Source organism: Haematobia irritans, chromosome 3 (genome assembly GCF_050003625.1).
Source record: "Haematobia irritans isolate KBUSLIRL chromosome 3, ASM5000362v1, whole genome shotgun sequence".
NCBI lineage: Eukaryota > Metazoa > Arthropoda > Insecta > Diptera > Muscidae > Haematobia > Haematobia irritans.
In genome coordinates, this window is record NC_134399.1 from 17,280,918 (window position 1) to 17,353,006 (window position 72,089).

The 72,089-nt window shown below is 28.6% G+C and overlaps 2 protein-coding genes and 1 long non-coding RNA gene across 4 annotated transcripts; 2 read left to right on the plus strand and 1 right to left on the minus strand.

Annotated features, from left to right (window-relative positions):
* Window positions 1-796: 796 nt before the first annotated feature.
* On the minus strand, window positions 797-33,283 carry LOC142228346 (uncharacterized). Its single transcript, XM_075298747.1, is given in 5 exon segments — window positions 797-2,768; window positions 2,840-4,522; window positions 13,351-13,544; window positions 31,488-31,565; window positions 31,846-33,283. Coding segments are annotated over 5 exon segments (4,533 nt in total). The 5' UTR covers window positions 33,196-33,283; the 3' UTR covers window positions 797-1,540.
* A 25,153-nt stretch (window positions 33,284-58,436) lies between these two features.
* Window positions 58,437-59,331, plus strand: LOC142230082 (uncharacterized). The gene is made up of 3 exons (XR_012720572.1): window positions 58,437-58,790; window positions 58,846-59,104; window positions 59,184-59,331. It is a non-coding gene; the product is annotated as an uncharacterized LOC142230082 (long non-coding RNA).
* A 3,000-nt stretch (window positions 59,332-62,331) lies between these two features.
* On the plus strand, window positions 62,332-66,925 carry LOC142229669 (uncharacterized). Of its 2 annotated transcripts, none has more exons than XM_075300251.1 (2): window positions 62,332-62,450; window positions 66,423-66,925. In XM_075300251.1, exons 1-2 carry the CDS (start codon window positions 62,429-62,431, stop codon window positions 66,716-66,718), a joined length of 318 nt encoding a protein of 105 aa, XP_075156366.1. In that variant the 5' UTR covers window positions 62,332-62,428; the 3' UTR covers window positions 66,719-66,925. The 2 variants fall into 2 exon arrangements, 1 of the variants encoding a protein (XP_075156366.1); XR_012720456.1 differs by lacking the exon at window positions 62,332-62,450 and adding an exon at window positions 64,786-64,981.
* The last annotated feature ends 5,164 nt before the right edge of the window (window positions 66,926-72,089 follow it).

Here is a 72,089-nt window from a genome sequence, read left to right on the forward strand (position 1 = left end):
GAGCTCTATCGATCGACTAAGATGTATGGAAACAGCTGAGTTTTGTTCGACATACAGAAACATGCTATAAATGTTTTTTCTTTTTTAATTTATTAAAAAAATAATCGAATTATAAGAAAATCGATCTTTTTTCAAATATTGAAATCAATATTTGAATTTTAATAAAATCGATTTATTCAAATCCTAAAAACCCGATTTTTATATTTATTAAATGTTTTTTTTTTTTTTTAACTTATTGTAAAATATTTAATAATCGAATTATGAGAAAATCGATTTTATTTTTCAAATATTGAAATAAATATTTCAATTTTAATAAAATTGATTTTTTCAAATCCTAAAAAATCGATTTTTATATATATGAAATGTTTTTTTAATTTATTGAAAAACTATTTAATAATCTAATTTTCAGAAAATCGATTATTTTTTTTTCAAATATTGAAATTAAGAAAATCGATTTTCCGTAATCTTAAAAAATCGATTTTTTATATATATGAAATGGTTTTTTTTATTTATTAAAAAATTATTTAATAATCGAATTTTGAGAAAATCGATTTTTCTTTTTTTCAATTAATGAAATCAATAATTGAATTTTAAGAAAAATGATTTTCCGAAATCCTAAAAATATCTAGTTTTTATATATTAAATGTTTTTATAATTTATTAAAAAATATTGAGTAGTATATATTTAAATTCTAATGAAATCGATTTTTTTTTCTTTTTTCTTTTCATGATCTTTAAAATTTTTTATATACACGATAGAATTTTTATATAATTTATTTAAAAAAAATATTGAATAATCCATATTCAAAATTTGAGAAAATCGTGTTTTTTTTAAATATTAAAATAAAACAAATCGAATATTTGTAAATTTTTAATATGAAATGAGCTTGAGTTTTTTTTTGAAAGGCGACTTTCTTGTTAGCAGTAAAAGTAAACAAAATCTGCTGAATAGGTTCTTATTTTTTTTTTAATTTTTCTCAACTTTTGAAAGCCCAACAATTAGAGTCAAAAGTTTATTTCATCGTTATAGATTTTCTATAATTGTATATATTTTTTTTTATAAATTCAAGCTATACAATATTAGGAATTTTTAAGTTTCATATTCGATTAAACGAAATGTTGTAAAACAAAACCGTCTTGGGAAACTTTTTCTTGGGACTTGGGAAATTTTTCTCCTTTACTATATTCCAAAATTTCTATATCTCTTTGCTTTTATAATTCGCCTAGGAAAAACAACTTGGATTTTTGCTTCTGCAATTTTCTTTCAAAACAAACCTTAAAAAACAAGAAACAAAATTTCTTTGGTTTATTTTTACTATAAGGACTTGACCAGTGATTGTGATTTTTCTTCAGAGGGAGGAAAGTTTACATACAACAAGGAATTTTTGATATTTAATGGAAATTCATCATCATCTTCTCTTACAATACTCTCATTGTAGGTCTTCATTGAATAAATATATACGAATATATATTAAGTACTATGGACAAATTATGGAATTCTATCTATGCAAATGGATTTTACATTATACTTTTCACCTTTTTTAGAATGTATCTCCTGCATACCATGGATGTATCCATGGTGCTGATGGTGGTGGTGTTGGTGGATATATGGTTGGTGAAGGAAGTCCATGTCCGCCAGGCAAATGCGGTGGATATGGATTAACCAAGGCGGGAGCAGAAAATGGAGCTGCCACACCATATAGGGCTGCTGCCGCCGCAGCTGCTTGTGAACTACTATTGCCTGAGACCGAAGAAGATGAACCATGGCCAGCTGATGCATTATTGGAGGATGCTGTTAATGAGGCCACTGAGAAATTTGAAGATTTATTGCCTGTAGTGGCCGTAGATGATGTTGAGGCCAACGAAGAGGCTGAGGCATTGGATGATGATCTTTGATGGCTTGAGGATGTGGATGATTCGGTCAAGGGTCCAGGTGTATTGCCTGCCGCAACGGCTGCAGCATGATGACCTGCTGTAAACATTGATAGAAAATCGGTGGCCAATTGTTGAGCTGCTGAAAGTCTTTGAGATGAACTACTGCCACCACCATTCGATTTAGATGTTGATGATGACGAGGAGGAGGAGGTGGTGCTTCCTCCATGTTTACTATGATTGAGTTTTTCCATTTGATGTTGTTGCTGCTGCTGCTGCTGCTGGTGTTGTTGTTGTTGTAAGATTTGTTGTTGATGTTGATGGAATTGTTGCAAGAGTAATTGTTGCCGTGCTGCTGCCGCAGCGGCTGCTGCTGCATGTGATGATGTGGCTGCCGCGGACGACGACAACGGGGAGTACAACATAAACATATCAAGCGCATGTTGGTGAGGATTATGAGAGGTTGGTGGTGCTAAAGCTGATGATGACGAGGACGACGATGCCGCAGAAGCTGCTGACGCCGAAGATTTTTGTGTTATGGAGTGGTTTGAATTGTTGGTTCTATTACTGTTGGATGATGATGATGAAGTCTCCATCATACTGGCTGCCAAATGATTTCGGGATTCTTTTTGGTGTTGTTGCTGTTGCTGCTGTTTATGATGAAGATTGTGCTGGTCTTGTGACGATGAAATGGATGATGCTGATGCCGCTGTTATTGTATGTTGTCCTCCCCAACCCAATTCCTAGCTTATACGTGACCGCTTGTTTGGTGGCTGTTCCTGATTTCTTATCATGAATGTTAGCTGGGTCATATATTTCAAGATGTCACGTACTTGCACCAATGGAATATTCTCATTGTGTTGTCTATCATGCTCTATGAGAACCTTAAGTTGATGTCTGAAAGGAGATACAAGAAAAAAATAAATTAGTTGCCAATACACTGGAGGGGCGGGGAGTGTCCCACTTACCTATTGCCTTTGTATAGCTCTACACCCAATGCCTCGATCAATCGCTTACACTGATCCAAGGGCACACTGGGAAAGAAATATTTCTGGAAATCCGTCAGTGTCATCAATTGCTCCGAATCATTGTAGGCCTTCATATTGATACACGGCACCAAGTGACTTTCCACATAGACCTTTTGCACTTTATAGGGCTGAGTTGTGAGATTATTGCTGGCAATTTCGGGTATTATATTCAAACGTTGCGAATTATCGGCAGCGGCTGCCGCCACCATGGCAGCATGACGTTGCAAATGTAAACTGGCCGAATTGGCTTGTTGTTGGGCGGCGGAGGCGGAATTTGACGATTGACGACCGTTTTGTTGGTGATGTTGAGCTGCTGCAGCAGCAGCGGCTGCTGCTAATCTCTGTTGTTGTTGTTGGTTTTGTTGTTGGGCCGCTGCTACGGCTGCTTGTTGTTGCTGCTGCTGCTGTTGCTGCTGCTGTTGTTGTTGCAAATAGGCTGAGGCAGCTTGCAGAGACCTTCGGGGGGAAGATAAATCGATTACTTCCATTGGTGTGGGTGTAGAAGAAGAAGAGGAGGAAGAAAGTGGTTGTTGTTGTGGGAGGTGATGGTTATTGTAATTGTAATTAGTCGAGTTTTTCGTCCGTCCGGATGATGGCGAATGCCCCGCCCCCGCACTTGTGGTCGAGCATATAACGCTCTTTTGCCTACTACCCCCTGCCGAAGAGCATGATGACGACGAAGAAGATGGCGAATGGGCCGAACTACTATGGGAAAAATGTGCCGGCAATTGTGGCGTTATGGTCACATGGGGATTTGGAACAATGGACACTGAAGTCCCGGGCAATTGTATACCGCCATTTGCTGGCGATATGGGTGGCGATATAAAAGGCACAAAAGTATTATTCGAAGAATTGGTCTGTATGAAAGTGGAAAGGTCAGGATTGGAGAGGACCTTTTGTACCACAGCCCTCATTTCATCATTCATTTTGAATTTCTTTTCGAAATCCTCCAATGCAGCCGATGAATTTAAAGGCACTGTAGTGGATGAGGAGCCGGTGCCACGATTTGATTTACGCTGATTATCTAAGGCACTGACAGGTATCAGTGGTGGAACATGGGGTTTAGTAAATTGACCATTATTCCTTAGCCCTTCCAGAGAGCTACCGGGGCCGCTATTGCCCCCCGCTAGAGGAGAATTCATTTTGGCCGCCACCTTATTGGGATTATAGTCGAGCATTGTTATTAAATCCGTATCTAAGGGCAATGAAGGCAATGCCGGAAATGGAGTTTTATTCACAACACCCGGTGGTATAAGACCACCGGAATTCTTAAATTGTTGTGTCAACAATAATCTTTGGGCCGGTGTTAATTGATTCCATAATGCTAAATTATTAAAATCTTGGGCAGTTGTTGGGGCAGAGGAGGCTAAATTGAAATTATTTGCCAAAAGGGAGGAGGCGGTGGCGGCATTCACCTGTTTATTGTTTGCCAATGTAAGTGGTGAAATGGGGGCCGAAGAGGAGGAGGCGGAGGAGGACATTGTATTTATGGGATTAAGAGAGGTATTTATGTGTCTTTGTTGTTGTTGTTGTGGGTGGAGTTGGAGTTGTGTATTAGAGGAGGGTCTCGGTTGTTGTGTTTGTTGTTGTTGTTGTTGCAGCAACGTTTGCTCGACACTAGACCTAGAAACATTATATATACAAATTGTTGGATGATGGTAAGGAATTTAAATTCGATTGTTTTTTTTTGTTTTTGATTTCTTAATAAAAAATTCTTAAAGAATTTTTTTTGTGAAATTTTTTTGTTAATTTACAAAGATTTTTTTCAAATTTAATTGTAATTGTAAATTGATTTTGTTTTTATGATTTACTTTATGTTTTTTAAATTAAGCAAATAAAAGCGAATATTTTGAAAAACACTGCCTTACACTAAACTTAGAAACTAGCAGAAAACTAGGAGGTGGAATAATCCATCTTGCTTACATCGGGTCATGGGCTAAGTTATCACTGAGAATATCTCAAGAAATGCACAAAAAGTGTCATTCTTACTTAAATAAAAAAATCGCTAATATTTTTTTTAAGATATAGTAAAAATCACCAAGAATTTTCAATTGAAATATTACTTGAATGTGACAAAAATTTATTAATAAAATTATTTGATTTAATTAGAGATGTAATAAATAGCCCACATTGCATACGCGGGGTCACGAGTTGCACAAAAAGTGTCACTCTTACACAAAATGGGTATCACTAAAATTTTCATTTAAAATCAAAATCACATTACTTTTCAAATAAAATACTCATTTATTATGAAAATATTTAATTACAAACATTAATTAATTTAAAGTGGCACATTAATTTTCCGAAGGTGGCATAAATCGGAAGGAAAGAGGCATAAAAATGCAAAACTTTTTTCTTGCATTAGGTGGCACAAAGGACAGATGATTTGGTTAAATGTTCTAAAGGCGGTAGATACATTATGGTATTAACGGAATAAATAACTGTTTCAAAAATTGTCCAGCATATTCATTAAAGAAGCGTTAGCAATTACCCAGCAGTACCATATAGAATTAAATGTCTAAACGCTACTATATGCCACTGACACTGAATGATATTAAAGGCATATGTAGGCGGGGAAATAAAAATAAAATTTCGACAAAATTTCCTATAGAAATAAAATTTTGAGAAAATTTTTTATAGAAATAAAATTTTGAGAAAATTCTCTTTAGAAATCAAATTTTGAGAACATTTTCTATAGAAATAAAATTTTGAGACAATTTTCTATAGAAATAAAATTTTGAGAAAATTTTCTATAGAAATAAAATTTTGAGAAAATTTTCTATAGAAATAAAATTTTGAGAAAATTTTCTATAGAAATAAAATTTTGAGAAAATTTTCTATAGAAACCAAAATTTTGACAAACAAAATTTTGAAAAAATTTTCTATAGAAACCAAAATTTTGAGGAAATTTTCTATAGAAACCAAAATTCTATAAAAATAAAATTTTGACAAAATTTTCTATAGAAGTAAAATTTTGACAAAATTTTGTATATAGAAAAAAAAAATTTTTCTATAGAAACCAAAATTTTGACAAAACTTTCTAGAGAAACCAAAATTTTGACAAAATTTCCTACGGAGTTTAAATTTTGACAAAATTTTCTATAGAAATAAAATTTTGAGAAAATTTTCTATAGAAATAAACTTTTGACAAAATTTTCTATAGAAATAAAATTTAGACAAAACTTTCTATAGCAATAACATTTTTGGGAAAATTGTCTATATAGCAATAAAATTTTGACAAAATTTCTTATAGAAATAATATTTTAACAAAATTTTCTTATTGAAATCAAATTTTGAGAAAATTTTCTATAGAAATAAAATTTGGCAAAATTTTGTATAGAGAAAAAAATTTTGAGAAAATTTTCTATAGAAATAAAATTTTGAGAAAATTATCTATAGAAATAAAATTTTGAGAAAATTTTCTTCAGAAATAAAATTTGGCAAAATTTTGTACATAGAAAAAAAAAATTGACAAAATTTCCTATAGAAACCACAATTTTGCCAAATTTTCTATAGAGACCAAAATTTTGACAAAATTTTCTATAGAAATAAAATGTTGACAAAATTTTTTATAGAAACGAAATTTTGACAAAATTTTCTGTAGAAATAAAATTTTGACATAATTTTCTATAGAAATAAAATTTTCTGAAAATTTTCTATAGAAATAAAATGTTGACATAATTTTCTATAGAAATAAAATTTTGACAAAATTTTTTATAGAAATACAATTTGGCAAAATTTTGTATAGAGAAAAAATTTTTGAAAAAAATTTTCTATAGAAATAAAATTTTGAGAAAATTATCTATAGAAATAAAATTTTGAGAAAATTTTCTTCAGAAAAAAAAATTTGGCAAAATTTTGTATATAGAAAAAAAATTTTGACAAAATTTTCTATAGAAATAAAATTTTGACAAAGTTTTCTATAGAAACAACATTTTGACAAAATTTTCTATAGAAATAAAATTTTAAGAAAATCTTCTTTAGAAAAAAATGTTAAGAAAATTTTCTATAGATATAAAATTTTGAGAAAATTTTGTATAGAAATAAAATTTGGCAAAATTTTGTACAAAAAAAAATTGACAAAATTTCCTATAGAAACCAAAATTTTGCCAAATTTTCTATAGAAACCAAAATTTTGACAAAATTTTCTATAGAAATAAAATGTTGACAAAATTTTTTATAGAAATAAAATTTTCACAACATTTTCTGTAGAAATAAAATTTTGACATAATTTTCTATAGAAATAACATTTTCTGAAAATTTTCTATAAAAATAAAATTTTGACATTATTTTCTATAGAAATAAAATTTTGAGAAAATTTTCTATAGAAATAAAATTTTAAAAAATTTTATATAGAACTACAATTTTGAGAAAATTTTCTATAGAAATTTTGAGAAAATTTTTCTAGAGAAATAAAATTTTGACAAAATTTGCTATAGAAATCAAAATTTTGTATATAAAACTAAAATTGACAAAATTTCCTATAGAAACCATAATTTTGCCAAATTGTCTATAGAAACCAAAATTTTCTATAGAAATCCAAATTTTGACAAAATTTTTTATATAAACAATTTTGCCAATTTTTTTATAATTTTTTTTTTATATAAACATTTTTGTAAAAATTTTTTCTATATAAAAAATTTTGTCAAAATGTTGATTTCTATAAAAAATTCTGCTTTCTATAGAGAATTTGGCAAAATTTTGGTTTCTATAAGAAATTTTGTCAAATTTTTTTTTATATACAAAATTTTGATTTCTATAGAAAATTTTGTATATTTTTTTTTATATGCATAAAATTTTGCCAAATTTTATTTCTACAAAAATTTTCACAAAATATTATCTCTAAGAAAATTTTCTTAAATTTTTTTTTTCTATAGAAAATTTTCTTAAAATTGTACTTCTATAGAAAATATTGTCAATTTTTTTACTATATACAAAATTTTGTCTAATTTTATTTCTGAAGAAAATTTTCTCAAAATTTTGGTGTCTATAGAAAAAGTTGTCAAAAGTTTATTTCTATAGACAATTTGTCAAAATTTTATTTCTATAAAAAATTTTGTCAACATTTTATTTCTATAGAAAATTTTGTTAAAATTTTATTTCTATCGAAAATTTTGTCAAAATTTTATTTCTATAGAAAATTTTGTCAAAATTTTATTTCTATAGAAAATTTTGTCAAAATTTTATTTCTATAGAAAATTTTGTAAAAATTTTATTTCTATAGAAAACTTTCTCAAAATTTTACTTCTATAAAAAATTTTGTCAAAATTTTGATTTTTATAGAAAATTTTGTCAAAATTTTGATTTCTATAGACAATTTTGTCAAAATTTTGGTTTTTATAAAAAATTTTCTCAACATTTTATTTCTATAGGAAATTTTTTGTCAAAATTTCATTTCTATAGAAAAGTTTGTCAAAATTTTATTTCTATAGAAAATTTTGTCAAAATTTTATTTCTATAGTAAATTTTGTCAAAATTTTGGTTTTTATAAGAAATTTTCTCAAAATTTTAGTTTTTATAAAAAATTTTCTCAACATTTTATTTCTATAGGAAATTTTGCCAACATTTTATTTGCGTAGGAAATTTTGTATGGATCATTTGCTCAAAATTTTATTTCTATAAAAAATTTTCCCAAAATATAGGAAATTGTGTCAAAATTTTGGTTTCTATAGAAAATTTTGAAAACATTTTGGGTTCTATAGAAAATTTGGCAAAATTTTCTACAGAAATCAAAATTGTGAGAAAATTTTTTAAAGAAAATACAATTTTGAGAAAATTTTCTATAGAATTAAAATTTTGACAAAATTTTCTATAGAAATAAAATAGAAGTAAAATTTTGACAAAATTTTCTATACAAGTAAAATATTGATAAAATTGTCTATAGAATAAAAACTTTTGACAAAATATTCTATAGAAATAAAATTTTGAGAAAATTTTCTATAGAAATAAAATGTTGATAAAATTTTCTATAGAAATAAAATTGTTATTTTTCCATAGCACCAAATAAAAACTAACTTTGGGAGGCTAAAAAAATAAAATTTACTCAGTGGATGTTGGCAAGTTCTTATGTATAACATTTTACCCAAAAATAAGCCTAGCTTTTAGTTTTTTATTTACACATGATAGGTATCCCTATAACCAGGGGGAATTATAAAGACTATATATGGGAATAAATCTATATGTTTTTCAATATTCGCTTTTATATACATTTACAAAGATTTTAAATTCAATTTACTTTAAAAAAATTTTCTTTATTTGATTACAATATTTTCATTTCAAGTTTTTTTTCTGTTTAGTCATTCTTCTGTTTGTACACGCATTATATATAATGTATCTAGGAATTGGTATTTGGCGTAAAATTGCATTTCATAAGGTTGATTTGTTGGTTTATTCTATGATGGGGGATATAATTTTTCATTTTTTGGTTATTTCTTGTTTTAAATATTTTCAGTACGTTCCAAAACAAAAAAGAGAAAATTATGTTTTCCCATAGATGTGGGGGAAAAATGTTTAATGTTTTAGTTATTTTTTTTTATGATTTAAACATAAAAAAACACAATAAAAGATTTGGTCGTATAGGGAAAAATTAAAGCAAGAAAAAAAATGTTATTATGTTTTTCAAATGTTGTAGTTCTTTTTTATATAGCAAAGACAAAAAACTATATATAAATTTAAATTTAAATCAAAGGCAAAGTGTTTGTATTGACTTTGTATAGTTATAAGAAAATTAAAACAAAAATATTTACTAGTTTTAAAGATGTCTAACTACAGTAAACAAATATTAATTATTGAATTGAAAAAAAAAAAACAAAAAATTATTGCGACATGCATTTTTATGATAAATAGTCTATAAGAGAACAGCATTAATGTCAGCAAACGAGAAACCAAATTTATGTGTATGATATTAAACTGGCAAAAATTCTACACTTAAAAAAATCATAGAAAAGTCTGCTAAAATAAAAAATAAAATTAAAAAAAAAAAAACTATATTAAAATATCTTAAACACTCATTATTTAGACACCCATATTTGGAGGGGAAGAAAAAAAAAATAAATTCTAGATTTTTATTGTGGGTAAGATATTAAAGTGCCAATAATTCTACACTCAAAAAAAATCGTAGAAAAGTCTGCTAAAGAAACAAACATAAAATCTCTTAGACACCTATTTATTGGGGAGGGGGACGAAAAAACTAAAATTCTAGATTTTGATTATAAGTAAGATATTAAACTGCTAATAATTCTACACTCAAGAAAAATCGTAAAAAATTCTACTAAAATGGGAAAAATTATATATCGACTATCTGAACGACGCATTTTTGGAGGCAAAGAAAAAAAAATAAAATTCTAAAAAATCGTAGAAATATCTTCTAAAATAGAAAATCTATTTTAAAATATCTTAGACACCCATTTTTGGAGTTCGAAAAGGCGCCATGAAAATGGCCCCCCAGGAAAATTAACCCCAAAAATCCATTTGAAACGGGGCCACAAATGTGGGGCGACGCTTTATAATGGATATGAAGCCCCATGAAAATGGAAAAAATACCATTCTAGATTTTGTTTATAAGTAAGATATTAATTAAACTACACTCAAAAAAAATCGTAAAAAAATCCACTAAAATGGGAAAAATTATATATCGACTGACTATCTGAACGACGCATTTTTGGAGGCAAAGAAAAAAAATATAATTCTAAAAAATCGTAGAAATATCTTCTAAAATAGAAAATCTATTTTAAAATATCTTAGACACCAATTTTTGGAGTTCGAAAAGGCGCCATGAAAATGGCCCCGAGGAAAATGAACCCCAAAAACCCATATGAAACGGGGCCACAAATGTGGGGCGATGCTTTATAATGGATATGAAGCCCCATGAAAATGAAAAAAAAAATAAAATTCTAGATTTTAAGTAAATCGAACAAAAACATTTTATTCTAGCTAATTAGTTCGAAAAGGCGCCAGGAAAATGAACCCCAAAAACCCATAATGAAACGGGGCCACAAATGCGGGGCGACGCTTTATAATGAATATAGGGCCCATGAAAATGAGCGACAAAATATATAACTGAAGCATGAAAATCGACCCCAAAATAAAAAAAATCTTAGAAATTTCTGCTAAAATAAAAAAAAAAACTATATTTAAATATCGACTATCTTATCGACCCATTTTTAGGGGGAAGAAAAAAACAATAAAATTCTAGATTTTAAGTAAATCGAACAAACACATTTTACACTCACTTTTTAAGTTAAGTCGGCTGATTATTTTTTTAAATTTTCTAAGAAATCAAAATTTGGGTAATTAGTTCGAAAAAGGCATTATGACAATGAACCCCAGCCCCAAAATGAGCCCCAAAAACCAAATGAAAAAGAACCAAAAATGTGGGGAGAAAATGTGGGGAGAAGCTTTATAATGAATATGAGCCGCATGTGAGCCCCAAACGAACCACAAAAAATGTAACTGAAGCATGAAAATCGATCCCAAAATAAAATTAGTTCATTTTCACTTTTGAATTTGAAAAGGACCGTGTGAAAATGGACCCTAAATGATGGGAAAAGTATCAAAACATTAAAAAAAATTAAAATAGTCTTGCACTTTGGACTCTGTTCATAGGAGAAAGTCTTAAATCTCATGCATGATGCGATACAATGCCATACCGGACAAAAGTGTGTATAGTTGTTATCATTGTCAAATCCCAGAAAATGAAAAAAGGCCCCACCCGAAAATGAAACACAATCGCAAAAACGAATTTGGGTTTCATTTTAATCTGAAATATAGGGGTTTATTTTCATAATGCAAAAGGGACCCAAAAATGAAATGAAATTGCTCCCCAAAAAATATAAAAATTTGATGCTTTCCAAATAATTGTTTTTTGGGTTTTATGACTAATTTCTTGGTTTTTTCCAAATACATAATTTTTTTTGTGTGTGTTGGTTTTTTTTTTGGAGGGGGGGGGGGTCCTTCTTCATTTAGGTTTTGTAACACATTTTTCTTAAGGTCCTACTTCATTTAGGTTTTGGGGCTAATTTTCATGGGTTCAATATTCACAGAAAAAAAAATATCACCAAACTTTTTCCAATTAAAATTTTAATTGAATTCTTAAAAAAAAATATTCAATTAAAAATTTAAGTGGTTCAACAAATTTTTTAATTGAAACAAAAATCAAGCACAAAAAATAATAGCATCAAAAAAATTTTTTAATTGACTTTCAATTAATTTTTTTAATTGGTACTATCATTTCTGTGATAGAAGACATTTCAATTAAAAATTAATTGGATCAATTAATTTCGTGATTGGAGATAAAAAAATATATTTTTTGTGTGTTTCAAAAGATTTGCGAAAGAGCCATGAAATTGCTTCGTAGAGGCCCTCGTGGGGTCAAAATAAATGGCGAATATTAAAGGGAAAATGTCTTAAGGACAGTAGTGAAGGCCTGAGCATTCAAACATTTCGGCCGCAGATTATGGACATTCCAAACAGGACTCAGAACGGGGGGTTAAACCAAGAAAGGCTTAAAAAGGAGGTTCCTCACTCTAAACTAAAATTTCATATTAATTCCGACATTTTTTTGCCTTTAAATAAAAAAAAAAAAAACTAAATACAAAAAAAAATTTCCGGCATAAGCAGACTTTTTTAAAATATGTCAAAAAAATTTTTTGTTCACTTGAAAAATAAAAACTAAAATGAAAACTTTATTAAACTTTAGAAAAAAATGTCCCTAATCCATAAAAATGCACGCCCAAAAAAATATATACAATTGTAAATATTTTTTTAATTTTTAATCTTTTTTTTAATATTACATTTAAGAAGAAAAGTTGGTTTTCTTTTGTTTGTTTTATAAATAACACAAAAAAAAAATATTTTGTATATGTATTTTGGAAATTTTCAACTACAACAATACGAAAAACATCTATGATTATTGTTAAGATAATTAATAAAAAATGAAAAAAAATCATGAGGATTGAAAGAGAAAAGTTTGAATATTACAAATAGAAAACAAAAAAACCAAAATATTAAATATTTTGGTTGAAATAAAATTAGTTGAACTCAATTAAATGCGTGCACAACAACAAAATTTTGTCTCTGTTTTTTTTTTTTTTTTAAGAAAAGTTTATATAAAACATATTTTTTTGAAAAGAAAACATATTTTTTTTCTTTAAAAAATTTGGTGCAAAAAAATGAAAATAAAATATCTTGGATATGTAAGTAAATTCAAAAGGCACCATTATTGTTTTGTTTAATTTTTTATAGGAAATAAATTATAAAAAAAATACCAAAAACCAATTTGCTTTTCTTGTTATTTTCTTGGTTTTAATATAAAAGCCAATTGTTGCTTTTTTCTTTAAATATTTTCATATTCATTAAAAAGGAATTACAACTAAATTTGAAAAACACAATTATAAAAAAATATTTAGGAAATTTTAAAATAGAAAAAAACATAAACCATTGATTCTACTTACATATGATTAGCATTTTGTCCACCTGCTGAACGCACCAATGGTGGTGGAGCATTGCCCTGGCCATGTGAGTTAACAGGTTGCATTGAAATGGCTGCATTGTTATAATTTCCATAAGGCTGGCGATTATTTAATATGAGATTCTCCATGGGATTACGATATTGATTGCGGGAATTGGCTGCATGTGATTGTTGGGCCTGCAAACAAAAGCAAAAAAAGAAAAATATTTAAGTGTTAGTATGGGAGGAAATATATAAAAAAATCGTAAATTTAATAATTAATCACTCTGGTTTATTATATAAATAGTAAATATTTTATTATTGGAATTCATAGAATAAATTATTATCTAATATATTTAGTTATAATTCCGACCCTATTTTTTTTTTTTGGAAAAATCGAAAATTGTATGAAAACAACTGATGATTTATTTGTACGATAATATGATATTATCGACTCTCCTCATTTCCTTTAGAAAAACAATTTTTACTCATGGACATAATTAGCTGTGGGTTTATTAGGCGACCCCACAATGCGAAGAAAAACGACTATTGATTAGGCTATCAGTGACTAATAAAAACACGCCGATAACAAGAGTTAGCGACTCTAAGAGCAGGCCTATAACGACCTCAAAAGGAGGAGAAAAAGATGTCCCTTATATCCGTTATACTTTGTACTCATAGCACGATGAGATGCCATTAAAACAAAGATCTAAAAATATTTTGCAACTTTTAAAATTGCAACAAAAATGTTTGCATATCTTTCAGTGCCGATAATACCGTTTTTTTTCTTTCAAATAATTAATTAAATTTGGCAATAAGAACTGGTTTAAAAATTTGTAATTCTGAAAACGAGACTATATCCACACAGAGAAAAATATCACAAAAATTTTTTAAAATGAAAAGAAAATTTATTGCATACTTTTGGGCGCCGATAACAACGATTTTTCAAATAATTAATTAAATTTGGCAATAAAAACTGTTTTAAAAACTTGGAATTCTGAAAACGAAACTATGCCCACACAGAGAAAAATATGATCAAACATTTTTTAAATGACAAGAAAACTTATTGCATACTTTTGGGCGCCGATAATAACGTTTTTCAAATAGTTAATTAAATTTGGCAATAAAAACTGGTTTTAAAACTTGGAATTCTGAAAACGAGACTATGCCCACACAGAGAAATTTTTTAAAATTACAAGAAAATTTATTGCATACTTTTGGACGGCGATAATAACGATTTTTCAAATAATTAATTAAATTTGGCAATAAGAACTGGTTTAAAATTTGGAATTCTGAAAACGAGAAATAATTCATTAAATTTGGCAATAAAAACTGGTTTTGAAACTTGGAATTCTGAAAACGGGACTATGTCCACACAGAGAAAAATATCACCAATTTTTTTTTAAATTAGAAGAAAATTTATTGCATACTTTTGGGCGCTGATAATAATGATTTTTCAAATAATAAAAACTGGTTTAAAATTTGGAATTCTAAAAAACGACACTATGCCCACACAGAGAAAAATATTACCAAAAATTTAATGCATACTTTTGGGCGACAATAATAACGATTTTTTTCAAATAATTAAATTTGGCAATAAAAACTGGTTAAAAAAACTTGGAATTCTGAAAACGAGACTATGCCCACGCAGAGAAAAATGTCACCAATTTTTTTTTAAATGACAAGAAAATTTATAATTTTTCAAATAATTCAATTTGGCAATCAAAACTGGTTTAAAATATTTGAATCCTGAAAACGAGACCATACCTATACAGACAAAAATATCGCCAACATTTTTAAAATGCAGGAAAATTTTTGCATACTTTTAAGTGCCGATGAGTTTTTTTTTTTTTAATTACTTCATTTGACAATGAAAAATCGAAAACAAATTTTGTAAAATTGTTTAGCAATTTTTAAAATGACAAGAACATTTTGCATAATTTTAGGTGCGGATAATTAAGTTTTCCAAATTATGAAATTTGGCAATGAGAAGTGGTTTACAAATTTTGTAAAACTGTTTAACAATTTTTGAAATGACAAATTATGAAATTTGGCAATGAAAAATCGTTAACAAATTTTGCAAAAAGACTTGGTCATTTTTAAAATGACAAGGAGAACATTTTGCATACGTTTAAGCGAATTATGAAATTTGGCAATGAGAAGTGGTTTACAAATTTTATAAAACTGTTTAACAATTTTTGAAATGCCAAATTATGAATTTTGGCAATGAAAAATCGTTAACAAATTTTGCAAAAAGGCTTGGTCATTTTTAAAATGACAAGGAGAACATTTTGCATACGTTTAGGCGAATTATGAAATTTGGCAATGAGAAGTGGTTTACAAATTTTCTAAAACTTTTTGGTCATTTTTAAAAAGACGAGAAACATTTTGCGCAATTTTAGGTGCCGATAATGAAGCTTTCCAAATTATGAAATTTGGTAATGAAAACTGGTTAACAAATTTTTAATTCTGAAAAAAATTCTGAGAGAAATCTCATTTAAAAATTAATTTAAAATTTTTAAATGAGAAATTTTAGAATTCGACATATCACATAAGCCGATAACCCGTTAACTAAATGTCTAAATTGCAAATATTTTCTCTCCGGTTAAATTTAACTGAAAAATTTTCAGAAATCTTTAAAAAATTTTGTAAAACTGCTTGGAAATTTTTAAAATGACGAGAAATGTTTTGCATACTTTTAGGTGCCTATAATAAAAATTTTATTTATTTATTTTATTACATTTAATTAAAATTTTAATGGACCAAACAACCATAATTAAAACCTAAATCCACATTTTGCATGCGTTCAGGCCGATAATGACGTTTTCCAAATTATGAAATTGTAAAATTGTTTGGTAATTTTGCCTAATTTTAGGAGCCGATAATGTTTTCCAAATTATGAAATTTGGTAATGAAAAATCGTTACCAGATTTTGAATTCTGAAAAATTCTGCCTACAAGGAAAAAAAATCACAACTTTTCAAATTGAAATTTTGAAAAACAAATATTCAATTCAATAATTTAAGGGACTAAGCACCTAAAATTAAAACTAAAATAAACATTTCGGCGCCGATAATGACGTTTTTCAAATTATGATATTTGACAATGAAAGTTTTTAAATTTTTGAATTCTGAAAATGCAGAAAAATATCACCATAATTTTACCAATTAAAATTTTAATTGAGAAATTATTCAATTAATTAATCAAAATTAAAATAAAAAAAAATCAACCACAAAAATTAATTAACGTTGGTGGATGATACTATAATTTCTGTGTGAAATTCTCTTTAAAAAAATTAATTGGATTAATTAATTTCGTGATTGAATTCGCCTTTTAGATTTTGACATATCACATAGGCCAATAAGTTCACTTTTTATAGTCGTACCAAGTCCTATTTTGGAAAATTTTTTATTGATTTTTATCTCCAAAGAATTGAAAATTGTGCAACAGATGAATTATTTTTACAATACCTCCAGGTTTATATTCATTGAAACGTTGTTATCGATTTCCCTTTTTTCCTTTACAAACCCAACACAAAAATGCTATTATAGGCATATTAAACGAAATATTAATAAATCGAAAATGCCATGTTTTTTTATTTTTGGGAATATTTATTAAAATAAACTTAAAATTAGTTTTATAACTATAATAATAATAATAATAATGATTTACATAAACATCAATATGATGTATCCATGAATAAATGTAAAGTCATAAGACAGAAGGGTATTTTTATATGAGGCCACAGTTGCATGAACCAAAAATTACTTGATATCAATTCACAAAAAATCCCTTCATTCATTCAATTATTTAAATTTTAATTATACTAGAAGAACGTATACAATAATTTATGTTGATTTAATTAATTTTTAAATCAAATCTTTCATAATATATCAATTTAAAATTTTCATTGGATCAAAAAACTAATTCAATTAGAAATTGGATGGATTCAAAGAGTTTAAGTTTTCAAAGAGCATGCATCTATGGTCTCTTCTATAAACCTTTGCAAAAATTCAGATTTATAAACTAAGAGTTTTGTGGAATTAAAATCAATTCTCTATATCTAGATTTTACTTTGGCCTTGCAGATTTTTTATATTTATTTTTTTTTTATAATTTTATTATGATTATATATTAAATGACCAGCATTTTTGTTTATCCACTTTGTAATATACGAATGGCATTAAAAATTAATAGAAATATAAAAAATATGAATCTACTTAAATTTTATTAGTATTTTTATTTTGGTTGGAATTTTTTTTTTATATAAGCATCATGGAAAGAAAACATGATAACGCGAAATTTTTTGAACTAAATATCAAAGTTCCTGAAAGCTCATAATAACCGTGCTCGGGTGTTAAACAATCGCAAAATCAAAATTGTGGTAGCAAATAAAATTGTAAGTAACGTAAATTCAACTTTCCAAAATTTGAAAAAGTAGAATTTTTTTTCGATTGGAGTTCTGAAGAAACAATTATGAACTGCATTATCGACATCTAAGGAAACCATCTTGTAAATAGTCAATCATTCAACTATTTCCAAATTTGAAAATGTCTTAAAGTCGATCATTCAATTTTGGTTCTTATAACCCCGTCGGTATGCACCTCTAGCGATTTTTTTTTAACTAAAAATCAAATCGTTGCAGGAAATAAAGTTCTAAATAACCAAAATATAAAAAAAATTAAAATTTCGATTATAATTTATAGGAAACAAAGGTTGACACTGCTTTATCGATATCCATGAAAACAACCTTGTAAATAGTCAACCAATCAACATTTTCCAAATTTAAAAAAAAGTTGAAAATGTATAAAAGTAGATCATTCAATTTATGGTTCTTATAGCCCAATCGGTATGCTCTTCTAGGGAAATTTTTTAATCTAGAAAATTTTTAAAGAAAATTGAACTTTCCAAAGTTTGAAATAGTCGATTTTTTATTGTAATTTGTAACAAACAAATGTTAATACCCAAGAAGTTAGTTTTTCTCAAATTTGAAAAAATTTTAATGTCTAAAAGTCGATCATTCTTATAGCCCGATCGATATGCACCCCTAGAGAATTTTTTTAAACTAAAAATCAAAGTTTCTGGGAGCTCTTTATAAACGTGTTTGACTAGTTGAACAAATTCCAAAATCCATATCGTTGAAGGAAACAAATTTGAAAATAACAAAAATTGGAAAAAATGGAAAATTTCGATTGTAATTCATAAGAAACAAAGGTTGACACTGCTTTATCGATATTCATGGAAACAACCTTGTAAATAGTCAACCAATCAACCTTTTCCAAAAAATTGAATATGTCTAAAAATCGACCATTCAATTCTGGTTCTTATAGACCTCCGGTCGGTATACACCTCTAGCGAAAATTTCGCTACTCATGAGAAATTTATAGACAGTTTCGCTAACAAAAATTTCATTAGATGTTATTATCGACTATCTACTTTTTGCTTCCATAGTAAATACACGACAAAATTGTCTTACTGACATGAAAAATTTCGGAAAATGGGAAATTTCGACTTATTACTTGTAGTTCTGAAAAAAGTTTATAACTGCTTTATCGACATATATGGAAACCAATTGCAAACAGTCAATCATTCAGCTTTCTTCAATTTTGAAAATGTCTAACAATCGTCTATTCAATTCTGGAGGTGTATAACAGCCGCTCGGCAGCGAAATTTTCGCTACTCATGAGCAATTTATAGACACCTTCGCTAACAAAAATTCCATTAGATGTTATCATCGATTATCTATATTCTTCTCCCATAGCAAATACATGACAAAATTGTCTTACTGACATGAAAAATTTCGGAAAATGGGAACTTTCGATTTTTCATTTGTAGTTCTGAAGAAACAAAGACATAAACTGTTTTATCGACACCTATGCAAATAACCTTGTAAATAGTCGACCATTCAATTTTTCCAAATTTTAATAAGTCTAACGATCAAACAATTCTGGTTCTTATGCAAGAAAACTATACACAGCTTTATCGACAACTATGATGGCCTATTTGGAACTATTTGAACATTTAACATTGACATAAAATTTGTCCCAGATGTCATTAGCAGCCCTACCAACTCAAGAAAAGAGAACTATCTTGATATGTAAAGCCAGCCTGCAAATTTCGAATTTAAATTTCAAAATATCCTTTACTTTTTGCCCACAGTAGTATTTCCGATATTTCGTATTATTCTAATAAATAGAAGAAAAACAAATTGCATAAGTAAGCTTAAGAAAAAAAATCCTCATCAATTATTTTCCATTAATATTTAACAATTTTACGAATAATAAATAGAATATTATCCTTTCCTCAACTTTTTTCACAAATTTTGATACATTTGTTGTTTAATTAGCAACATCGTCACATTTTTTGTAAAAATTTAAAAAAATAGATATATATTTGGAATGTGTGTATGTGTATGTGTGTGTGTGTGTGTGTTGAATGGATGCTCTATGCTCTACATGTATTCCATGGCAGTTTTTATTTTGGCTTGTGATGAATGACTTTTTCTCATATATGCAGGAGGAGACTATACAAAGTTCTTCTAACGTCTTTGACGAGTACGTTTTCCAGCAGCATTTACTGCTGCTGCTGCTGCCACTGTTGCTGCAGTTGAACGTTGGTGTTGTTGTTGTCTGGAGTTATTGTTTCTATAACCATTAGCGGGGGGATTGTTATGACGTGTATTGGCATAGGCTTGAGACATGTGGTACATCTATATGTAATGATAGAAAAAGTAGGGAGGAGGGAATTATTTACAAATCGAATGAATGCAAAACACACACACACAGTCACACATACAACAACACACACTCACACAAATACACAGACACACGAGGCAACTACTACAACTACTTTATACGTAGACAAATGTATTGCTAAACTTTCACAATATAGGTACTTTCACTTTATACTAAATGGAATAGAATTCAAATTAGTGGAATTAAAACAACAAACAACCTCTGTCTTGGGTGAATTGTATTGAAATAAATTAACTACAGCTTTTAGTTGAACCCATGCAATAGCTTCTTAAAGACAGACGGATGGACACAAAGAGTTCGTAGATTTTAATCAAAAAATGCATTTTAGACTGGCGATAATAATCAAAATTAATAAAATTACATTTCTATAGCAAATTTTGTCCAAATTTTTAGTTCTATAGAAAATTTTGTTAACATTTTATTTCTTTGGAAAATTTTGTTAAAATTTTATTTCTATAGATTTTTTTTTATTTTATTTCTATAAAAAACCACGTCAAAATTTTTTTCTATAGAAAATTTTGTCAAAATATTGATTTCTATAGAAAATTCTGTCAAAATTATTAGTTATATAGAAGATTTTGTCAAACTTTTTTAGTTCTATAGAATTTTTTTTCAACATTTTATTTCTAAAGAAAATTTTGTAAAAATTTTATTCCTATAGAAAATATTGTCAACATTTTATTTCTATAGAAAATTTTATCAAAATTTTATTTCTATATTTTTTTTTTGTCAAAATTCTATCGAAAATTTTGTCAAAATTTCATTTGTATAGAAATTTTGTCAAAATTTCATTTCTATAGAAAATTTTATTTCCATAGAAAATTTGGCAAAATTTTATTTCTATAGAAAAATTTGCCAACATTTTATTTCCATAGAAAATATTGTCAACCTTTTATTTCCATAGAAAATTAAGTAAAAATTTTATTTCTATAAAAAAAAAATTTTAATTTTATTTCTTTAAACTAATTATGTCAAAATTTTATTTCTATAGAAAATTTTGTCAAAATTTTATTTCTATAGAAAATTTTATTTGTATAGAAAATTTTGTCAACATTTTATTTCTATATAAAATTTTGCCAAAATTTTATTTCCATAGAAAATATTGTCAACGTTTTATTTCCATAGAAAATTAAGTAAAAATTTTATTTCTATAAAAAGATTTTTTTAACATTTTATTTCTATAAAATAATTATGTCAAAATTTTATTTCCATAGAAAATTTTGTCAAAATTTTATTTCTATAGAAAATTTTGTCAAAATTTTATTTCTATAGAAAATTTTGTCAAAATTTTAATTCCAAAGAAAATGTTGACAACATTCTTAGTTCTATAGAAAATGTAAAAATTTGGAATTCTATAGAAAATTTTGTCAACATTTTAGTTTCATAGAAAATGTTTTCAAAATTTTATTTCTATAGAAAATTTTGTCAAAATTTTACTTCTATGGAAAATTTTGTCAAATTTTTATTTCTATAGAAAATTTTGTAAAAATTTTATTTCCATAGGAAATTTTATTTGTATAGAAAATTTTGTCAAAATTTGGAATTCTATAGAAAATTTTTTCAAAATTTTATTTCTATAGAAAATTTTGTCAAAGTTTTATTTCTATAGAAAATTTTGTCAAAGTTTTTATTTTTATGGACAATTCTATCAAAAATTTATTTCCCAAGAAAATTTTATTTCTATACAAAATTTTGTCAAAATTTGATTTCTTTAATTATTTTTTTGTCAAAATGTTATTTCTATAAAATTTTTTGTCAACAATTTTATTTTTATAGAAAATTTTGTCAAAATTTTATTTCTATCGAAAAATTTGTCAAAATTTTATTTCTATAGAAAATTTTGTCAAAATTTTATTTCTATAGCAAAATTTGTCAAAATGTTTATTTTTAAAGACAATTCTTTCAAAATTTTATTTCCATAGAAAATTTTATTTCTATAGAAAAATTTGTCAAAATTTTACTTTTATAGAAAATTGTGTCAAAATTTTATTTCTATAAAAATGTTGTCAAAATTTTATTTCTATAGAAAATGTTGTCAAAATTTTATTTCTATAGAAAATTTTGTCAAAATTTTATTTCTATAGAAGATTTTGTCAAAATTTTATTTCTATAGAAAATTTTGTCAAAATTTTATTTTTATAGAAAATTTTGTCAAAATTTTATTTCTATAGAAAATTTTCTCAAAATTTTATCTCTATAGAAAATTTTGTCAAAATTTTATTTCTATAGAAAATGTTTTCAAAATTTTATTTCTATAGAAAATTTTGTCAAAATTTTACTTCTGTGGAAAATTTTGTCAAATTTTTATTTCTATAGAAAATTTTGTAAAAATTTTATTTCCATAGGAAATTTTATTTGTATAGAAAATTTTGTCAAAATTTGGAATTCTATAGAAAATTTTTTCAAAATTTTATTTCTATAGAAAATTTTGTCAAAATTTTATTTCTATAGAAAATTTTGTCAAAATTTTATTTCTATAGAAAATTTTGTGAAATTTTATTTCTATAGAAAATTTTGTCAAAATTTTATTTCTATAGAAAATTTTGTCAAAGTTTTTATTTTTATGGACAATTCTATCAAAATTTTATTTCCCAAGAAAATTTTATTTCTATACAAAATTTTGTCAAAATTTGATTTCTTTAATTTTTTTTGTCAAAATGTTATTTCTATAGAATTTTTTGTCAACAATTTTATTTTTATAGAAAATTTTGTCAAAATTTTATTTCTATCGAAAAATTTGTCAAAATTTTATTTCTATAGAAAATTTTGTCAAAATTTTATTTCTATAGAAAAATTTGTCAAAATGTTTATTTTTAAAGACAATTTTTCAAAATTTTATTTCCATAGAAAAATTTGTCAAAATTTTACTTTTATAGAAAATTGTGTCAAAATTTTATTTCTATAAAAATGTTGTCAAAATTTTATTTCTATAGAAAATGTTGTCAAAATTTTATTTCTATAGAAAATTTTGTCAAAATTTTATTTCTATAGAAAATTTTGCAAAATTTTATTTCTATACAAAATTTTGTCAAAATTTTATTTCTTTAAATTTTTTTGTCAAAATGTTATTTCCATAGAATTTTTTGTCAACAATTTTAGTTTTATAGAAAATTTTGTCAAAATTTTATTTCTATAGAAAAATTTGTCAAAATTTTATTTCTATAGAAAATTTTGTCAAAATTTTATTTCTATAGAAAAATTTGTCAAAATGTTTATTTTTAAAGACAATTCTTTCAATTTTTCAATTTTTCAAAATTTTACTTTTATAGAAAATTGTGTCAACATTTTATATCTATAGAAAATTGTGTCAAAATTTTATTTCTATAAAAATGTTGTCAAAATTTTATTTCTATAGAAAATGTTGTCAAAATTTTATTTCTATAGAAAATTTTGTCAAAATTTTATTTCTATAAAAAATTTTGTCAAAATTTTATTTCTATAGAAAATTTTGCAAAATTTTATTTCTATACAAAATTTTGTCAAAATTTTATTTCTTTAAATTTTTTTGTCAAAATGTTATTTCCATAGAATTGTTTTGTCAACAATTTTATTTTTATAGAAAATTTTATCAAAATTTTATTTCTATAGAAAAATTTGTCAAAATGTTATTTCTATAGAAAATTTTGTCAAAATTTTATTTCTATAGAAAAATTTGTCAAAATTTTATTGCTATAGAAAATTTTGTCAAAATTTTATTTCTATAGAAAAATTTGTCAAAATTTGTATTTTTATAGAAAATTCTTTCAAAATTTTATTTCCATAGAAAATTTTATTTCTATACAAAATTTTGTCAAAATTTTATTTCTTTAAAATTTTTTGTCAAAATTTTATTTCTTTAATTTTTTTTTATCAAAATGTTATTTCTATAGAATTTTTTGTCAACAATTTTATTTTTATAGAAAATGTTGTCAAAATTTTATTTCTATAGAAAATTTTGTCTAAATTTTATTTCTATAACAATTTTGTCAAAATTTTGATTTCTATAGAAAAAGTCAAAATTTTGATTTCTATAGAAAATTTTGTCATAATTTTGATTTTTATAGAAAATTTTTGGCAACACTTTGTCCTAACACAAACAGCTGATAACGTTTTACTACCATCGATAATGCTTTCAATATTTCCTTTACATTTACTTATGACCATCAATTTAATTTTTTTTTGTGTTTGCAGTTGGATAAGGTATAAACCATTTTATGTTATTCCATACAAAAAAAAGGTAAAGCAAAAACAAAATCTGTCTTCATTCTCATTAATGAATTATAGTATTATTGTGTTGTTGTTATTTGTATTATTGGACAATACAGACGATTCAGTATGAAATTACAAGTCTATGTCGTCCGAGTGGTTATAAGAAGAACAACATCATGTGAAGGACTATTGTATGAATTATTATCAGACAGCAGTTAGTAGTAATTGCACAAGTTTATTTTTTGTTTTTGCTTTTTTGTTTGCATGAATGTTTGCAGTACCATGGAGATGAAGCAGGTTGTTGCCATTTTACCAAATGAAAATGAGGTAAAGAAATGAGCTAGACATACGTTCGTCGTATGGCCAAAACGAACAACAGAGAAAACGTTACAAAAAAGCAAAAAAGAAAAAAAACGCCATGAGTAAACGGAAACCAGTGGCTGGGGGTTTGGAAAAGGGAATGTGTGGATATATCGTTGATACACTGGTGTTTATTATAAGTAGGCCAACTTCTTTTGGATTTTGTTTTAGCCGAGACATGGCTCGACTAGACTCTTGGTTATACCTTTCTAACGTCATTATGTTTGGCTAGAGAGAAAAACAAAAACCAAGAAGAAGAAAAAACACAATACAGCAACAATTGAAATCATTTGAAAAAACCACAAACTAACATAGATACGCATTTAATGTAAATATGTATGTATATGTAACTATGAACACATGTTGTTCATACAATGAATGACACGTCATGAGAGTGCTTATTTTTTAGCAAACTCCAATAAGATACACTTTAAACAGCATATTTGTAATATACGAGTATTGAAAAATCAGTTGAAGATTTATTATAACCCCCCAACAACAGCCAATCACAAAACAGCTGAGAAAAATATTTTAATTGCTTTTGAGGTCATGACTTTATATATGAGTGAAGAAAAAAAAAAATAACAAACAAGTTATAAAGTAAAGCAGCGAACAAAAAAAGAAATTAATAAAAATAAAATAAAATTGAAAAATATTCGTTTTTATTGAATTTTTATATAAATTTTCGATTATTTTTATAATCAAATCAGAAATTGCATGATTATAACAGTTTTTCAGTAGAGAAAAAATTTGTAAGAAAACAACAAACTGTTATAACAAAATAAAGAAGAAATAAAACCTATTGGCTAGTTGATGCCAGGGATTATTTTTAGCAAATCCAATAAGATATTTTATAGAAAAATTTTTGTAAGCCCCCCGAAAACCAAACACAAAATAGCTGAGAAAAACATTTAATTGCTTTTGAGGTCATGACTTCATGTATGAATGTAAAAAAGAAACAATTTATGAAGTAAAGCAGCATACAGAAAAATATATAAAATAAAAATAGAATGTAAAAATATTATTTGATTGAATTTTCATAAAAATTTTCGAAATTTTTTATAAACAAATCAAAATTTCCATGATTATAACTGTTTTTAGTAGAGAAAATTTCTTTAAGACGAACAACTGTTATAATTTATCTTTAAAGAATAATCAAGGGGAAAAACCTAGTGGCTAGTTGACACCAGGGACAGGTGTATATTTTTTGCAAATCCAATAAGATATTTTATAGAAAACAACATAAAAATTTGTTGTAAGCCCCCCCACAAAAAACAGCCACAAGACAGCTGAGAAAAATATTTAATTGTTTTTAAGGTCAGGACTTCATGTAAGAATGTAAAAAAACAAACAATTTATAAAGTAAAGCAGCATACAGAAAAATATATAAAATAAAAATAAAATGTAAAAATATTATTTGTTTGAATTTTCATAAAAATTTTCGAAAATTTTAATAAATAAATCAAAATGACGATGATTATGACAGTTTTCTGTTAAGAAGATGTCTCTTAGAACAAAAACTGTTATAATTTGTTTTTTTTTTTTTTTTTTTTAAAACACCTACAGATTTTTAGCAAATCCAATAAAATATTTTAAACTTATAAATTTCAATACGCAATTTATTTGAAAATTTATTATAACCCCTATGTCAATCAATTAAAAAGCTAAACAACATATTTAATTAAAACGAGTACGTTATGAATAAAATAAAAATTAAATGCAAAACTATTCACTTTGATCTTTTCACGTATAACTATTCGAATATTGTTATAATCGAATCAAAATTGTCATAATTATAACAGTTTTCAGTTAAAAAAAATTCTTTTACAAGTAATATATACAAACAAGTAGGAATTTTCATATAAATATTCTAATATTTTTTTGACAGAATCACAATTTCCATGATTATAACAGTTTTCAATAAAGAAATACGTTTTAAGAACAAAAACTGTTATAATTTGTCTTTAAATGATAATAAAGGAAAAAGAGAACCTAGATGCTATTTGCCGACAGTGGCAAGTGCATATTGAAAATTATTTGAAAATTTATTATAACCCCTTAAAAGTCAATAATAAAACAGCTGAGAAAAATATTTATGTTTCTTTTGAAGTCATGATTGAAAAAAAAAATTAAATACATAAATTAAATAAATTAAATGCAAAAATATTTGATATCCATACACATGTAGTTATTGTATACTTATCATATAAATATTCGAATATTGTTATAATCGAATCAAAATTGGCATGATTAGAACAGTTTTCAGTAGAGATTTCTTTAAGAACAAAAACGGTTACAATAACCAACGACAAAAAATTATTGTCTGCTTGCCGACACAGTTTGTTGTCAGCAACTACTGAAGCGGCTGATATATCTATCAATATTGAGCTACAAAATGCCACTCGAGCCAAAAATTATCTACCAAAATTTAGAGAAAATTTTACCAAAAACTACCAAACACAAAAAATATTTTTATAGAAAAATTTTCTCAAAATTTTATTTCTATATAAAAATTATGTCAAAATTTTATTTCTATAGAAAATTTTGTCAAAATTTTCTTTCTTTAGAAAATTTTGTCAAAATTTTATTTCTATAGACAATTTTGTCACCATTTTATTTCTATAGAAAATTTTGTCAAAATTTTATTTCTATAGAAAATTTTGTCAAAATTTTATTTCTATAGAATACTTTGTCAAAGTTTTATTTCTATAGAATACTTTGTCAAAGTTTTATTTCTATAGAAAATTTTGTCAAAATTTTATTTCTATAGAAAATATTGTCAAAATTTTATTTCTTTAGAAAATTTTGTCAAAATTTTATTTTTATAGAAAATTTTGTCAAAATTTTATTTCTATAGAAAATTTTAATTTTATTTCTATAGAAAAAATTTCTCAAAATTTTATTTCTATATAAAAAGTATGTCAAAATTTTACTTCTATAGAAAATTTTGTCAAAAAATTATTTTTGTAGAAAATTTTGTCAAAATTTTATTTTTGTAGAAAAGTTTGTCAAAATTTTATTTTTGTAGAAAATTTTGACAAAATTTTATTTTTGTAGAAAATTTTGTCAAAATATTATTTCTGTAGAAAATTTTGTCAAAATTGTATTTCTATAGAAAATTTTGTCAAAATTTTATTTCTATAGAAAATTATGTCAAAATTTTATTTCTATAGAAATTTTTGTTACAATTTTATTTCTGTAGAAAATTTTGTCAAAATTTTATTTATAGAAAATTTTGTCAAAATTTTATTTCTATAGAAAATTTTGTCAAAATTTTATTTCTATAGAAAATTTTGTCAAAATTTTATTTCTATAGAAAATTATGTCAAAATTTTATTTCTGTAACACATTTTGTGAAAATTGTATTTCTATAGAAAATTTTGTTACAAAAATTATTTCTATAGAAAATTTTCTCAAAATTTTATTTCATTCGTTTGGAGAGGGACATTTTGCAAAATCTACCAAAATATAAACAATTCTATTAATCTACCAAACAGTAAAAAATCTACCAGTTTTAGCTGAGTACTATGTTCAGTTTTCAAGCTGAAAACCAGCTTGTTTTCACGGTTACTTTTTTAATTAATTAATTTAGAAATATAAAACTATTAGCAATCAATTCCTTGGACTTTTTCAATCCATTATTTGGCAAGACTTGATCAAAATATAATCGTCTTCATAAATATATTTGTACTTTTAATTTAGTGTTTTGGTGGAAAACCCGAACATAGTACTCACCTTTTGGTAGAATTCTACCAACTGTGGCAACCGTGGCCTAAACTCATTAATAAAAATTTGAAAAAAATTTGACAAACCTATGTTTTTAGTTTTATAATTAAAAAAAATAAGGAAATACAACAATATTTATACTTTAGATTATTTTAAATTTTTAAAGTAATTTTAAAATGACATCTCTGTATTCATTCATCCATTTAATTTTTTTTCTTTCTGTAAATTCTCAATTATGGACGTGCTAGCTAACTAGAAACTAGCAAAATTATATTCTCATGTTTAGTAATATATGTATGTATGTACATCGGTATACGAATGCTTACAGACAGATATACAAACAATTCCAAAATGGTTGTTGCACTAACCACCCCACAATGGAACTCAAATCTTATTAAGCGGGGCCTGCTAACGTAGAAGTAGTCTCATCGATTGTGTAAATACGAATTTAAATCAAATTTTCTTGCGATATTTTCAATATATGGATGTTATACACATCATGGAGGGAATTTGAAATGCGTTTCTTTTTTGCAAACACATTAATTAGTCATCCCGGGTGTTGTTGATGAAATATTAATAACTTGTTTTCTTATGAAAAATTTATAATAAAAAAGGTAAATGTATACAAAATTTACTACACAAATATTTATTTGAGTGATTAAACGAAATGTATTGTTATTTGGCAAATAAAAAGAAAGACTTTGGAGGAGCTAAAGGGTATAGGATCGACGATAATTGTATATATAAAAATAATTTAACCCTGCTATAGACAACCGTCAATAATTTCCGGAACTGGCAAAAAACTATTTAAAATTTAAGATAAGTTGCTTTGTCCTTTATGAAAAACTTTGCCCTACCATTGACGTCTTTAGGAAATATAATAAAATATAGGCCGATATAAACCAACGTCCATTTACAGGTCAAAACGGATTTCAGAGAAACCAGATTCGATATAATATAAAACCACAAGAATCTGAGAAAATGTTATGATTTTTAATGGATAAAAAATCTTTATTTGGGAAAATTTAATAAAAAATATTTCATTGAAAAAAATACTTATTTGAAATTTTGGGAAAATTTATTAAAAAAATATTTCTTGGAAAGTAAAAATGAAATCAAAAAGGTTTTCTTATCAAATTGAGTGAACGTTCGATATGGAGACTTTACAAAAACAAAGGAAATGGCCTACATGAAGGACCGCTACGCACCGATTCACATTTCCCAAGATTTTAAAGATCCAAATAAATGGGAAGAATTTCAATTTTAGAACATTAAAGCAAGAAAATCGTGAGCCAGTTGATCTACATAAAAAATCGACGGGACCGCTATAAATCATATATAACTCCTTTGTTAAATGATCCACATGTCCCAAGATTTCAACTATCCAATTATATAGGAATTTTTGTTTCTGACAATAAAGCCAGAAAATCGGGAGCCAGTCACGGTTGCCACAATTGGTAGAATTCTACCACAAATGGTAGCTTTTTTATAGAAATGAAATTTTGACATAAAATTTCAATAGAAATAAAAGTTTGACAAAATTTTCTATAGAAATAAAATTTTGACAAAATTTTCTATAGAAATAAAATTTTGAGAAAATTTTCTATAGAAAAAAAATTTTTGATAAAATTTTCTATAGAAATAAAATTTTGACAAAATTTTCTATAGAAAAAAAAATGTTGACAAAATTTTCTATAGGAATAAAATTTTGACATAATTTTCTATAAAAATAAAATTTTGACAAAATTTTCTATAGAAATAAAATTTTGACAAAATTTTCTATAGAAATAAAATTTTGACAAAATTTTCTATAGAAATAAAATTTTGACAAAATTTTCTATAGAAATAAAATTTTGACAAAATCTTCTATAGAAATAAAATTTTGACAAAATTTTCTATAGCAATAAAATTTTGACACAATTTTCTATAGAAATAAAATTTTGACAAAATTTTCTATAGAAATAAAATTTTGACAAAATCTTCTATAGAAATAAAATCTTGACAAAACTTTCTATTTTGACAAAATTTTCTATAGCAATAAAATTTTGACACAATTTTCTATAGAAATAAAATTTTGACAAAATTTTCTATAGAAATAAAATTTTGACATAAAATTTCTATAGTAAAAAAATTTTGAGAAAATTTTCTATAGAAAATAACATTTTGAGAAAATTTTCTATAGAAATAAAATTTTGACAAAATTTTCTATAGAAATAAAATTTTGAGAAAATTTTCTATAGAAATAAAATTTTGACAAAATTTTCTAAGAAATAAAATTTTGACAAAATTTTCTATAGAAAAAAAATGTTGACAAAATTTTCTATAGAAATAACATTTTGACAAAATGTTCTATAGAAATAAAATTTTGACAAAATTTTCTGTAGAAATAAAATTTTGAGAAAATTTTCTATAGAAATAAAATTTTGACAAAATTTTCTATAAAAATAAAATTTTGACAAAATTTTCTATAGAAATAAAATTTTGACAAAATTTTCTATAGAAATAAAATTTTGACAAAATTTTCTATAGAAATAAAATTTTGACAAAATTTTCTATAGAAATAAAATTTTGACAAAATTTTCTATAGAAATCTAAATTTTGACAAAATTTTCTATAGAAATAAAATTTTGAGAAAATTTTCTATAGAAATAAAATTTTGAGAAAATTTTTGGCTCGATTGGCAACCGTGCCTGTGGTACTACAATGGACTGAATTTTGTAAGAGAACCTGAAATAAGGAGCTTCCCCTATACCTAATCCATTAGAAAGCTCTAACACCAACATCTTATGAGAGAGATGTTCAACACCTGTTGTACCACAATGAACGGAATTTTCTAAAAGAACTTGAAGTAGGGATCTTACTAATCTCACAGAAATATCTTCCGGCGAGTGAAAATAACCAATTAAAGTCGTCAAACCAATATCCATCAAAATTTAAGAATATTTGTCATTAAAGTTTCATCACGAGACGCCCTGTTCCCGGATAATAAACAATCATCTTCAAGTTCTTGTGGTAGTGACAAAAACGGAAGAAAAAAACACAAGTGAGAGATATTTATCTTTTTGCTAACAACTTTAAATCTTATCATTAGACTTTCTTCTTTATCCAACTTACCTGTGAAGCTAACATTTGAGCATGTATTAAAGGTAGATTATTTTGTTGTTGTGACATCCAGGGAGCATTTGCTAAAGCCTGAGGAGGTAAGCATCATTTATACACACAATCACAATATGGGTACACCACGGGCACAGACAAATCAACCAACCAACCGACCGACCAACCAAACCAAACGTAAGAGGAAATAAAAAAAGAAGACAAAAAAGGTGTTCGTTTAGTAACAGTGTTGTGGCAGTTTGGACAGGACTACTTGGTGGAGCAGATGTTCTGCCAATGTAGTACTAGTAGTCTTCAAGCAGATGGAAGTAGAAGATAGAAGTGGAAGTAGAAGAAATAGTAGTAGAAAAATAAGCACCTGTACTGTGGCTTGCGCCGCCAAGGCATTCGAATGCATTCGCTGGGCTGCTGCGGCTGCATTTGGCTGTTGTTGCAAAATATTTTGGGCATTGTTATAGGCATTGGCCGCTTGAGCTGCTGCCGCTGAACCACGTTTCATGACTTGTTGATGATGAGCGGCAGCAGCTGCTGCCGCTGCTGCTGAGGAATGTTGCTGTTGTTTTTGTTGCAGGGTAGATTGGGTGAGCACTTTGGGTGGTGGTTGTGAAGGCTGCCGCGTCCAATTAACTGAATTATTGGCATTTGTACGATTGCCTATAAGCAGATTAGAGTCCACAACTTTACTGGGCCAATAATCTTCGAATTCAGTGCCATTGGGAAAATAGCTTTTGATGTCTGTGAGGCTAATAACGGCCACATTCTCACTGGAAAACAATTCATTGCGTATGCCTTGCACTTTGCAACAGAATTTCAAATAGGCCAGATCCCAACCAGACAACAGGTCAGCCTTTTGTTTGAGATTTTCCGTTTCGCCCTCAAAATAGAAGAGAGGTACCACCTGTTCGCCATTGCGCACCGTATAAGGAACTACAGATTCTTTGTTAATGCGTATAAAGCCACATTTCTCCGAAGGTGATTTGCTGCCCGAGATAAGTTTACGATAGCAAATGTCAAGGAATTGATAGAATTTTGTGGCATCTGATAGGCGCACCACCAAATCCTTTTGTGTAAACATATCACGGCCAAATTCACCATCACAATGCCTCTGATTGATTTCAATGAATAGTCTAGCCTCGGCTTCGGTAATGTAATAGGAACGTACACACGTACAACTAGAATAGATATCCGGATGTAGACAATTAAGATATTTGCCCAGCAATTTCAATTCGATCATGCGAACCGAACAGTATTTCTCCGTTTGCCTATAGATATAGGGTATATAGGTTTTGCCAAAGGTGGTCCAACCAAAATGACCCTTTTGTGATTCCTCATCACTGGGGGCCTTTTTATTGTCATCGGTACTGGATGAACGGCCATTGGCCGCCGCTACCACCGAACCATTTGCGGGTTTTTGTTGACGATTTAAGTAGTTGAGAATATTGGTCTGGCCATTGGCATTGACGGGAGGTTGCATTTGACCATTTACCAGGGCCTGCCGTGAGGCCATTTGGGCAGCCTGTTGTTGCTGTTTGGCTAGAGCATCTTTCTGGGCTTCTTTCATTTTGGCGGCCAATTCTTGAATTTCAGCATCATCGGCACGTTCCTGTTTGACCGGTGCTGACCAAGTGGAACCCAAGCCGGTACCGTGTATAGGCAATGGTTGACCATTGGCCCCCAAAACACTGGTTATTTCAATGTCGGTAGACATAGTGTGTTGTTTTGTAGTAGAACACCAAATGGAGGAGGAGGTGATGAATAGACGACGATGATGATGCTGATGGGGGGTTATTGACACAAGTTATCCAATTTCAGGGTAAACAGCAATGCAAAAAGCAAAGCATTTTATTTTGGGGTAGCCAGACACTAACACTACACTTAGCTGGTGATTACTATCTATGTTTGAATGCTTTTGATTGAATTTTAATTTGTTAATTAATTTCATTAAATTTGTTGTAAACTTTGGGCTAAGTGACTTGAATTTTTTTTTTTGTTTTTTTTTTTCACTCTCTCTCTATCTCTTATTAAATGACACATCCACACATTCTCACACTATGGGAGCTCCTTGGCTCTCTCTCTCTCGTTTACTCATTCACATGGAAGGGGTGCTCTTTCTTTGTCACTCTTTTTATTCATTTGTCAAAATATTCAAGTAACCAGTAACTGCATTCTTGTTGGTGTTGTTGTAAGTATGCTTGGCTGATGCTTCTTCTTCTTCTTTTTCTATGGAGTGTATGCAATACACATTGAGAAATACACAAACGCACACACGCTAATATACTGTGAAGCCTTTTCACATAGCCAACCAACAAAAAAATTATTTTTTTTTCTTTATATTTTCTCACTGCTGTTATTATTGATGCTAGAGATTTGTTATTGTTGTATTGATTAATTATTGGAGAAAAACACACAGAGTTGTAAAAAATTGGTCACTATTCCTTTTCCATAGATGGAGGGGGGTACTGAAAATGCTGCTAATTGGCACTTTTATTTTGAAAATAAAAGGTTTGTATATTAATTTCCAAATTTATACAGCATTTAATTTATATTTTTTATATTGAATTTGCTTTTTTCACTTTTTGTTTTGTTGTGTGCTATTAATTTGTAAACAAATTTTTCACGCCGCGTATTGTTATTTTTTTTTTTTTGCATTTGTTGTATGCAGGTATACAAAGAAAAAATTGTATTTTTTCTTATTTGCTTGAAATGCTGTGTACAAAATATTTATTTTTGGAGGTTTACGCGCGTCGCTTCATTTGAGTGTGAGGGGGGAATCTTATTATTATTAACCGTACTGACGACGTACACATTCACCGTTCAAAGTCAGTATACGAGTGGTGATCGTTGTTTCTGCTGAAATTCATACAAGCCCAAAACATGCAACCGGCAGAGGCAATAAGCAGCGAAATTATAACCCATGTACCCCCCGAGTAAATATATGTATATACACATATATATGAGCATACACACACACCCAACCAACAAGAGGCAGAGAACAGACCCCTGCCATTCATATACCAGAGGCCAAAGTGGCAACGACAGCAACAACAAAAATGCAGCTGCGAGCGCTGTAGCAGAGATACAACGACATCGTTTCAATTTCTCATACAACTAAGTGTTCTTGTTGTTTTGTGTATTTCTTCTCAAAAACCCACTAAACGTCCGCCCGCCCATACATACGTCTGGCCTTGTGTCCCTCTATCTTACCAATCCAAAAAAAAAACGTACGTAATTGTATATTCCCTGCTTTGGCCAACGACGACGACGATGATGACAACAACAGCAACAACAACGACGTTATTGCCGAATGCCATCATGTCGTGTATTCGTTAAATACGACACTCACGAGACTTGACTGGCTCTCTTCTTCTTGTTGTTGTTATTGTTGCTGCTGCTTTGTGTGTACCAAGTAAAGCAAAGCAAAAAAAACCATACACACACACCGTTTTTTTTTTTGAAGTATTTTCCTCTGTTGCTGCTCGCTGCTGTTTTATTGCTTTCGTCGTGCCGGTAGTCTCATTCATTCTATTGCTTAACTTAGCCAAAAGGCCCTGCTTCGTAAATAGCAGCAGATTTTTGTATCGTCGGTTTTGTGCTATAAATGTACATTGACGGCCTTTGTTTTTTTATTTTGTTTTTGTATTTTGGTTTAACGTTTCTCTTGGCATTTGAGTAGTATGGCCACATACATACAGACTTCGAAATGCTTTTAGGAATGTACATACATACATACAATATACATATCTATATAAACATTATGTAGGTACATATATATGTATCTATGTACATAAATTAATGTTTGTTCAGGGGTATGGTATGGGTTTTATGTGTTATTTTTTTTCTTCTTTTCTTTCCTTTACTGTTTTTGCTGCTGCTGATGTCGTTGTTGCTTTATTTTTTGCACTTTAAAAACTTTTAATATTAAGAAGAGCAAAAAAAAAATAAACTTCTTTCATTTAAAAAGGAATGTCTTTAAATTGTGTTGCTAGGAGCCCCAAAGCATTTACATATATGGGAGAGAGAGAGCGAGAGAGACCTGGAGAAAGCCCTATTAACAGACAATTCCGGTTTTAAAGGAATTCTCTTTAAATTCTAAGAAGTTTTTCTCTATGTCCTATGAGAATTCTTTGTTGTAACAATGGACAAAGGTATGGCCATAATGAAAGTCAAACAGCATTGATCAAATAAATGAGGACGGTTGATGTTGGAGCCAAAGAAACAGTTTTCGATGACTGTGAAATATTGGACTTGTATTCATGTACGTTCAAAGTCAAACAGCATTTTGAAAAAATGAGTATATAATTTTGCTGTGACAAAGAAGCCGTTTTCGTTGGATATGGAAATATTGCACCAGTATTACTGCACGCTTAATATGAACCTCGGTTTTTGCCATAAAATTGCGTTTTTTTCTTACCAGTCAAGATATCGTAATTGTTTTAAAATTCTTATTTTTGAAGAAGGAGAAAAAACGGCGATTCTTTTTTTTTTTGTGAAAATATTGACAACTAAATTTTTTGACATTAATATCAATGCCAAATAAATTACCTTTCATTGACAATTAATAAATACATAACCTCACTTTTGTATACTGGAAATTGGTTATTCGGATACCGTTATCAAACCCGGAATCCGGATAGTGACAAATGGACAATACCAAATAAATTACCTCATAGGCCTCGTTTTTGCGATAAAATTTCGTTTTTCTTTCTTACCAACCAAGATATCGAAATTCGTATTTTTGAAGAAGGAGAAAAATATGGTGATCCTTTTTTGTGGAAATATTGAAAACTAAATTTTTTGACATTAATATCAATGCCAAATAAATTACCTTTCATTGACAGTTAATAAATACATAACCTCACTTTTATATACTGTGAGAAAATTCGCTACAATAGCATAAATCTTGTGCAAAAAACCCCGAATGACGGAGTTTGAGTATCGGTTAACCGGTTTTCTATATTTCTATCTATTTTGCCATATGTTTTCTCCGAAAGTCGAACTTTGTGTAGAGACTAGGGCTGTCATTCGGGATAAATCTCGTCCCGAAATCCCATGATTTTCGGGATGGGATTAATCCCGGAATTTTTTATTTTGAATCCCGGAATTTTCGGGATCCCGAAAAATATTCCAAATTTATTATATTTATGACTTTTAAGATTTTTTTATTAATAAATTGTAGCTTTCATTCAGGGTAAACAACCCTTAGACCATAGTCGACTGTATGATATGTTTTTTCATAGCGCTTTTTTATGAAACTTTAGATATTTCATATTTTTATGAAATTATTTAAAACGATGAAGTAAAAAAAAAATTAACACAATGGTACGAAAACCTACCAACACAAAAAAAAATATCACCAAAATATTCTCAATTAAAAAGTTGGCTGAAGTTGAAAAATTTTTCAATTAAAATATTAATATTAAATTTAAACTTTTGGACATTAAATTTATACTTTTGGACACGTCTTGGACTCATTCCAAAGGACACGTCCTGGGACAATTTAGCAGGAGCATTCCATAGACAGGTCCTCAGGAACCAGTCCCGGACAAACTCTTAGAAATCTGTTTCATTTTGGACAATCGAATCACATCCGAAATAAAAAACTTTTGAAATATGTCGAACAATATTTCACTAAATGTGTAGATCCAATAACACACAAAATAATATTATAATTTTTGAGCTAACAATAAATTGATGTTACAGAAAATTTTGAAGTTCAACTACATTTTTGTTGATATAACAAAATGTTTGTTGATTTAACAAAATTAGTTGCTGAAGTGACTAAAATCGTAACTGTATTTACAAAATACGTTGTTAGCTCAAATTTAAACATAATTGTAATTGTATTGACAATCAAATTAATTTTAATATCAAGCGAGTATGGAAATCCATAAATTACGATTATTTTAAAATTGCAACTAACTGGAGCACCGGTACCAGTTCTGTGATAGGTCCGTCAGTGGCAATTTGCACCAATTTCCCGTAGGGAAGTGATTGAAATATAGTATAGTGATTAAAAATAGTAATAAAAAATTAATTGAATTTTGCACTCAATTAAAAAATTAATTGAAATTCATTAATTTTTTAATAAGGTATTTTTTGATATCCATTTTTTTTTTTAAAGGTAAGTACTATGTTCGCTTTTCGCGTTGAAATCTTCGTGGTTACTTTATTAAAACCGTTCAATATAAAGCAGACAAATTAACACAATTGGTGCGTAGTTTCTTGTTCCTCTATATTTCGGCAAGACTTTACAGGAATAAGTTTGTTTTCAGTTATAATTTTGATTATTTAAGGAAAAGTAATCGCGAAAATAAAGTGGTTTTCAACTCGAAAACCGAACATAGTACCTACCCTAATCTGTAAATTTTGATAATTTTTTTTCAGAAATAAAATTTTGACAAAATTTTCTATAGAAATAAAATTTTCTATAGAAATAAAATTTTGACAAAATTTTCTATAGAAATAAAATTTTGACAAAAATTTTCTATAGAAATAAAATTTTGACAAAATTTTCTATAGAAATAAAATTTTGATACAATTTGCTATAGGAATAAAATGTTGATAAAATTTTCTATAGAAATAAAATTTTGACAAAATTTTCTATAGAAATAAAATTTTGACAAAATTTTCTATAGAAATAAAATTTTTACAAAAATAAATAAAATTGAAATAAAATTTAATTTAAAGGTAAGTATTAAGTTCGAGTCAAAGTCATCAAATTATAAAGGGTGGTTAAAATTTGAAGGGCCGATGTTGATTTTGAATAAAACACAAACTATTTAGGAAATTATTGTAATTTAATTTTATTATGATATATTGATATTACTCAATTATGTATGGAACAAAATATCGGCCAAATGGGCGCCGCGACCTTCATCCGATGGTCCAAATTTTCGATGACGCTGAGGCATAATGGAGGTTCTATGCCGTTAATGTTCCGAACTATCTCATCATTTTGCTCTTGAATTGTTTCTGGCTTATCGACGTACACCTTTTCTTTCAAATAACCCCAAAGAAAAAAGTCCAACGGTGTCAAATCACATGATCTTGGCGGCCAATTGACATCGCCATTACGTGAGATAACACGGCCATTGAATTTGTTGCGCAAAAGAGCCATTGTTTCGTTAGCTGTGTGGCAAGTGGCACCGTCCTGCTGAAACCACATATCGTCCACATCCATATCTTCCAATTCGGGCCATAAAAAGTTCGTTATCATCTCACGATAGCGAACACCATTCACAGTAACTGCCTGACCGGCCTCATTTTGGAAAAAATACGGCCCGATGATGCCGCCAGCCCATAAACCGCACCAAACAGTCACTCTTTGTGGGTGCATTGGTTTTTCGACAATCACTCTTGGATTCTCATTCGCCCAAATGCGGCAATTCTGTTTATTGACGAATCCACTGAGGGGAAAATTTGTCTGATAACTGAAGATGATTTTCTTCGAAAATTGATCATCCACTGTTGCCATTTCTTGGAACCATTGTTGGATAGTGTATCTGTCCATGGTTCAAATTGAGTAAGTCTGAAATAGAGAAATGTCAAATAAAACTCGGAAAAAACTTGGCGTTTAGGTGTGGTTCGCATTCAACATCGGCCCTTACAATTTAACCACCCTTTACATAGTTGTTGCAAATTTTATTATAACTTGATGGGGAATAGCCCAAAGCAAATTTTCGTAAAGTTTGTTTTCCTTAAAGTGGATTAATTCAGAAAAGTAATCGTGAAAAATGGCGATTTTAGCGGCTAAACTCGAACTTAATACCCACCTTTACCTGGTAAAGAAACAGATATACCGAAATCTGCTATTTGAAAAAAAAAAGGTTATTTGAACACCCTAAACTAGACATTATTTGTGAAAATACAAAATTTTATTTAAAATTTATATATTATATAGTATATTCATACCACCATTGTGAAAGAAAATTTAGGTTTAAGTTGAGTATTAAGTTCGAGTTTAGCCGCTAAAATCGCTAAAGTGAAAACTAAATCAGTAAGAAAAATGCATGAAATTATACGCATCTGTTGCAAATTTTAACTAAAATATTTTACTAATTGCAACATTATACAAAGAAGTTAATTATTTTTGTTAAATTAAAAAAATATATATTTTTTAATATTTTTTTTATTAATTAAAATTTATAAAAACAATAATTTTTTTCTGTTGAAAACATATGTATGCGAATTTCTATACATACTCCCAAAAATTACCCAGAGTTACCATGCTTCAGCAATTTTGCTGACCCTAAAAAACCCGTTTACTATTAGAATTCTTCACACTTAAGTCATGGACTGGGCAATGAGAATATGTTTCTCACCCATAGCATACAAAAAAAAAAACACAAAATAAGAAAACCGGCAATGCCTTTTGTTGATTGGATGATGGTGATTCCCAAATGTGTTTTCATTTGGGTTTTTTGCTCTTTGCTTAATCATCATCATCATCACACAAATTATTGGGAACCTCTACACAAATGAATGAATAAAATTGAAGAGGGGCCTGCCTGAGACTGAGTAGACGAATGAAAGACTAACTGACTTGTTAGGTTTGGTACTGTGTAAGAGTTGTGCTGGGTTTATTACCATGCATATGTGTTCACCACGTATGGAATGCATAGATGACGATAAGTTTTTGGCTGATAACAACATCACCATGTGGTTGATATACGTAGAGTGGTGCGGGCAGTCAAGAGTTGGGTTTATTGAGTAGAGGTGTTACAAAAATAAACGAATATATACGAGTATGTGTGTGTGTATATGTAGATAAATATATATCTATATACATATGTTTGTATACACATACATACATATTTATACGAATATTACGTGTAAATACGAAAAATATTCGCTATAGCTAATGTTTCCAATTACATACATATGTACCTCTTTTTCACTGGTACCTCTCCATATTGAATGATGGCGAATAAAATTTCTCTATATCTGAAATGCTTTGGTAGTACGTGAGTTTAGCCAAAATTTTCAAAATATGTATAAATGTACGACCAAACTATGCAGAATGTTGATATAATAACGTACGTACATGTGGGGTAATGGTATACTTTTAAGAACAACATTCGAAGAAGACTTTAAATTCAAAAGTGCGATAAGTTACAGAGAAATTAAATATGTATGCCGATAACCGAATTGAAGCCTCAAAATTTTCCCCTATCCAGAGGTATTCATTATTAAATATTTTGTTTCTATAGAGAATTTTGTCAAAATGTATATTCTATAGAAAATTTTCTCAAAATTTTAATTCTATAGAAAATTTTCTGAAAACTTTTTTTCTATAGACATTTTTTAAGATTAAGATTTTATGTCTATAGAAAATTTTGTCAAAATTTTATTTCTATAGAAATTTTGATGAACTTTTTTTTCTATTCTATAGAAATAAAATTTTAAAAAATTTTCTATAGAAATAAAATTTTGACAAAATTTTCTATAGAAAGAAAATTTCCTTGCAATAGTTTAAAGTGTAAACATACATAGTTCATTTTTTTCTATTCTATAGAAATAAAACTTGGACAAAATTTTCTATAAAAATAAAATTTTGACAAAATTTTCTATAGAAATAAAATTTTGAGAAAATTTCCTTGCAATAGTATAAAGAGTAAACATATATAGCTCAGTTTTTTTCTATTCTATAGAAATAAAACTCGGACAAATTTTTCTATAAAAATAAAATTTTGACAAAATTTTCTATAGAAATAAAATTTTGACAAAATTTTCTATAGAAATAAAATTTTGACAAAATATTCTATAGAAATAAAATTTTGACAAGATTTTCTATAGAAATAAAAATTTTCAGAAAATTGTCTATAGAAATAAAAATTTTCAGATAATTGTCCATAGAAATAAAATTTTGACAAAATTTTCTATAGATATAAAATTTTTCTATAGAAAAAAAATTTTGACAAATTTTTCTATAGAAATAAAATTTTGACAAGATTTTCTATAGAAATAAAATTTTAACAAAATTTTCTATATAAATAAAAATTTTCAGAAAATTGTCTATAGAAATAAAATTTTGACAAAATTTTCTATAGAAATAAAATTTGCACAAAATTTTCTATAGAAATAAATTTTGAAAAAATCTCCTATAGAAATAAAATTTTGACAAACATTTTTGTAGATATAAAATTGGCACAAAATTTTCTATAGAAATAAAATTTGGAAAAAATTTTCTATAGAAAGAAAATGTTGACAAAATTTTCTCATAAAATAAAATTTGCACAAAATTTTCTATAGAAATAAAATTTTGAAAAATTTTCTACAGAAATAAAATTTTGAAAAATTTTCTATAGAAATAAAATTTTGACAAAATTTTCTATAGAAATGAAATTTTGACAAAATTTTCTACAGAAATAAAACTTTGACAACAAAAATTTTCTATAGAAATAAAATTTTGACAAAATTTTCTCATACAATAAAATTTGCACAAAATTTTCTATAGAAATAACATTTTGACAAAATTTTCTATAGAAATAAAATTTGAAAAAATTTTCTATAGAAATAAAATTTTGATAAAATTTTCTATAGAAATAAAATTTTGACAAAATTTTCTATAGAAATAAAATTTTGACAAAAAATTTCTATAGAAATAAAATTTTGACAACATTTTCTATAGGAATAAAATATTGACAAAATTTTCTATAGAAATAAAATTTTGACAAAATTATCTATAGAAATAAAATTTTGACAAACTTTTCTATAGAAATAAAATTTTGACAAAATTTTCTATAGAAATAAAATTTTGACATAAAATTTCTATAGAAATAAAATTTTGACAAAATTTTCTATAGAAATAAAATTTTGACAAAATTTTCTACAGAAATAAAATTTTGACAACAAAAATTTTCTATAGAAATAAAATTTTGACACAATTTTCTCATACAATAAAATTTGCACAAAATTTTCCATAGAAATAACATTTTGACAAAATTTTCTATAGAAATAAAATTTTGACAAAAAATTTCTATAGAAATAAAATTTTGACAACATTTTCTATAGGAATAAAATATTCGTTTTGTTTGTTATTGTTGGCTTCTCTTCAATCGTTATTGTTGTTTTTTTGTTTTTTTTGATCTCAGCTTAAAGCCATGCATTGACTAAACTACAATTGTAGCTTAACCAACAGAGGAAAAGTATGCTTGTCAAATTTATTTGGGCAAAGCCCTATAGACTGCAAGATGGTTGGATGTACAGCTGTTTCGGAATTACCACATTCCTCATCAGCATCCTCTACTTGCAGCAAAACTATCAACCAATTATCAGAATAAATTCGGGTAATTCACTCAACCCAACGTGAACTACACTTGAACCTCCCGAAAAAGGGTTTGATAGTCGACTACTGCCTAAACAAATTTGCCAGCATATCTCTTTTCCTTTGCCAAACTCAAATCATCGATTTGTATGTATTTGGCTGGGTTTGTTTTTGAGCGTGCTTCCTCTATCTTCATTCGTTTTGTTTGTTATTGTTGGCTTCTCTTCAATCGTTATTGTTGTTTTTTTGTTTTTTTTGATCTCAGCTTAAAGCCATGCATTGACTAAACTACAATTGTAGCTTAACCAACAGAGGAAAAGTATGCTTGTCAAATTTATTTGGGCAAAGCCCTATAGACTGCAAGATGGTTGGATGTACAGCTGTTTCGGAATTACCACATTCCTCATCAGCATCCTCTACTTGCAGCAAAACTATCAACCAATTATCAGAATAAATTCGGGTAATTCACTCAACCCAACGTGAACTACACTTGAACCTCCCGAAAAAGGGTTTGATAGTCGACTACTGCCTAAACAAATTTGCCAGCATATCTCTTTTCCTTTGCCAAACTCAAATCATCGATTTGTATGTATTTGGCTGGGTTTGTTTTTGAGCGTGCTTCCTCTATCTTCATTCGTTTTGTTTGTTATTGTTGGCTTCTCTTCAATCGTTATTGTTGTTTTTTTGTTTTTTTTGATCTCAGCTTAAAGCCATGCATTGACTAAACTACAATTGTAGCTTAACCAACAGAGGAAAAGTATGCTTGTCAAATTTATTTGGGCAAAGCCCTATAGACTGCAAGATGGTTGGATGTACAGCTGTTTCGGAATTACCACATTCCTCATCAGCATCCTCTACTTGCAGCAAAACTATCAACCAATTATCAGAATAAATTCGGGTAATTCACTCAACCCAACGTGAACTACACTTGAACCTCCCGAAAAAGGGTTTGATAGTCGACTACTGCCTAAACAAATTTGCCAGCATATCTCTTTTCCTTTGCCAAACTCAAATCATCGATTTGTATGTATTTGGCTGGGTTTGTTTTTGAGCGTGCTTCCTCTATCTTCATTCGTTTTGTTTGTTATTGTTGGCTTCTCTTCAATCGTTATTGTTGTTTTTTTGTTTTTTTTGATCTCAGCTTAAAGCCATGCATTGACTAAACTACAATTGTAGCTTAACCAACAGAGGAAAAGTATGCTTGTCAAATTTATTTGGGCAAAGCCCTATAGACTGCAAGATGGTTGGATGTACAGCTGTTTCGGAATTACCACATTCCTCATCAGCATCCTCTACTTGCAGCAAAACTATCAACCAATTATCAGAATAAATTCGGGTAATTCACTCAACCCAACGTGAACTACACTTGAACCTCCCGAAAAAGGGTTTGATAGTCGACTACTGCCTAAACAAATTTGCCAGCATATCTCTTTTCCTTTGCCAAACTCAAATCATCGATTTGTATGTATTTGGCTGGGTTTGTTTTTGAGCGTGCTTCCTCTATCTTCATTCGTTTTGTTTGTTATTGTTGGCTTCTCTTCAATCGTTATTGTTGTTTTTTTGTTTTTTTTGATCTCAGCTTAAAGCCATGCATTGACTAAACTACAATTGTAGCTTAACCAACAGAGGAAAAATTTTGACAAAATTTTCTATAGAAATAAAATTTTGACAAAATTTTCTATAGAAATAAAATTTTGACAAAATTTTCTATAGAAATAAAATTTTGACAAAACCTTCTATAGAAATAAAATTTTGACAAAATTTTCTATAGAAATAAAATTTTGACATAAAATTTCTATAGAAATAAAATTTTGACAAAATTTTCTATAGAAATAAAATTTTGACAAAATTTTCTATAGAAATAAAATGTTGACTAATTATTCTATAGAAATCAAATTTTGAGAAAATTTTCTATAAACATAAAATTTTGAGAAAATTTCCTTGCAATAGTTTAAAGAGTAAACATACATAGTTCAGTGATATAGACTTTGAGTTTCGCCGCAATATTTACATTTTATTTATTTATTATTGTTTGTGATGTCCAGTTTTAATAATCTATAAATTAAACAAATGTAAAACAATTACATTTCAAATAACAAATTCTCTGGAATAGGTCGAAAAAAGTCGACGAAACGTCGAGAAAAAAAGATGAAATAGACTTGTTTTATTTGCATTTATATACATTGACCGAAGAATCTGATAAAAACTAAGTGGTCATAAAAATAATGCAGAAAATTTTCTGATTTTTTTTTTTCAATTCTATAGTATTTCTATAAACTTGGGCAAAATTTTCTATAGAAACAAAATTTTGACAAAATTTTCTATAGAAATAAAATTTTGACAAAATTTTCTATAGAAATAAAATTTTTCAGAAAATTGTCTATAGAAATAAAAATTTTCAGAAAATTGTCCACAGAAATAATATATTGACAAAATTTTCTATAGAAATACAATTTTGACAAAATTTTCTATAGAAATAAAATTTGGAAAAAAATTTCGAAAGAAATAAAATTTTGACAAAATTTTCTATAGAAATAAAATTTGCACTTAATTTTCTATAGAAATAAATCCAATGTAAATTACACCCGAACCTCCCGAAAAAAGGTTTTCGATAGTCGGCTTTGCCTAAAACACCAAAATCAAACTCAACTCAAAATAAACCCACCCAACTACACTCAAATCGATGATTTGACTTTGGCAAAAGGAAAAGTGAAAAATTGTATAAATTTGTTTTTAGGCAAAGCCGACTATCGTAAACCTTTTTTCGGGAGGTTCGAGTGTAATTGGGTTAAGTGAATTACCCGAACTTATTCTAATAATTGGTTAATAGTTTTGTTGGAAGTAGAGGATGCTGATGAGGAATGTGGTAATTCGGAAACGGCTGTCCATCCAACCATCTTGCAGTCAATAGGGCTTTGCCCAAATAAATTTGACAAATATACTTTTCCTCTGTTGGTTAAGCTACGCTTGTAGTGTATTCAACGCAACGGTTTGATTGAAGGACAAACCAACAATAAAAAACAAAAGAAATGAAATTTTGACAAAATTTTCTATAGAAATCAAAATTTTATTACTATAATTTTGTCAAAATTTTATTTCTATAGAAAATTTTCTGAAATTTTTGTTCTATAGAAAATTTTGTCAAAATTTTATTTTTATAGAAATTTTTTTTCAAAATTTTATTTCTATAGAAAATTTTCTCAAAATTTATTTTTATATAAAATTTTCTGAAAATTTTTATTTCTATAGACAATTTTCTGGAAATTTTTATTTCGATAGAAAATTTTGTCAAAATTTTATTTCTATAAGAATTTTTTCAAAATTTTATTTCTATAGAATTTTTTTGTGAAAATTTTAGTTCTATAAGAAATTTTGTCAAAATTTTATTTCTATAGAAAATTCTGTCAAAATTTTATTTCTATAAAAAATTTTGTCAAATTTTTTTTCTATAGAAAATTTTAGTTCTATAGAAAATTTTGTCAAAATTTTGTTTCTATAGAAATTTTTTATCAAAATTTTATTTCTATAGAAAATTTTTGTGAAAATTTTAGTTCTAATTCCGAAACGGCTGTCCATCCAACCATCTTGCAGTCTATAGGGAGGGCTTTGCCCAAATAAATTTGACAAATATACTTTTCCTCTGTTGGTTAAGCTACTCTTCTAGTCAACGGTTTTAAGCTGAAATTAAAACAACAAATAGGATTGAAGAACAAACCAACAATAAAAAACGAAAGAAATAAAATGTTGACAAAATTTTCTATAGAAATCAAAATTTTGTCAAAATTTTATTACTATAATTTTTTCAAAATTTTATTTCTATAGAAAATTTTCTGAAATTTTTATTCTATAGAAAATTTTGTCAAAATTTTATTTGTATAAAAAATTTTGTCAAAATTTTATTTCTATAGAAAATTTTCTCAAAATTTTATTTCTATTGAAAATTTTCTCAAAATTTTATTTCTATAGACAATTTTCTCAAAATTTTATTTCTATAGACAATTTTCTGAAAATTTTTATTTCTATAGAAAATTTTCTGAAAATTTTTATTTCTATAGAAAATTTTCTAAAAATTTTATTTCGATAGAAAATTTTGTCAAGATTTTATTTCTATAAAAATTTTTGTCAAAATTTTATTTCTATAGAAAATTTTGTCAAAATTTTATTTCTATAAAAAATTTGGTCAACATTTCTATAGACAATTTTGTCAAAATTTTATTTTTGTAGAAAATTTTGTCAAAATTTTATCTCTATAAAAAATTTTCTCAAAATTTTATTTCTAAGGAAAATTTTCTCAAAATTTTATTTCTAAGGAAATTTTTCTCAAAATTTTAATTTTATAGAAAATTTTCTGAAATTTTTTATTTCTATAGAAAAATTTCTAAAAATTTTATTTCGATAGAAAATTTTGTCAAGATTTTATTTCTATAGAAAATTTTGTGGAAATTTTATTTCAATAGAACATTTTGTCAAAATTTTATTTCTATAAAAAATGTTGTCAAAATTTTATGTCTATAACAAATTTTGTAAAATTTTTTTTCTATAGAAAATTTTAGTTCTATAGAAAATTTTATCAAAATTTTATTTCTATAAAAAAATTTTTCAAAATTTTATTTCTATAAAAAATTTGTCAATTTTTTTTTTCTATAGAAAATTTTGTCAAAATTTTATTTCTATAGACATTTTTTATCAAAATTTTATTTCTATAGAAAATTTTAATTTTTGTGAAAATTTTAGTTCTATAGAAAATGTTTCCGCAATTCCACCTATTTATTAGTATACTGGGTATAACTCCATTCTAAATTATGGATGCTGTACTCTTTCCATTTATAACAAAATTTTCCAATTTGCCATCGTTCAAATACCCATATACATATTTATATGACAATCACATATAAGTAAGTGTGTGCATAAGTATATGTTGATTAAATTAAGCAGAATATATATGTACATATGTATGTATACTAAATACTAAATAGCTATCCATGCCCGCATTTTATAACAGGCTTACTCATGGATTCGTTACCTAATTTAAGGCATACAACAAGCATTTTGTCCATTATTTGTGTATGCTTCTCTAGTCTAGTGGCAAAAAGGCAGGCCCCACTAGAATTTTGCTGTTGCTGTTGATTGTATTGTTTAGTTTAGTTGGTTAGGTTAGGTTGGTATGTAGGTAGGTAGGTAGATGGAGGGCTGCCGGGTAATAATGGCAGGCGTCGTTAGCCTGAGTATGTAGAGACGTAGAAATTTCGAAATTGTTTCCCAAAGCAGACATACAAATGAATTTTGTGTGTAACTTACATACATACATACATTCAACCAAACCATGTACATTGGCATATAAAAGGTAAAATATTGTATGCATGTTAATTGAAGTTTAAATTTAATCTAGAGATTAGAAACTTGGTAAAATCTTCGAAATCCGTTTGTGACTACGAAACTCCTCTCTTATAAGAGTTAATATATGGTGCGAGTAATATTCCACGCTGATAAGCACGCACGTAATCCATATAAATCTATATATCCAAGGGGTGCTGTTCCCGTTCATTTTCTTTAAATAACTCTCTTGTCCTTTGCTATGTAACCTACACGCCTCTTGGTCTGCTTTGGTAATAAATACTGGCCAACAATGAACCACTCAGCATGTGACCAAGTTGTACTTTGTGGTGCATCATACATCTATTATATAAATTTATATATGTATGCTTGTAATTATTTAAGAACCCAGTTGGACAATTAATGGGTACTTCTTCATAAAATTAAAAGACGCAGTGTCATTTCTACAAAAACGGAATTTTTATTCTCTATATGTCAATAATTTTAACTTCCGGTTGCACAATTTCGTTTAACCATTGCCATTGTACTAATAAAGGGTGGTTAAAATTTCAGGGGCCGATGTTGATTTTGAATAAAACACAAACTATTTAGGAAATTATTGTAATTTTATTTTATTATAATATATTGGTATTACTCAATTATGTATGGAACAAAATATCGGCCAAATGGGCGCCGCGACCTCGGTGGCACATCTTCATCCGATGGTCCAAATTTTCGATGACGCTGAGACATAATGGCGGTTCTATGCCTTTAATGTGCCAAATTATCTCATCCTTTAGCTCTTGAATTGTTGCTGGCTTATCGACGTACACCTTTTCTTTCTAAAGGGTGATTTGTTAAGAGCTTGATAACTTTTTTTTAAAAAAAAAACGCATAAAATTTGCAAAATCTCATCGGTTCTTTATTTGAAACGTTAGATTGGTCCATGACATTTACTTTTTGAAGATAATTTCATTTAAATGTTGACCGCGGCTGCGTCTTAGGTGGTCCATTCGGAAAGTCCAATTTTGGGCAACTTTTTCGAGCATTTCGGCCGGAATAGCCCGAATTTCTTCGGAAATGTTGTCTTCCAAAGCTGGAATAGTTGCTGGCTTATTTCTGTAGACTTTAGACTTGACGTAGCCCCACAAAAAATAGTCTAAAGGCGTCAAATCGCATGATCTTGGTGGCCAACTTACCGGTCCATTTCTTGAGATGAATTGTTCTCCGAAGTTTTCCCTCAAAATGGCCATAGAATCGCGAGCTGTGTGGCATGTAGCGCCATCTTGTTGAAACCACATGTCAACCAAGTTCAGTTCTTCCATTTTTGGCAACAAAAAGTTTGTTAGCATCGAACGATAGCGATCGCCATTCACCGTAACGTTGCGTCCAACAGCATCTTTGAAAAAATACAGTCCAATGATTCCACCAGCGTACAAACCACACCAAACAGTGCATTTTTCGGGATGCATGGGCAGTTCTTGAACGGCTTCTGGTTGCTCTTCACTCCAAATGCGGCAATTTTGCTTATTTACGTAGCCATTCAACCAGAAATGAGCCTCATCGCTGAACAAAATTTGTCGATAAAAAAGCGGATTTTCTGCCAACTTTTCTAGGGCCCATTCACTGAAAATTCGACGTTGTGGCTCGTTAGTAAGTCTATTCATGATGAAATGTCAAAGCATACTGAGCATCTTTCTCTTTGACACCATGTCTGAAATCCCACGTGATCTGTCAAATACTAATGCATGAAAATCCTAACCTCAAAAGAATCACCCTTTAATAACCCCAAAGAAAAAAGTCCAACGGTATCAAATCACATGATCTTGGCGGCCAATTGACATCGCCATTACGTGAGATAACACGTCCATTGAATTTGTTGCGCAAAAGAGCCATTGTTTCGTTAGCTGTGTGGCAAGTGGCACCGTCCTGCTGAAACCACATATCGTCCACATCCATATCTTCCAATTCGGGCCATAAAAAGTTCGTTATCATCTCACGATAGCGAACACCATTCACAGTAACTACCTGACTCATTTTGAAAATAAAAAAAAATACGGCCCGATGATGCCGCCAGCCCATAAACCGCGCCAAACAGTCACTCTTTGTGGGTGCATTGGTTTTTCGACAATCACTCTTGGATTCTCATTCGCCCAAATGCACCAATTCTATTTATTGACGAATCCACTGAGGTGAAAATGTGCCTCATCACTGTGCATCATCCACTGTTGCCATTTCTTGGAACCATTTAACACGTTGTTGGATTGTGTATCTCTCCATGGTTCAAATTGAGTAAGTCTCAAATAGGGAAATGTCAAATAAAATTCGGAAAAAAACTTGGCGTTTAGGTTTCACATTCAACATCGGGCGTTTTACATACCGGGAATGACTTAAGGAGTCTCTCCTTGCCCAAGGACTGCAAGAACCTCACGAGATTATAACAAGTATGTATTAGCCGAGTAAATATCAATAATTTCAACTTCTGGTTGCACAAATTCGTCTAACCATTGCCATTGTACTAATATGACGTTTGAAGTAGAGAACAGATACAGTGTACCGCAACCGAGCGGTGTATTTAGTAACGATTGACACTCACTACAATTAGTTCTACATACCGGGAATGACTTAAGGAGTCTCTCCTTTCCCAAGGACTGCAAGAACCTCACGGGATTATAACAAGTATGTATTAGCCGTGTAAATAACACGGCTAATAGCAGCCGGGACATCACAAAATATAACATTTTAATTCAATTAAATATAATTCCATATTCCAAGTGGTCCAGAAGAGACCCTATAGGTCAGTAAGGACCACAGCGAGTCAGAAGGGTAAGGGCGCGGAAACAGGATCATAGAAACAGCAATTGAGCAGGATCAAAACATGTTTACAATACAGCTGGAAATTTAGAAGGCAACAACCCTTGGATCAGAAACTCTGGAGGCAAATCGTATAAATTATTTCAGCCAAGCCCCCTCAAAGCAAAAATAAGAAACTGCTTCTGTACAGATTCAATAGATCAATAGAACTATGATAACTCGGTGACCAGACATACATGCATACTCCAATATCGGTCTAACCAGAGTTGTAAAGAGCCTCTTCGTAAGATAAGGATCAACATATTCCTTAGACCATCTCTTAATGAAACCCAAAACACCAGATGCCTTATTAACACATCCTTCAATATGAGGACCAAAGTCAAGGCTGGAATCAAACAAAACACCTAAATCATTAAATCTAAACACATGCTCAAGCCTATAATCCCCAATATAGTACTCAGTCTGTTCACAAACTCTACGAGAAAAAGTCATCTTCTTACACTTCACAAGATTGAGTAACATACAATTAGAAGCACACCAATCAGCTAACTTGTCAATGTCTTCCTGTAAGAAGTAAAGAATCACTAGCAGTATATCTACCCTATCGCAATCTCCAAATCCCTATTCCATCCCATTTTCCTGGTCAGAGTCTGCCGGCCAGTCTGCTGAGAATCTTAGATTTTAGGTTAGGTGGCAGCCTATTCAGTCCATTGTGATACCACATTGGTGAACTTCTCTCTTATCACTGAGTGCTGCCCGATTCCATGTTAAGCTCAATGACAAGGGACCTCCATTTTATAGCCGAGTTCGAACGGCGTTCCACACTGCAGTGAAACCACTTAGCTTTGAAACCCTCAGAAATGTCACCAGCATTACTGAGGTGGGATAATCCACCGGTGGAAAACTATTTGGTGTTCGGTCGAAGCAGGAATCGAACCCACTACCATGTGTATGCAAGGCGGGTATGCTAACCATTGCACCACGGTGGCTCCCCTGAGAATCTTCCTTCTTTGTGTCGGCGACCTGTTCGTGATCATTGACGCGCGGAAGTTACTCTATGAGATACAGCGAATGTCATAACAGGGTACAGTACCCAACTCCCCAATCCTTTTTACATATCCGAGCATAGGCTTACAGCCTTGAGACTCAAGAAGCTTGAAGAATATGCTCCGTCTTCTAAGTGTTTCTACATATGTACGCACTCCCCTATTCACAATAGTGAAATCTTCTCGTGGAGGATAGATACTGACATCACATGCTAAATTTCAATAAAATCGTATAAAAATTGAGCCTCAGGAAGCTCAAGAAATCAAATTCAATTACTTTTTCATTTATGGACAGAGTCTGACGGCTTGTCTCCAAAGAATCCTCAACCGGCGACATTGAGAGCAATCCAGAACCAGTGACCAAATAGGTATAATATCGCACTCCCCAACAAAAATCTCAATTCCTATCCCGTTCTTTTTCCTTCCCGGAAAGAGTCTCCGCAGAATCCTCCACTTTGTGGCACCAACATTGAGAGCAATCTAGTATCATATATCTCTCTCTAGAGATCTTGCCATACACCTCAAGGCCCACCACCTTGAGAGAATTATTCTGTCCCCCAAACTGCATTAAGAAAATTGCATGAATTCTTCTCGCACCTCAATCGTACAATCGAACTTCCCACATATGTATGTACATGAAGGTGTGAAACAAGCACACACTTCTTCAGACGCTTCACTTGGGCATAAAGAATGATGTGTTGGTATCTTTGCAAAATGCAATAGAAACTTAGAAACCCGGTTTACGATAAAGATGATGGTGATGATGTGAGTCCAAAATGAACAAAAACAGGTTTTGCAAAACAACCAGAAGTTTCCATTCATTCCTTTTGTATTGGAGAAAGTTTTTTGTTTTTTCTTTGCTCATAGCAAAAAAAAAATAAGTACATGCCCGCATAAAAAAATAGACATATTTATCTACATTTGTACGAACACACCTAGCTATGTATGTCAATACCTACCAGCATTGGCATTCCATAAGAGATTTGAATATTTTTTTTTTTTGTTTTGTTAAATTTTGGAAAAGGATTATTATTGCCATCCCGCCTATGGTTTGGGGGAGTTTAAAAGAATTTTGAAACATTTTTAGGCTTTATTAATTGCAAGAAATATTGAAGGTAGTGCGACCATAACAAAAAACATTAACATCATAGGGAATCAAGTGTCATATTGGCATTTTTGTTTGTCAATCACAGAAAGAGAATTTTATTGGAGATTGGCAGAGTTTGCCTGTCAGTCTCCTCAGAATCCTTATCCTTTGTGCCGGCGACATTGAGAGCAGTCCAGGACCATATTGATGTACGGATGTTCAGCCTTTTCGCAATCAGACGCACGTGAAGGTTACTATCCACCTCCCCAACCCAAATCTCAATTGCGTCCAATTATCATTCCTGGGCATGGTCTGCCGGCCAGTACACTCATAACCCTCCTACTTTGTGCCGGCGACATTGAGAACAATCCAGGACCAGGAATGTTCGTGACATCTGATAAGTCTGCCTACCAATCTCCGCAAAATCCTCCTCCTTTGTGCCGGCGAAATTGAGAGCAATCCAGAACCAGTGAAGTACGTGTGTTCAGTCTTTACCGAGACCAGACACTCGTGAAGTTTAGAATTCCATCCACTCCCCTACCAAAATCTCAATCACATCCCTTTTGCCTTCCTGGGTGGCAGAGTCTGCCGGCCGGTATGCTCAAAACTCTCCTCCTTTATGTCGGCGCCATTTAAAGCAATCCAGGACTAGCGAAGTTCGTATGTTCAGTCTGTTCGTGACCAGTCACGCATGATACTGGCAATTTTGATTGTCAATCGCATAGAGAGAGATTTTTTTGACCAGCGAATGTCATAACTTATCACTCCCCAACCCAAATCCATGTCCCATCCCTTTTGTCTTTCTTTGTGCCAGTATGCTTAGAATACTCCTTCTTTGTGTCGGTGACATTGAAATCAACAAAAATCAGTGAAGTACCTACGTTCAGTCTGTTAGTGACCAGCCATCCGTGGAGGTTACTATCCGACTCCCTAAGTTAGGTTAGGTTAGGTTAGGTGGCAGCCCGATGTATCAGAATCACTTAGACTATTCAGTCCATTGTGATACCACATTGGTGAACTTCTCTCTTATCACTGAGTGCTGCCCCATTCCATGTTAAGCTCAATGACAAGGGACCTCCTTTTTATAGCCGAGTCCGAACGGCGTTCCACATTGCAGTGAAACCACTTAGCTTTGAAACCCTCAGAAATGTCACCAGCATTACTGAGGTGGGATAATCCACCGCTGAAAAACTTGTTGGTGTTCGGTCGAAGCAGGACTCGAACCCACGACCTTGTGTATGCAAGGCGGGTATGGTAACCATTGCACCACGGTGGCTCCCATCCGACTCCCTAACTCAAATCTCAATCCTATCCCTTTTTCCTTCCTGGGTAGAGTCTGCCGGTCAGTCCACTCACAACCTCCTCCTTTGTACCGGCGACATTGAAAGCAATCCAGGATCAGTGAAGTACGTATGTTCAGTCTGATCGTGACCAGTCACCCGTGATATTGGCAATTTTGATTGTCAATCACATAGAGAGTTTTTTTTGCAAAGTTTGTCGGCCAATCTACGCAGAATCCTGATCCTTTGTGTTGGCGAGATTGAGAGTAGTTCAGGAACATTGACCGTACGTGTGTTCAGTCTTTTCGCGACCAGTCGCACGTGAAGGTTACTATCCCACTCACCAACCCAAAGCTCAATCCTATCCCTTTTTATACCCTCCACCATAGGATGGGGGGTATATTAACTTTGTCATTCCGTTTGTAACACATCGAAATATTGCTCTAAGACCCCATAAAGTATATACAGTATGTCAAGAAAGTCTTTTGACATTGCCAAATATTTCAAATTCCAGAAATAATTGAAGTAAAAATCGAGTTGTTAATTCGTTTTGAGAAAAATAAAATATGTATACTTTGCAAAATACATAATAAAATATTTTTTAAAATTAAATTATATTTAATTTTGGAACAAAACATAAGTTTTATCAAAACACTTTCTTGACATACTGTATATTCTGGGTCGTGGTGAAATTCTGAGTCGATCTGAGCATGTCCGTCCGTCTGTTGAAATCACGCTAACTTCCGAACGAAACAAGCTATCGACTTGAAACTTGGCACAAGTAATTGTTATTGATGTAGGTCGGATGGTATTGCAAATGGGCCATATCGGTCCACTTTTACGTATAGCCCCCATATAAACGGACCCCCAAATTTGGCTTGCGAGGCCTCTAAGAGAAGCAAATTTCATCCGATCCGGCTGAAATTTTGTACATGGTGTTAGTATATGGTCTCTAACAACCATGCAAAAATTGGTCCACATCGGTTCATAATTATATATAGCCCCCATATAAACCGATCCCCCGATTTGGCTTGCGAGGCCTCTAAGAGAAGCAAATTTCATCCGATCCGGCTGAAATTTGGTACATGGTGTTAGTATACGGTCTCTAACAACCATGCAAAAATTGGTCCACATCGGTCCATAATTGTATATAGCCCCCATATAAACCGATCCCCCGATTTGGCTTGTGAGGCCTCTAAGAGAAGCAAATTTCAACCGATCCGGCTGAAATTTGGTACATGGTGTTAGTATATGGTCTCTAACAACCATGCAAAAATTGGTCCACATTGGTCCATAATTATATATAGGCCCCATATAAACAGATCCCCAGATTTGACCTCCTGAGCCCCTTGGAAGAGCAAAATTCTTCCCATTCGGTTGAAATTTGGTACGTGATGTTAGTATATGGTATCCAACAACCATGCAGGAATTGGATCCTATTATCCTATAATTATATATAGCTCCCATATAAACCGATCCCCCGATTTGACCTCCGGTGCCTTTTGGAGAAGCAAAATTCATCCGATCTGCTTGAAATTTGGTACGTGGTGATCGTATATGATATTTAACAACCATGCTAAAAGTGGTCCATATCACTCCATAATCATATACAGCCCCATATAAACCGATCCCGAGATTTGGTTTTGGAGCCTCTTGGAGTAGCAAATTTCATCCGAGTGAGTTGAAATTTGGTACATTGTGCTAGTATGTGGTCGTTAACAACCATGCCTAACTAGGTCCATATCGGTCTATAGTTATATGTAACCCTCAGATAAATCGATCCCCAATCACACAAAAATTGGTCCATATCAAGTTCATAATTGTATATAGCCCCCATATTTCAATTCTCGCTCTCTACGTACCGTGCAAAAAGTCCATATCAATTCGTAATTATTTGTAGACTTAACTATACATAACTTTTTTGTCTAATATATACCACGTATGGACTAACTCACAATTTAGAAAACGATGTTAAGAAGTTTTAAGGTACAACAACCCAAGTATTTCGATTGTGGATGACAGTCTTTCGTAGAAGTTTCTACGCAATCCATGGTGGAGGGTACATAAGATTCGGCCTGGCCGAACTTACGGCCGTATATACTTGTTTCTTCTTGGAAAGAGTCAGCCGGTCAGTCCACTCATAATTCTACTCCTTTGTGCCTGCAACATTGAAAGCAATCCAGGACCAGTGAAGTACGTGTATTCAGTCTGTTCGTGACCAGCGAATACCATAACTGGGTATACTATTATCACCCTTCCGCAATTTGAAATAAATAAATGGACAAACAGGCCATCAGCTGTGGATTATTTTTTTTTTTTTTTGGTTTTAGTTTCACGTCAGTGTGTGTTGGTAGAGTCACATAGTACTCATATACCAGGACTTGAGAGCTGTGGATTATGAGGACATTTAAAGATGCCCACAGCTGATTATTGAAAAATACATATAAATGTCAAAAACACAAAAATAGTGTTGTCATATCTTAACCATAATGCAAGATAAGGTAGATGGGAACACACTACACTCGAAAATCTTTACAATTCTCAAGTCTGCGTAATGACAAAAAATTGAGATTTCGTTCGTTTACATTGAATATTAAAATTTTAATATACAATTAACTGCCGTGCTCTGGTTTTTGCATTAAAATCACAGTTGTCTACACGGCATTATAGTGGATTTTGTTAAAAATCAACAGATTTCACACTTACATGGAGTAAAGTTTGAATATTTCTAGACCATTCTTTTTTTTTTTTTTGTGGGAGTATTCATTTCAGCCTAGAGGCCATCGCCCTTGTTTGTAAGAAGATAAGAGAATTCAATAACACCCCGCGCTATTCCCTGTGTTATTCTTCATAGTCCAAAGAACATTTATCTCGAATCTTCTCTATCTATTAATGTGATGCATATAAAGTGAATTGTTTAAATTACACCCCTATTTTATGGGGTGTGTTCGAAAAAGACATTAACTAGAAAGCAGGGCCTTCTTTTGTTGGTCAATGAGATTACTTTACAGTTGCTAGCTGAAAATAAATAATGACAGTTATGGGATTTATTGAGGTTTAGGGAGATATGACCAAAATAGGGTTTTCATATAAATATTTGGATTTTTATTTTTAAAGATTTTCATAAGAATTTTGATTTTTTTGGGGGTGGTAATGAATTAATATCCATTTTGCTCTAGGACGCATATTTAATAATATGAGCCTAGTACTAAGATCACGTTTTCGCACGAAACACTGTTATACTCCATATACAAAACGTTAGCGCGGAATAAATGCGAAATCTTTGTTTTGAGCATTTTCAAACACATATTTATACAACCCTGGATTTTTCGCACGAAAAAATAGGCCGGAATATTATTTCTCATAAATAAGTTAACATCCCTGGGTTTGAGGCCCTATTTACGGAGATAGATGAAGATATCCGTTTTCCGCAAAAACGAACTTAGTACTAAGCAATAAGGCCAAAATATGTATTTCATATAAAACTTTAGGTTTTTTGAAGATTTTTTAGGAATTTTGATTTTTGTGGGATGGGCAAAAATAAATTTTTCATATCATAATTTTAATTTTTCGAAGATTTTCAATGAAATTTTGATTTTTTCCGAGTTGGTCACGAATTGATGCACAAAATTGCAAAATTTTCTATATAAATAAAATTTTGACAAAATTTGATATAGAAATAAAATTTTGGCAAAATTTTCTATAAAAATAAAATTATGACACAATTTTCAATACAAAAAAAACTTCTATAGGAGTAAAAATTTTACAAAATTTTCTATAGGAGTAAAAATTTGACAAAATTTTCTATACCCGTGTAAAAATTGAGAGATCTAATCATGTCTAATAATATCAAATTATATATAATTATATCTGCTCAGATATGGTTGTAGATATAAATAGATCTACGGAGATATGTTATGTATAGTGCTATATATGATTAGATCTGATTCAAGATCTCATTATATATGTTGTTATATCTATTTATATCAGTCATATCTGGTAAGATCTAATTATATATCTTCATATATGACATCATATCTAATTATATATACTATATATAGCTCCATATCTAATTATATATATCGCGTTAAATCATGAACCAGCTGTGTAACACGCATAAAAAAATATTTGAATATGTTTGTGTGTAAAAATAATGTGTTTGTTACGAGAATACTAACGTGATATACTTGGTTACAAGCACGTATGTTTCGCACATCAAACAAGTGGTGAACATAACCAAACAATCTTTATATGTTGTGACAGTTTCAAGAAACCCTTTTAAATATCATTTTGAAGTGTCTTCATAAAATGCTTAACTTTCAGACACAACTGTCTTTTTGTTTTCAAAAATGTAACCCCATAACTATCACCATTAGCAACGCCTGTTGTTATTAAATTTGAAAAAAAAAATATATCAAATATTTGATAATGCGAGTTTCATATTTTTATTTCATATAAAAATCTCATTTTTCGAGGAAGATAAAGGAGTATGAGAAGGTAAGTTTATTGTTTTGTTCCTATTTTTATATATTGAATATTTTCTGTGTTTTAGGAGGATGAATTTGTGGTAGTCCAGGAAAAGATTAAAAGAAGACAGCGGAGCAATGTAAAGATTTGTGACCAGGCCATATCCGAAGTTGCGATAGAAGGAAGTATTATCCAATTTCAAAAAGAATACAAATTTGGAGATGATTTGGATTGTGAACCGGATACATTCCCGTGCAATTATTCATAGTATGGTATTTGGAGCTTCGCACAAACCATTCAATACAGCGCTGGTTTAAATTATTGGGTACGAGAAGCAAATTTTGGTAAGTATATGTATTATTTGCAAATATATCTTTAAATATGTTAGACTGATAATTCTTCTGTATATTTTATATTTTTCAGAGTTTTCATACCGAGTAGTCAAATAAAGGAATTGCGAGACTCATTTAAAGAAATGTTTGCAGAGAGCAATGTACTAACGCCTTGGGAAATTTAAATGCCAGAACCCTTGGTGGCTATGTATATATATTTTGTTTTTGCTGTTGTTGTTTTTTTTTTTTTTTAATTCGTAGACTTTTATACCTAAACTTACATATAATGTACATATGTTTGATCCAACTTATAATATTAAATACTCTTTTCATTATAAAACCATTAAATAAATCTTTTTTATTAATTACTGTAATTTCACTAATTTTGGAAATTTGTAGATAAAATTATATATAATTAGATATATTAACATCTAATTATATCAAATTAGATGTGGGCCAAATTTGAGATCTGGTCAGATCTAATTCCTTTAGAATTAGATCTGATCAGATATTACCATTTTTCGGATCTGTCCAGATCTGCCTACATATACTATCATATCTAATCAGATATGGCAGAAGATCTAATAATATCTGGCCAGATCCACCAATTTTTACACGGGTAGAAATAAAATTTTGACAAACTTTTCTATAGAAATAAAATTTTGACAATTTTCTATAGAAATAAAATTTTGACAAAATTTTCTATAGAAATAAAATTTTCACAAAATTTTCTATAGAAATAAACTTTTGACGAAATTTTCTATAGAAATAAAATTTTGACGAAATTTTCTATAGAAATAAATTTTTGACAAACTTTTCTTTAGAAATAAAATTTTGACAATTTTCTATAGAAATAAAATTTTGACACAATTTTCTGTAGAAATAAAATTTTGACAAAATTTTCTATGGAAATAAAATTTTGCCAAAATTCTCTATAGAATTAAAATTTTGGTAAAATTTTCTAAAGAAATATAATTTTTACAAAATTCTCTATAGAAATACAATTTTGACAAAGTGTTCTATAAAAATAAAATTTTGGCAAAATTTTCTATAGAAATAAACTTTTGAAAATTTGTCAAAATTTTATCTCTATAGAAAGTTTTATTAAAATTTTATTTCAATCGAAAATTTTGTCAAAAAAATCAGAAAATTTTATTTCTATACAGAATTTTCTCAAAAGTTTATTTCCATAGAAAATTTTGTCAAAATTTATTTTCTATAGGAAATTTTGTCAAAATTTTATTTCTACAGAAAATTGTGTCAAAATTTTATTTCTATAGAAAATTGTCAAAATTTTATGTCTATGGAAACGTTTGTCAAAATTTTATTTCTATAGAAAAGTTTGTCAAAATTTTATTTCTATAGAAAAGTTTGTCAAAATTTTCATTCTTCAGAAATTTTTGTCAAATTTTTTTTTCTATAGAAAACTTTGTCAAAATTTTATTTCTATAGAAAATTTTGTCAAAATTTTATTTCCATAGAAAATTTTGTCAAAATTTTATATCTATAGAAAATTGTGTCAGAATTTTATTTCTATCGAAAATTATGTTATTTCTATAGAAAATTTTGTCAAAATTTCATTTCTATAGAAAATTTTGCCCAAAATTTTATTTTTTATAGAAATAATACATGAATTGCAAAAAATTCCAAAATTTTCTATAGAAATAAAATTTTGACAAAATTTGATATAGAAATACGATGTTGGCAAAATTTTCTATAAAAATACAATTTTGACAAAATTTTCTATAGGACTAAAATGTTGACAACATTTTCAACAGAAATCAAAATGTTGACAAATGTTTCAATAGAAGTAAAATTTTGACACATTTTTCTATAGAAATAAAATTTTGACAAAATTTTCGACAGAAATCAAATTTTGACAAAATTTTCTATAGAAATAAAATTTCTACAAAATTCTCTATAGAATTAAAATTTTGGTAAATTTTCTATAGAAACATAATTTTGACAAAATTCTCTATGGAAATAAAATTTTGACAAAATTTGATATAGAACTAAATTTTTGACAAAATTTGATATAGAACTAAACTTTTGACGAAATTTTCTATAGAACAAAAATTTGACAAAATTTTCTATAGAAATAAATTTTTTTCATTCGTTTTGTTTTGTTATTGTTGATTTTTGTTCTTTAATCATTGTTGTTGTTTTTTTGATGTCAGCTTAAAACTATACATTGACCAAACTATAAGTGTAGCTTAACCAACAGAGGAAAAGAATGTTTGTCAAATTTATTTGGGCAAAGCCCTATAGACTGCAAGATGGTAGGATGGACGCACGTTTCGGAATTACCACATTCCTCATCAGCATCTTCTACTTGCAGCAAAACAATCAACCAATTTCGGAGGGTTCAAGTGTGGTTTATTGTTGGGTTTAATGAACTGCCTGAATTTATTTTGATAATTGGTTGATAGTTTTGCTGCAAGTAGGGGATGCTGATGAGGAATGTGGTAATTCCGAAACGTGCGTCCATCCAACCATCTTACAGTCTATAGGGATTTGCCCAAATAAATTTGACAAACATTCTTTTCCTCTGTTGGTTAAGCTACACTTTTAGTTTGGTCAGTGTATGGTTTTAAGCTTAAATCAAAAAAACAACAACACATAAAATTTTCACAAAATTTTCTATAGAAATAAACTTTTGACAAAATTCTCTATAGAAATAAAATTTTAACATAATTTCCTATAGAAATAAAATTTTGACAAAATGTTCTACTGAAATAAAATTTTGCCAAAATTATCTACTGTAATAAGATTTTGACAAAATTTTCTATAGAAATCAAAATTTTGACACAATTTTCTAAAGAAATAAAATTTTGACAAAATTTTCTATAGAAATAAAAATAGAATAAAAGAAATTATTCCGCATAATAATACCGCGCACATAATCTCGAAAAGCTATCAAAGGCACATGTGTTAAACAAAAGACATGGAATATCCTTTTATCTTCACATTTCGGCAAAGTGATCTATTTAGAATAACAGGGAGATACGTTTCTTTGTCTTTCGATGTTGGTTTAAATTCCAAGAAAACTTCTCCATATTGAGCTCACGTTTTTTATTTTTCTGATTGGAACCGTGTTTCTTCTTTAGCATTTCCATTATTTGTATAAATGCAATTCCGATAGACATGCTTACTCGCTTACTCATCGTCACCTTCAACCTCGTCGTCGTCGTCGCCGTAGTCTCTGCTAGAGTATTTGTAATCGTTGCCATGATATTAGTTCAGTTTTGGTTTACTTTTCTATTCTACGTACAAAAGCGTTGCCATTGGGCAGAGGATCCAAGGCGAAAGGGGTTTTCCTATGATATTCGCTATAAAATGATTGTGGTAGTACGCCAAGGTACCGTAAATGTATTTCATTTATTCTCTTTATTTACTCTGTTGTATTTGATTCAAGTTGTTTGTTGTTGCTGCTGTAGCTATTCTTGTTGTTATTGTTGGTCGCAGCTGGCTGTGTTATCCACTACATTAAGCTTCAGACATTTCTACACAGGCATACACACAACCAAATACATACATTTACTCTTCATTGCTCGTGCATTTCTCGTTAATAAACCGAATGCTAAGACGAGCACTCCAATGTGGTGTTTACAATCTTCAGTTTTCGCGTGAGGAGTGATGTCAATAACTTGCAATACTGCAAAACGCCCAAATATTTGTCAAAATTTTATTTCTGTGGAAAATTTTGCCAACATATTCTTTCTATAGAAAAATTTGTCAAAATTTTCTTTATATAGAAAATTTTGTCAAAATTTTCTTTCTATAGAAAAGTTTTCAACATTTTTTTTTATATAATTTTTTTCTCAAGATTTTATTTCTATGGAAAATTTTCTAAAAATTATATTTCTATAGAAAATTTTGTCAAATATTTATTACTATAGAAAATTTTGTCAAAATTTTATTTCTATAGAAAATTTTCTCAAACTCTTATTTCTATAGAACATTTTGACAAAATGTTATTCCAATAGAACATTTTTTTCAAAATTTTCTTTCTATGGAAAATTTTGTCGAAAGAAAATTTTGTCAAAATTGTATTTCTATAGAAAATTTTGTCCAAATTTTATTTCTATAGAAAATTTCGTCAAAAGGTTATTTCTATAGAAAATTTTATTTCTATAGAAAAAATTGTCAAAATTTTATTTCTATAGAAAGTTTTATTAACATTTTATTTCAATAGAAAATTTTGTCGAAATTTAAGTTCTATAAAAAATTTTGTCAAAATTTTATTGCCCATATGTAAAACAATTTATTGTCAGTTTATCGAATGAATTTATATGGCAAAAGTAGGCTTGAAGTATTCTGTAAATTTTTTTGCATATGGGGGTATATCTATAGATAATTTTGTCAAAAGTTTATTTCTTTAGAGGGTTTCATTAAAATTTTATTTCTATAGAAAATTTTCTCAAAATGTTATTTCTACAGAAAATTTTGTCAAAATTTTCTTTCTATAGAAAATTTTGCCTAATTTTTCTTTCTATAGAAAATTTTGTCAAAATTTTCTTTCTATAGAAAATTTTGTCAAAATTTTATTTCTATAGAAAATTTCGTCAAAATTTTATTTCTATAGAAAATTTCGTCAATAGTATATTTCTATAGAAAATTTTTTGAAAATTTTATTTCTATAGAACATTTTATTAATATTTTATTTCAATAGAAAATTTTGTCGAAATTTAATTTCTAAAAAAAATTTTGTCAAAATTTTATATCTATAGATAATTTTGTCAAAAGTTTGTTTCTTTAGAGGGTTTCATAAAATTTTATCTCTATAGACAATTTTCAAAAATCAAAATGTTATTTCTACAGAAAATTTTGTCAAAATTTTCTTTCTATAGAAAATTTTGCCTAAATTTTCTTTCTATAGAAAATTTTGTCAAAATTTTATTTCTATAGAAAATTTTGTCAAAATTTTATATCTATAGAAAATTTTATTTCCATCGAAAATTTTCGGAAAGTTTTATTTCTATCGAAAATTTTGTTAAAATTTTATTTCTATAGAAAGTTTTGTCCAAATTTTATTTCTATAGAATTTTCTTCCTATAGAAAATTTTGTCAAAATTTCATTTCTATAGAAAATTTTGTCAAAATTTCATTTCTATAGAAAATTTTGTCAAAATTTTATTTTTTATAGAAATAATACATATACAAAAAACGCCAAGTGGTCATTACTACTTCGGCTTCGGCATTTACATTGGTTTTGTTGTGTGTTTGCCGCTTTTGTGCATATTGAGTAGCGAAGCATCGTCATCAACATCGTCGTCGTTGGCCGACCAAAGCAAACTTGGTTAAAAAAAATTATGAACAAACGATTGAATGAGTGAATGAGTAGAGTATAAAATTTTTTTTATAGCGTACCATTGCCATGCCATAGTATAAAAGGTAGTCTCGTGGCACAGGCCTCATTTGCCATTTGTTTTGGATGACTGAGTGGCTGGTTGGCGGGCTGCTGCTGCTGCTATTTTATTATTTGTTTTTATACACTTAAGAGGCGATAACATCGTTAGCAGACATTCAACGTGTTTTTGTTCCTATCGTTGTCGTTGTTGTTGTTGTTGCTCGCAGTATGGCTCTTTGTTATTATTTCTGCTGTTTTTATTTTTTGTTTCTACTTCGTCTTTTGCTGCCTGCTGTTCCCTCTCCCCCTTGGATACATGGTCGATTGAAGCACATTTAATTTTTTTTGTTTGGTTTTGTTTTTATTTGCGTGTGTATATATGTTTTGTTTGATTATTACTTTTTTTATTGTATTTTTGTTTGGCTATATAAGTAAACGAAAAATGATGGCGTAGGTAGAGTATAGATTAAATTATAATTTGAAAAAGATGGATGGATGGATAGATTGTATGCCAGCGGATAGATGAATTTATCATAAAGGTAGGATTGGATTTTTATGCAAAAGCGCTTATCTACATGCATGCATATTCAAATTGTGGTTAGTATTATAGCAATTTATACTACACATGATGTTTATCAATAGACTTTGAAGGGAATTATGGGGATACTATAACCATTTGTATGTATATATGTATGACCATATGGTGTGTATGTATTGGGATCTCGGTATTTATTATTCTTGGTTGCTAAGCGACTCTCTCGCTCATACTCATTCTCTCCCAATGGTTTTCTTTTTTAAGACTTTTTTTTGGGGTTTTGTTTTCACAAAAACAAAAAAATTGAAGCATATACATACATACCCAAATATTTATATATACATATTGTGTATGCTCATGCATCATTTTTTATTTAATTTTTTTTTTGTTTGCAAACTTTTTAATTACATATATTTTTTCTTTATTTTTGCAATACAAAGTCTAATAACCTCCAACCAGCCAGAGAGATAAGAAAAATGAGATGACGTTTAGCCAATACCTAAAAGTTGGAGAGAGAAAACAACAAAAACCAACGGTTTTACCAACTGATGGAGAAAGAGATTATGTATTTGAGACAGAGCGTCAGCTGAGAAAGCAAGGTTTTTTTTTTAATTTGAGTTGTTCATAAATTAACTTCATTAATAACAATGGTCTCGATAAGATGTGTTTACATACATACATATGAATGTATATACATGTACATGTATGTATACCTTATAAACCCGTTGTTGTGCAAGTAGAAACGAAGAAATATTGTCTCATTTAGAAGGCTATAAATATATTTACTAGAGCATTGATTCTTGAATCTTGATAATATTGTAGGTGGTATATTACAAACAGCTGATCACCCCTATAGTGTGATTCTGTATTTCTTCACGATAATCGCATTGTTAACGTTGTTTACAAAAAAACAATCTTATTTGCAACTCTTGTTTAAGTTGCGTTACGCTTGGCAACCCTGCTACCACAAAACGGTGGAATGAAAGAATAGCACAAAAAGTGTTTGTAAAATTGGAAATTATTTGCTAATTTAATAGAAATACACATAGCGGGAAGAGAAAAATAGGCGATATCCACAATCTATATGAAATTCCCTTTAATTTTAGACCATTCAAGGCTATTTCGCCTGACTAAATTTTTAGAACGACTTTTCACGGCTGGTTTTTTTTAATATTGCAGAACAATTTTTTGTAATTGAAAAAGGATCCAGAATCCCCCTACAGAATGCCACTACTGATAGCATAAACCAATAAATGTATAGACATCTCATGTCCATTCACAATTATTGTGTTTATTTTCCGTGAGCAGTCAATTTTTTTTTTAGAACGAGAATTATTAAAAACGTTGTATAGGGTGGTTAAATTGTAAGGGCCGATGTTGAATGTGAACCACACCTAAACGCCAAGTTTTTTTTCCGAATTTTATTTGACATTTCTCTATTTCAGACTTACTCAATTTGAATCATGGACGTCGTGAATGGGCAGAATGGTTCCAAGAAATGGCAACAGTGGATGATCAATTATCGAAGAAAATCATCTTCAGTGATGAGGCACATTTTCACCTCAGTGGATTCGTCAATAAACAGAATTGCCGCATTTGGGCGAATGAGAATCCAAGAGTGATTGTCGAAAAACCAATTCACCCACAAAGAGTGACTGTTTGGTGCGGTTTATGGGCAGGCGGCATCATCGGGCCGTACAGTAATCCCTCCATTTACGTCGTGATTGGTTCCGGAATTTGATGACGTTGATCGAAACGACGTAAACCGAATTAAAAATTGCTCATACTTACTTCTAAGTCCATTTATGTTGTATTTGCATGTACATATAAAAAAAACTTTAAATTGACCCTGTAAAGGCTTTGAATTGCTTAAATAAATGGAAATAAATAAAATAAAAAATAAAATAAAGGTAATTCAGTAATTGGTAAGAATTTTAGAAAAAACAAATTTCGATGTCATTATTGTTGATACTTATTTTACTTATGGAAGGCGTTTCTGATAAAGTGGGCAAAAAAATCGACGACGTAAATCGAATGGCGACATAAATCGAGGTTTGATGGAACAAAAAATTTTATGACGTTACTCGAAACAACGTAAACCGAGGGATTACTGTATTTTTTCCAAAATGAGGCCGGTCAGGCAGTTACTGTGAATGGTAGTCGCTATCGTGAGATGATAACGAACTTTTTATGGCCCGAATTGGAAGATATGGATGTGGACGATATGTGGTTTCAGCAGGACGGTGCCACTTGCCACACAGCTAACGAAACAATGGCTCTTTTGCGCAACAAATTTAATGGCCGTGTTATCTCACGTAATGGCGATGTCAATTGGCCGCCAAGATCATGTGATTTGACACCGTTGGACTGTTTTTGGGGTTATTTGAAAGAAAAGGTGTACGTCGATAAACCAGCAACGATTCAGGAGCTAAAGGATGAGATAATTCGGCACATTAACGGCATAGAACCTCCATTATGCGTCAGCGTCATCGAAAATTGGGACCATCAGATGAAGGTGTGCTCGAGGTAGCGGCGCCCATTTGGCCGATATTTTGTTCCATACATAATTGAGTAATATCAATATATCATAATAAAATAAAATTGCCCTTGAAATTTTAACCACCCTTTAGATGTACAGCATTTTGTATTCATTTACAGAATTTGGTGTTTAATCAAAAAAATGGACTAATAATCAAAAAAATGGACTAAAAAAATTAAGGCAAATTAAAAATCAATCACTTGCAGACGAAAAAGTATCATCTACAGTGAGCACTGTGAACGATCATGAGACGTCTTTATAGGGTTGCTTAATTGTCTAGTTTTTAATGCGTGTCAAGTAAAAAGGTGATTTGTAAAGTTTTTTTGTAAGTTATTTTTTTTTATATTTATTTTTCTAAAAAACACATCCAAAGATCATATTTTTACTATCAATAAAACTATAGTTGTATTTATAAGGACTAATATGATATATTTTTTTCTGTGGCATTATAATTTAAAAATATAGTTATCTTTAGGTATATATCTCATTTGTGTTTTCTATCCCAATAAGTAATGTCTTTTGTAAAAAAAAAAAACAGTTAGTCTTCTAAATAATTTTTATACCAAAGATAGGAATAGAATGACCTTTGATCTTATAAAAGCTAAACTATTAGTAAGAATAAATTGCAAAAACTTTAAAAATTTTTTAACAACACTCGATGGTAGAGAATTAATTAGTTTTGTATCTAAGAATACGAAATATATGTGGCAAAATAAGTTTTCTTTAAAATATATAAAAAATGATTTTTTATTATTATATTGTTTTGGTTTCTTTTACATTGTTTCTGTTATTTCCATATTTATGATATATTTGCTTTTATTCTAATATTTGTTATGAAAAAAAAAAAAATATAAATTAAATTAAACCCATGGTATGTTTTTATTTGTCAAGTGGTTTTTTCAAAATCAAGTTTTTTTTTTGTCAATGACAAGGTTTTGACAAATTGGATCTGACAATATTTTTTGTTAAAAAAGTTTACTTTTTTTGTATCATTATTATATGTTTTAATTAGAACATATTATATTTAATGAAAATAAAACAATATTTCGAAATCTTATCTGTACTTTCCAAAATTAACACGTACTTTATTTCACAAGTCTTCATCTTAAAGGTGGGTATTAAGTTCGAGTTTAGCCGCTAAAATCACCATTTTTTCACGATTACTTTTCTTAATTAATACACTTTAAGGAATACAAACTTTGTGAAAATTTGCTTTGGCCTATTCCCCATCAAGTTATAATAAAATTTGCAACAAATATGTATAATTTTATACCTTTTTTTACTGATTTAATTTTCACTTTAGCGATTTTAGCGGCTAAACTCGAACTTAATACCCACCTTAATACAAAAAAAAACACGTGTTGAGGGGTTAAATTTTACCACCAAGGCTAAAAATTGCGACCAAACCGCAAAAAGAATACGAAACTCAATTCTGAGCGGATTTGTTTTTTTTTTACGAACAACGCAAAAGCAAATTACTGTTTGGAACTCACTGGTTAAGAAAAAATCACAATTAAATCTCAGAAAATTAAAACGCATTGTTATTGTTTTATAGAAATAAAAATACGCCTCTCCAACTAAAAGTTACTTAAATAAAATTTTCTCTAGAAATAAAATTTTGACAAAATTTTCTAAGGAAATAAAATTTAAAAAAATCAAATCAAATGTTGACTAGTAAATTTAGTCAATATTTGATTTGATTTTTTTAAAATTTTCTATAGAAATAAAAAATTTTCTATAGACATAAAATTTTGTCAAAATTTTCTATAGAAATAGAATTTTGACAAAACTTTCTATAGACATAAAATTTTCTATAGAAATAAAATTTTGACAAAATTTTCTATAGAAAAAAAATTTACCAAATTTTCTAAAGAAATAAAATGTTGACAAAATTTTCTATAGAAATGAGATATTGACAAAATTTTCTATAGAATTAAAAATTTGAAAAAATCAAATCAAATATTGACTTAATTAACTATAGAAAATAAAATTGTGACAAATTTTTCGATAGAAAAAGATTTTGTCAAAATTTTCAATAGAAATAATATTTTGACAAAACTTTCTATAGACATACAATTTGGACAAAATTTTCTATAGAAATAAAATTTTGACAAAATTTTCTATAGATGTAAAATTTGGACAAAATTTTCTATAGAAAAACAAATTTTGACAAATTTTTCTATAGAAATAATATTTTGACAAAATTTTCTATAGAAATAAAATTTTGTCAAAATTTTCTATAGAAATCATATTTTGTCAAAATTTTCTAGAAATAATGTTTTGACAAAACTTTCTATAGACATAAAATTTGGACAAAATTATCGAAGAAATAAAAATTTGAAAAAATTTTCAATAGAAATCAAATATTGACTAAATTTTCTATAGAAAATCAATTTTTGACAAATTTTTCTATAGAAATAATATTTTGACAAAATTTTGATAAAATTTTCTATAGAAATAAAATTTGGACAAAATTTTCTATAGAAATAAAAATTTGAAAAAAATCAAATCAAATATTGACTTAATTTACTATAGAAAATCAAATTTTGACAAATTTTTCTATAGAAATAATATTTTGACAAAATTGTCAATAAAAATAAAATTTTGACAAAATTTTCTATAGAAATAAAATGTTGACAAAATTTTCTATAGAAATAAAAATTTGAAAAAATTTTCAGTAGAAATCAAATATTGACTAAATTTTCTATAGAAAATCAAATTTTGACAAATTTTTCTATAGAAATAATATTTTGACAAAATTTTCTATGGACATCAAATTTTTACAAAATTTACTATAGAAATAAAGTTTTGACAAAATTTTCTATAGAAATAAAATTTTGACAAAATTTTCTAAAGAAATAAAAAAATGTTAACAAAATTTTCTATAGAAATGAGATTTTGACAAAATTTTCTATAGAAATAAAATTTGGACAAAATTTTCTATAGAATTTTTTTTACTATTTTTTATTATTTATTTATTTATTTATTTATTATATATATTTTTTTTAATTTGTTAGCTGTTTAATAGTTTTTAGTGACACACTTTATTAATATTTTATATACAAAAATAATAATAATATATGCATACTTGTGTTTTCTATTAAATTCTTTGTCAACTTTAAAACAAATTAATATTTTTTATCTTTTAAGTATTTTTATATTTTATCAAATAATTATGAAATGTTCAATCATATTGTAGTACAGTCTATAAGTTCATACTTGTTGTACTATTATGCCAATAAATAAATAAATGAAAAATAAATGAAATTAAATAAAATTCTGACAAAATTTTGATAAAATTTTCTATAGAAATTAAATTTGGATAAAATTTTCTATAGAAATAAAAATTTGAAAAAATCAAATCAAATATTGACTTAATTTACTATAGAAAATAAAATTGTGACTAATTTTTCGATAGAAAAAAATTTTGTCAAAATTTTCTATAGAAATATTTTGTCAAAACTTTCTATAGACATAAAATTTGGACAAAATTTTCTATAGAAATAAAATTTTGACAAAATTTTCTATAGAAAATCAAGTTGTGACAAATTTTTCTATAGAAATAATATTTTGACAACATTTTCTATAGAAATAAAATTTTTGACAAAATTTTCTATAGAAATAAAATGTTGACAAAATTTTCTATAGAAATAATATTTTGACAAAATTGTCAATAGAAATAAAATTTTGACAAAATTTTCTATAGAAATAAAATTTTGACAAAATTTTCTATAGAAATAAAATTTGACAAAATTTTCTATAGAAATAAAATTTTGACAAAATTTTCTATAGATATAAAATTTTGGCAAAATTTCCTATAGAAATAAAATTTTGACAAAATTTTCTATAAATAAATAAAATTTTGACAAAATTTTCTTTAGAAATAAAATTTTGACAACATTTTTTATAGAAATAAAATTTTGACAAAATTTTCTATAGAAATAAAATTTTTACAAAATTTTCTATTGAAACAAATTTTGGCAAAATTTTCTATAGAAATAAAATTTTGATGGAGGATGAATAAATGTAGGGATGCCAGATTTTAAAGAGGCAAAAAGAGCACATTCAGCTTATAAAAAGAGCACATACGAAAGGAATAGAGCACACATTTTCAAATAAAAGAAAATCATTTAATTTAATTGAAATATAATTCATTTAAACAAAGCAAAAAGGTACATACCATAAACATAAAATAAGTCACTTTCAACTCATGCTAATTTTCTTACAATACTTTGTAAGTCATTTTTTGGTGTTTTTGTGAAAAACGTTATTGAAGAAGTTTGTTTATATTTAGAACAGAGTACAAAGTGAAGAAGCAACATTGGCATGCTCTTCTACGACTCTGATAACACACTATTTAATTAGAAAATAACGGCTAGGAAAATCTCTTAGTGCGACATTTACATATTTTCAGTTTACTTTTACCATTTGATTAATATTTGTTGTGATGCAGAAAAAAGAGCACTTTCGCGTGCTCTTTTGGCCTGTCTTGTTTTAAGAGCACATTTTGTAAAAAAGAGCACGTCTGGCATCCCTAAATAAATGGATATTGAAAAGTGTATGGAAGTGCCGA

Coding starts and splice junctions, on each gene's coding strand:
- LOC142229669 (XM_075300251.1), top strand. CDS start 62,429: ATGATTGTGGTAGTACGCCAAG. Junction 62,451..66,422: donor GATTGTGGTAGTACGCCAAG/GTACCGTAAATG, acceptor TCTCTATTTCAG/ACTTACTCAATTTGAATCAT.